This window comes from Coregonus clupeaformis, chromosome 13 (assembly GCF_020615455.1).
Source record: "Coregonus clupeaformis isolate EN_2021a chromosome 13, ASM2061545v1, whole genome shotgun sequence".
In the NCBI taxonomy this organism is placed as follows: domain Eukaryota; kingdom Metazoa; phylum Chordata; class Actinopteri; order Salmoniformes; family Salmonidae; genus Coregonus; species Coregonus clupeaformis.
Window position 1 is genome coordinate 5,309,879 of NC_059204.1, and position 60,948 is coordinate 5,370,826.

Below are 60,948 nucleotides of genomic sequence, written 5' to 3' on the forward strand. Positions count from 1 at the left end.
GACTCAGAGATATAGGATCAGTCATGATGTACAGTATCATATGCAGAGGCTGTAAAACAGATTGGTAGAACTACAGTGCTGACTGATGGAGCGTACATGGATGTTCCTGTAGTAAGTACTGTCAGGCTGGTGCTTCTGCTGGTCCTGGCAGTTAGTAAGGATTTATTTGGTTTAGAATTGTATTTTCATGGTAGTACAGAATTGGGCAGGTCATGATTGATTGTATATTCCAGCACAGTAGGTTGGCGGCATGTGCTTTAAACTTTTTTTTTTCTGACCGCCATGATACCATAGAAGAGAAGATTTTCACGAGGAGATATCCAACAACCATGCACTATTTTGGAGGATTTGGAACAATATGTCGTTAAAGTTGTAAAAAGAACTTTAGCACCCCCTATCATCATGTACTTTTGTTATATGTTTGGTCAGCTAGCTGAGCATCACTGAATCCATAAATACTGAACAAAAATATAAACACAACATACAACATATGAGTTACAGTTCATATAAGGAAATCAGTCAATTGAAATAAATTCATTAGGCCCTAATCTATGGATTTCACATAACTGGGAATACAGATATGCATCTGTTGGTCACAAATACCTTTACAAAAAGGTAGGGGCATGGATCAGAAAACCAGTCAGCATCTGGTGTGACCACCATTTGCCTCATGCAGTGCAACACATCTCCTTCGCAGAGAGTTGTTGATTGTGGCCTGCTGAATGTTGTCCCACTCCTCTTCAATGGCTGTGCGAAGTTGCTGGATATTAGCGGGAACTGGAACACACTGTCAAACACGCTGATCCAGAGCATCCCAAACATGCTCAATGGGTAACATGTCTGGTGAGTATGCTAAATCTATGACCTTAAAATGCCTATTTACTCTGTTCCATCTGACTGCGCAATCCACTGTCTCATCAGCCCAGCCAGGCAATTTATAAACATGATCTCCACTATAAAAAGCATCTAGACATTATCTCACATTTCTTTTAGAGTAACATTTAGTTTTCAACAGCAGAGATTTGTATAAACCTTGCTGACTGTCTCTCCAACATTTGCAACATTGTTTCAATATTCAAATTCGATCTCCAGCTGTTCCATAGTAATGAACGTGTCGGGAGTCGGGACGAGACAGACAGGCAGGCAGCGTTTCTCAGCCAGTCAAAATCATGAATCAGCTGGCATCATTTTTATGGATACAGTGCATTTGGAACGTATTCAGACCCCTTGACTTTTTCCACATTTTGTTACATTACAGCCTTATTCAAAAATTGATTAAATTAAATGTTTTACTCATCAATCTACACACAATACCCCATAATGACAAAGTGAAAACAGGTTTTTAGACATTTTTGTAAATGTATTAAAAATAAAAAACAGGTACCTTATTTACATAAGTATTCAGATCCTTTGCTATGAGACTCGAAATTGAGCTCCGGTGCATCCTGTATCCATTGATCATCCTTGAGATGTTTCTACAACTTGATTGGAATCCACCTGTGGTAAATTAAATTGATTGGACATGATTTGGAAAGGCACACACCTGTCTATATAAGGTCCCACAGATGACAGTGCATGTCAGAGCAAAAACCAAGCCATAAGGTCGAAGAAATTGTCCGTAGAGCTCCGAGACAGGATTGTGTCGAAGCACAAGAACCCGATTGTCACTCTGACAGAGTTCCAGAGTTCCTCTATGGAGATGGGAGAACCTTCCAGAAGGACAACCATCTCTGCAGCACTCCACCAATCAGGCCTTTATGGTAGAGTGGCCAGACGGAAGCCACTCCTAAGTAAAAGGCACATGACAACCCACTTGGAGTTTGCCTAAAGGCACCTAAATGACTCTCAGACCATGAGAAACAATATTCTCTGATCTGATGAAACCAAGATTGAAATCTTTGGCCTGAACGCCAAGTGTCACGCCTGGAGGAAACCTGGCACCATCCCTACGGTGAAGCATGGTGGTGGCAGCATCATGCTGTTGGGATGTTTTTCAGCGGCAGGGACTGGGAGACTAGTCAGGATTGAGGGAAAGCTGAACGGAGCAAAGTACAGAGAGATCCTTGATGAAAACCTGCTCCAGAGCACTCATGACCTCCGACTGGGGCGAAGGTTCACCTTCCAACAGGACAATGACTGTAAGCACACAGCCAAGACAACGCAGGAGTGGCTTCGGGACAAGTCTCTGAATGTCCTTGAGTGGCCCAGCCAGAGCCCGGACTTGAACCCGATCGAACATCTCTGGAGAGACCTGAAAATAGCTGTGCAGCGACGCTCCCCATCCAACCTGACAGAGCTTGAAAGGATCTGCAGAGAAGAATGGGAGAAACTCCCCAAATACAGGTGTGCCAAGCTTGTAGCATCATACCCAATAAGACTCGAGGCTGTAATCGCTGCCAAAGGTGCTTCAACAAAGTACTGAGTAAAGGGTCTGAATACTTATGTAAATGTGATATTTCGTTGTTTTTTTTAAAAATAAAAATTCTAAAAATGTTGTCATTATGGGCTCGCTCCCACACATTGCTGGTCTTCTACAGGCCCATCAGCACCCAGGAGGTGAGCTTCACAATAGGTTATTGTCCTGCTGAAAGGGGATTTCATCTCCCAGTGTCTGGTGGAAAGCATACTGAACCAGGTTTTCCTCTAGGATTTAGCCTGTGCTTAGCTCCATTCAGTCTCTTTTTTTTAATCCTGAAAAACTCCCCATTCCTTAACGATTACAAGCATACCCATAACATGATGCAGCCACCACTATGCTTGAAAATATGGAGAGTGTACTCAGTAATGTGTTGTATCCGATTTTCCCCAAACATAACACTTTGTATTCTGGACAAAAAGTTAATTGCTTTGCCAATTTTTTGGCAGTGTTACTTTAGTGCCTTGTTGCAAACAGGATGTTGTTGATCCATCCTCAGTTTTCTCCTATCACAGTGATGGGGAATACATGTATTTACCTGATTTGTTTAATGTTAATAGTTAATTAATATGTTTAACAATAGTAGAGACATTTCTTAACTACCAATGCTGTGCTTTTCATAAGGATGGTTCCCTCTAGCTCCCTGCAGCTGGTCTGGGCGTGTAGTCAAGGACATGGGATAGAGATAAACTTGAGGAACAGATAGACCTGTATTGTTTCAATTTCTCGTTGCCTCTGAGTAACCTGGTCACACGGTCAAGTCAGAGCCTCAGAGTGACCACAGTTTTTCAGTTGATCCTGTCTTTTACTATCTTCGAAGGGCACAGCTGTGTGGAGTAATGGGCAGTAACGGAGCTAACGTTATCACTTGTTTGTGCGCTATGACCTGCCAGGGAAGGGAGTGCTAGTATAAAAGCAGAGATTGTTCTAGACACTTTGCAGAACTTATGAAGAGCTATACAAATCCCGTTGACTCTGTATTAACTTCTGCCTGCAATTAAATAACTAAATATATTTTACATATACTCAGAAGCCATTGTCTGTGTCATTTTCTCAAGTTTAAAGTTTGTTTAAGAATAAGAGAATATCAGCACTGTGCAAAGAATCCTCAACATTTTGGCGAGCTTGCCAGGAGTGAGTGACCACCTGCCGTTGGAGTAAGCGTCGACTCACTGTGCCACGCAACTAATTACTTAAAGGTAAGCAGACGCCTGTTATATCTAAAGTCTGTAATTTGAACAAAGCACTGTGTGGTTGATGCCTCATTCTGACACGTAAGTGGCACCTCACTCACAGTATGCTGTTCATTTAAGAGACGAAACCTACATTGTGGTATATATTGATTTATTACTAAACTCTTAATAGATAAACCTGTTGGAAACAGACACAGACCACCTAGGTGATAGTTAGAGATTCCTAGGTGTGAAAATTTATATGTTGACTTGGTGAGAGGATTTAGGGCAAATTCCAAGTATAAAGCCGATGGTTATGATTGAAGGCCTGTAATTGTGTACTCCGGAGTGATAGGACGGTAAACAAGATGTTTGTCCTAGTTGTGTTGTATGTTGTATAAATTGTATATATGATTATGAGTGACTGACAATCGGTGGTGGTTAGGCATGTATTTGTTTGTTGATTAATCATTAATGGCTAGATAGTGGAGTTATAATTCTGGTGTATCTCAATACGTGTTTGAACGAAGGGCATTTGCCTTGGTTCAATGGACTTTTAGTAACAACGGACACCAGGCTAGGTGTGCCGCATTAAACCTTGATATATATGCTAAAACTGTTATAGAGACTAACGACTTTAGATATAGGTTGTCCTTGTCTGTATTGAATGGAACCTCTTTTGAAACTGTTTTAGGGCCATTTCCAAATGAGAATTTGCCTGCTGAAATTAGAATAATAATTCAGACCAAACCTATTACCTCCCTAGTTCCTGTGTTTGTTGAACCCTTTACCCTAGCCTGGCTGGCGAACGGTTGTAATACCGTTAAGTTATCAGTTCGCCTGGACTGTATTACATTTAAAGTAATTGATCATCCTGTCTGTATGGGGATGATGAGACATAAAGCATTATACTGGTGTATACACTGTATTTCCACCTCACTGTTTTCTTACCTCAAACTATTAATAGAGGTAGTAGTAGGTAGATAGCGTTAGGCACCCACTGATATAGGAAAGACATTTGCATTTTAGCCCACATTACACGTAGGACGACCCCAATAAAAACTAGCAATCATGGCAGACAACTCAACAGTTCCCTCTCACATGCCCTTGGGACCTACACCAATGAAGCCTGTTACCCCTGTTGAGTATTTAACCCAACAATATCCAGCCCTCCAGAGAGATCTCATATGGATATTTAAGAAATGGCATGAATGGACAATTAGTCACGGGGAATTCCGGTTCCCCAAAGATGGGTCTTTTGACAAGAATCGATTTAATATCGTCCATGACATCGTGGAGAAGAGAAAACAAGAGAAGAAAAAGGCAAAGAAAAAAAGCCACACTGGTATCTGTAACTGTTTTACAACCACTCCGGTCAGAGGGAACCGTGTTTTGGGCACGATCCAGGATAAACCATCTACAGACTGTTGTCAAAATGGAAGAAGAAAAAAGGAGACGCCAGAAGAAAAATCTGAAAAGAAGCCCTATAAAAAAGAATATTCTGCCCTCCCAACAGCACCACCACCACCTCCCCCATATGATGATTGTTCCGGCATTCCCTCTGAGATAGGTGGCTTCGAACCAGAACCAAAAGTAAAAACAGTAATCATTAGGGGCACCCTGGAAGAAACCGAAGAGGGAGAAGAGAGTTCCACAAACCCTGGGTCAGGGCCTTCTGTGGCAACCAGACTATCAGCTGAACTGAATAAACTAAGCCTGGATGCCAGAACTAAACCACTCCCAGCTACCAAGCCAACGTATCCATATGTAAGGACAGGGTGGTCGGTGATGGGAGAACAACAAGAGGACCGAAGAAGAGAAGAAGAAAGGAGGGAGGGGCTGAAAGAAAGTGAAGCAAGGAAACAGAGAGAAATGTTTGAGAGAGAGGATGCAAGACAAAGGGATAGAGAGCGAGAGGATGAAGAGGAAAGACGGAGAAGAGAAAGCGAATACAAGATAAGATGGGAAGGAGACACAGAAGGTGCTTTCTCCCCAGGAGCCAGACAAGACATAGAAGACAGAATAGCAGCTGAAGAGCTGGCGCTCCAACAGAAATACTATGATGATGTGGAGAGAATGAAGAAACAAGAAGAAATGACACTGGTGAAAGGTATGATAACACCCTAACCACTGAATAACTACTCTATGACAGAGCCTGCAGAAACCTACCAGAAGCGGTACAACTGAAACTGAAAGAAGTGGTTGGCTGGGACCGCAAAGATGACCCTGAGAAAGAAGACTATACGAGACATCACTGTCAATTCTGGAAGAAGACAAAGGCTGAAGAAAAATCAAAGAAAACAGGCCTGCAGACACAACTCCAGAAGGCCCAACTGGCTGCACTAGAGAAAAGTAGCAAGCCAGACAAATTGATGCTGAGTACTCCAGCACCTGTTCCAGCCCTGACACCTGTTCCACAGCCATGGCCCCCTGCAACGACCCCAGCCCAACAGGGACAGTTTCCACCACAGCCTTATGGTAATCCACAGCCATTCCAGCCCTATCAAACCTACCAGAGGAGGCACATAGGTGAGCCTATAGTCTACTGAGGATGTGGTATAGCTGGACATATGAGACACCAGTGCCCCACTGCTGTGGACCAGGGAGGTTGGGCACCACAGCCAGGTTTCAGAAGAGGCCGGGGTGGAACTGGCTAAGGAACCCCACACGTGTGTACTGAACTAATCGAACTTGATGCAAAAGCAAGACCTGACCTATTTGATTAACCTCTTGAGTTGGCTGACATGACACTTTTCGTAAATGGGTCGGCTTACATTGATCAGATGACAGAAAGGTAACATGCAGTTTATTTTTATTTATTATTTATTTTACCTTTATTTAACCAGGTAAGCCAGTTGAGAACAAGTTCTCATTTACAACTGCGACCTGGCCAAGATAAAGCAAAGCAGTGCGATAAAAAACAACAACAACACAGAGTTACATATGGAATAAACACAACGTACAGTCAATAACACAATAGAAAATCTATATACAGTGTGTGCAAATGTAGTAAGTTATGGAGGTAAGGCAATAAATAGGCCATAGTGCAAAATAATTACAACTTAGTATTAACACTGGAATGATAGATGTGCAGAAGATGATGTGCAAATAGAGATACTGGGGTGTAAATGAGCAAAATAAATAACAATATGGGGATGAGGTAGTTGGGTGGGCTAATTACAGATGGGCTGTGTACAGGTGCAGTGATCGGTAAGCTGCTCTGACAACTGATGCTTAAAGTTAGTGAGGGAGATCAGAGTCTCCAGCTTCAGAGAGTTTTGCTGTAACTACCATAGATAACTCCATACACACAGAGCAGTCCCTCCCTGATCATTTCTCTGCACAACAAGCAGAGTTACTAGCTCTCACCACAGCTTGTGAGGCTGCTGAGGGAAAAACAGCTAACATTTACTCAGACTCTGCCTACGCAATTGGTGTATGTTTATCATGGGCAGGTGTTTGGAAGGCTAGAGGTTTCACCAATGTATCAGGGACTCCTATTAAGAACAAATCTTACATTTTGGCTCTCATTTTGGCTATAAAACTTCCTGCTAAATTGGCTATTCTTAAAGTCCAGGCCCATACGGGTAACCAAGAAGAGGCCAGTAAAGGAAATGACCTTGCTGTCATTGCTGCTAAAGCAGCTGCTGCCAGGTGTCACACCCATGCTGTGTATCTGGCTTCTGCTGTGGCCTCCCCTGTTGTTGATTTGCAACAACAACAGGAAACTGACCACATGTCTCACTCCCTTTGGGAGGCCAGAGGTTGCTCCCGGGGCCCTGATGGCCTCTGGAGACAACACCTTTCAGGTAAACATTTACATTTACATTTACATCATTTAGCAGACGCTCTTATCCAGAGCGACTTACAAATTGGTGCATTCAACTTATGATAGCCAGTGGGACAACCACTTTTTTTTTAACAAACATTTTATGGGGGGGGTAGAAGGATTACTTTATACTATTCCAGGTATTCCTTAAAGAGGTAGGGTTTCATGTGTCTCTGGAAGGTGGTCAGTGACTCCGCTGTCCTGGTGTCGTGGGGGAGCTTGTTCCACCATTGGGGTGCCAGAGCAGCAAATAGCTTTGACTGGGCTGAGCGGGAACTGTGCTTCCGTAGAGGTAGGGGAGCTAGCAGGCCAGAGGTGGATGAACGTAGTGCCCTCGTTTGGGTGTAGGGTCTGATCAGAGCCTGAAGGTAAGGTGGTGCCGTTCCCCTCACAGCTCCGTAGGCAAGAACCATGGTCTTGTAGTAGATGCGAGCCTCAACTGGAAGCCAGTGGAGTGTGCGGAGGAGCGGGGTGACATGAGAGAACTTGGGAAGGTCGAACACCAGACGGGCTGCAGCGTTCTGGATAAGTTGTAGGGGTTTAATGGCACAGGCAGGGAGCCCAGCCAACAGCGAGTTGCAGTAATCCAGACGGGAGATGACAAGTGCCTGGATTAGGACCTGTGCAGCTTTCTGTGTAAGGTAGGGTCGTACTGTGCATATGTTGTAGAGCATGAACCTGCAGGATCGGGTCACCGCTTTGATTTTAGCGGAGAATGACAGGGTGTTGTCCAGGGTCACGCCAAGGTTCTTTGCACTCTGGGAGGAGGACACAGTGGAGTTGTCAACCGTGATGGCGAGATCATGGAGCGGGCAGTCCTTCCCCGGAGGAAGAGCAGCTCCGTCTTGCCGAGGTTCAGCTTGAGGTGGTGATCCGACATCCACACTGATATGTCTGCCAGACATGCAGAGATGCGATTCGCCACCTGGTTATCAGAAGGGGTAAAGGAGAAAATGAATTGTGTGTCGTCTGCGTAGCAATGATAGGAGAGACCATGTGAGGATATGACAGAGCCAAGTGACTTGTTGTATAGAGAGAATAGGAGAGGGCCTAGAACTGAGCCCTGGGGGACACCAGTGGTGAGAGCACGTGGTGTGGAGACAGATTCTCGCCACGCCACCTGGTAGGAGCGACCTGTCAGGTAGGACGCAATCCAAGAGTGAGCAGCGCCGGAGATGCCCAACTTGGAGAGGGTGGAGAGGAGGATCTGATGGTTCACAGTATCAAAGGCAGCGGATAGGTATAGAAGGATAAGAGCAGAGGAGAGAGAGTTAGCTTTCGCAGTGCGGAGAGCCTCCGTGACACAGAGAAGAGCAGTCTCAGTTGAATGACCAGTCTTGAAACCTGACTGGTTTGGATCAAGAAGGTAGAGATAGCAGGAGAGTTGGCTAGAGACGGCACGCTCAAGAGTTTTGGAGAGAAAAGAAAGAAGGGATACTGGTCTGTAGTTGTTGACATCGGAGGGATCGAGTGTAGGTTTTTTGAGGAGGGGTGCAACTCTCGCTCTCTTGAAGACGGAAGGGACATGGCCAGCGGTCAAGGATGAGTTGATGAGCGAGGTGAGGTAAGTGAGAAGGTCTCCGGAAAGGGTCTGGAGAAGAGAGGAGGGGATAGGGTCAAGCGGGCAGGTTGTTGGGCGGCCGGCCGTCACAAGTCGCAAGATTTCATCTGGAGAGAGAGGGGAGAAAGAAGTCAAAGCATAGGGTAGGGCAGTGTGAGCAGGACCAGTGGTGTCATTTGACTTAATAAATGAGCATCGGATGTTGTCAACCTTCTTTTCAAAATGGTTGATGAAGTCATCCACAGAGAGGGAGGAGGGAGGGGGAGGAGGAGGAGGATTCAGCAGGGAGGTGAATGTGGCAAAGAGCTTCCTAGGGTTAGAGGCAGAGGCTTGAAATTTAGAGTGGTAGAAAGTGGCTTTAGCAGCGGAAACAGAGGAAGAGAATGTAGAGAGGAGGGAGTGAAAAGATGACAGGTCCGCAGGGAGTCTAGTTTTCCTCCATTTCCGGTCGGCTGCCCGGAGCCCTCTTCTGTGAGCTCGCAATTCTGTGAGCTCGCAATGAGTCGTCAAGCCACAGAGCAGGAGGGGAGGACCGAGCCGGCCGGGAGGATAGGGGACATAGTCAAAAGATGCAGAAAGGGAGGAGAGGAGGGTTGAGGAGGCAGAATCAGGAGATCGGAGGGAAGAGATGATAGGATGGAAGAGGAGAGAGTAGCGGGAGAGAGAGAGCGAAGGTTGCGACGGCACATTACCATCTGAGTAGGGGCAGTGTGAGTAGTGTTGGAGGAGAGCGAGAGAGAAAAGGATACAAAGTAGTGGTCGGAGACTTGGAGGGGAGTTGCAGTGAGATTAAGTAGAAGAACAGCATCTAGTAAAGATGAGGTCAAGCGTATTGCCTGCCTTGTGAGTAGGGGGGGACGGTGAGAGGGTGAGGTCAAAAGAGGAAAGGAGTGGAAAGAAGGAGGCAGAGAGAAATGAGTGTGTAGGCAGACGTAGGGAGGTTAAAGTCACCCAGAACTGTGAGGGGTGAGCCATCCTCAGGAAAGGAGGACGGGATAAGCTGTTGCCAACACAGCTTATCCCGTCGGTTTGCCGAATGGCACATGGGATGTGTCATTCGTCAAGAGGGGATATGGTAACCAAGATTTCACAAGATTGGTTTTGCCCAAATTTAACAGAACATGTGAAACAACACATTTTTAAATGCATCACGTGCAAGGGGACACCACATAAACCTGGTCATTTCCCCTCACCTAGTGGCCCATTTACACACATTGCAATGGACTTTATTGAAATGACTGAAAGAAAGGAGAGAAAGCGCTATTGTTTGGTAATAACTGACCGATTCACAAGAAGGGTAGAGGCATTTCCTATCCAGTGTGATGCTAAATCAGTAGCTAAAATTCTGGTAAGGGAAATATTCCCTAGATTCGGAATCCCAGAAACCCTGTCTGCAAACAATGACACCCATTTCACTGGAGATGTCATAGCCCAAATTGCCCTTTTGCTGGGGATAGATCAGAAATGGGTCTGTATCTATCACCCACAAAGCAATGGGGTTACAAAGCCAACCAGACCCTCAAAGGAGGACTGGCAAAGGCCTGCCAATCGACAGGTAAAACCTGGGTAGAGTGCGTACCTCTGGTGCTGATGAAAATGCGAAGCAGCCCCAACAGAGGCATTTACATTTTACATTTACGTCATTTAGCAGACGCTCTTATCCAGAGCGACTTACAAATAGGTGCATTCACCTTATAGCCAGTGGGATCACCACTTTACAAAGTTTTTTTTTTTTTTTTTTTTTTTGGGGTAAGGGGGGGGTAGAATGATTACTTTATCCTATCCCAGGTATTCCTTAAAGAGGTGGGGTTTCAAATGTCTCCGGAAGGTGGTGAGTGACTCCGCTGTCCTGGCGTCGTGAGGGAGCTTGTTCCACCATTGGGGTGCCAGAGCAGCGAACAGTTTTGACTGGGCTGAGCGGGAACTATGCTTCCGCAGAGGTAGGGAGCCAGCAGGCCAGAGGTGGATGAACGCAATGCCCTCGTTTGGGTGTAGGGACTGATCAGAGCCTGAAGGTACGGAGGTGCCGTTCCCCTCACAGCTCCGTAGGCAAGCACCATGGTCTTGTAGCAGATGCGAGCTTCAACTGGAAGCCAGTGGAGTGTGCGGAGGAGCGGGGTGACGTGAGAGAACTTGGGAAGGTTGAACACCAGACGGGCTGCAGCATTCTGGATGAGTTGTAGGGGTTTAATGGCACAGGCAGGGAGCCCAGCCAACAGCGAGTTGCAGTAATCTAGACGGGAGATGACAAGTGCCTGGATTAGGCACTGGGTATACCCCTCATGTGATGTTAACAGGCCGTCCCATGAATGTCCCATCTCATAGGCCAATGACTGACAAACAGACTGACCTGACTAGACTGGAAGATGACCTGTTAGGATATATGAAGGAACTAACTTCTACTGTTAGGTCTCTGTATTCTCATTCTAGGAAAGCCCAGGAAGTGCCAGCCGGAGAGGATAAAGACGACATCCCTGTCCAAATCGGTGACTGGGTGAAACTGAAGGTTCACAAGCGAAAATGGAACCAGCCAAGATGGATGGGACCATACCAAGTGATCCAGGCTACCCCGACGGCTGTCAGAGTGACCGAGAGACAGGGATGGCACCACCTGTCACACTGCCAGAAGATGGAGAAGCACCCACCAAAAGCATGAAGAATGACCAGAACCTGCCACCTGATGAAGACTCAACAGTTCTGCATGGACTCCATGGAGACAGAAGGAGGGGAGGCTGTGAGCCACATTCACTGGGCCATGAATGTGCTGTGTTATGTGTAATACTCTGTGCTCTGCTTGCTTCCTCAGTCTCGGGGGTGGAAATACAGAACAAACAATTGAAGTCAACCAATTCCTGGGTAAATATGCTGCAGGGCCTGGGTAGAATAGTGATGTTCCCGAAACCTTCTTTAGCGGGTGAGCTGTTTGGTACTATGGGTAAGCCTCTATCAGAGAACGATATGACCTGTGGATATCTCCACTTTATGAGACGTGATAAAACTAACAAGGAACAAGGCATATTTTTATATATCGCCACTAAAACAGGTACCAATAGTGCAGCTATCCTAGGGAGCCTCTCTGACAATGTGCACGTCCCCCATATTAAAGCTGACCCCTGGGGGGTTTGACGGCCCTGACGAAACTGAAACAACTCATGACTAGTCTCCCGAGTGGCGCAGTGGTCTAAGGCATTGCATCGCAGTGCTAGCTGTGCCACTAGAGATCCTGGTTCGAATCCAAGCTCTGTCGTAGCCGGCCGCGACCGGGAGACCCATGGGGCGGCTGTCATGTGCGACGTGAATGCGGTAGGCAAAGTCAAACGCAGGACACCGAGCTACTGGAAACGTACTTTACTCAAAAGTAACCAGAGTACAAACAACCTCCAAACAGGGAGGAAAATAACCCGCACAATAAGCTACTGCCGAATGACGAAAACAATCACACACAATACACAATGAAAGACAGAGGGTTATATAGGGAATACAATACAACATCATTGGGAACAGGTGTACACAATCAAGACCAAACAAGACAAACACCGAAACATAGATCGGTAGCAGCTAGTACTCCGGGGACGACGAACGCCGAAGCCTGCCCAAGAAAGGAGGAGGTGCAGCCTCGGCTGAATCTGTGACAGCGGCGCACAATTGGCCCAGCGTCGTCCAGGATAGGGGAGGGAATGGCCGGCAGGGATGTAGCTCAGTTGGTAGAGCATGGCGTTTGCAACGGCAGGGTTGTGGGTTCGATTCCCACGGGGGGCCAGTATGAAAAATAAAATAAATAATGTATGCACTTACTAACTGTAAGTTGCTCTGGATAAGAGCGTCTGCTAAATGACTAAAATGTAAAAAATGACTACTTCCCCATGCTTGGGGCTCCCTAACCACTCTAAACCAGTTCATCTGTTTGTGTGTGAAAATAATGGTTTTATGTTCTCTGTTATGACACAGGAACATGGAGAAAAGCAGAGACCAGTGGGTTACTATTCTAAGCAATTGGACAGTGTGGCGAGAGTGTCTGGTGTGTTGTTTGAGGGTGGTGGCTGTGGCTATTCATGTTCTCATCTCACAGGCTAAGACTGCTCATCTGACTCCAGCGAGGTTGCTACACTATCAGAATGTGCTTCTAACCATGTCTCATGTGACCCTGAAAAGGTGCACTGTGCTCAATCAGGCTACATTGTTGCAAACAAAAAAGGACGGAGAAACCCATGACTGTGCAGCTCTGGTGGAGCTTGTATCATTGTGGATACAGCGTGGGTTCCTCACATCCTCTGGGGAAATTATTTCTCACTCGAAACTTGTTGATAACCTATTGAAAGCTATTCTTCTCCCTTCTGAAATAGCTGTATGTTAATAGACTGACCATGACTGTCCACTGTATAACCAGTCTGTTAATAGACTGCTGTACACCATGTAAATGTTTGGCTCATACTAACTCTTTTGATCCTGTCTCCAAGGGCAACACAATGGCTGATCTGGAAGCAAAAGCAGCAGCTGTGTCTGCTGATTCCCCTGTGTTGCAGATGATTTCGGTTCCTATTATGAATCTCTTCTCCCCTACTGACATCTCTGACTTGCAATCCTCTGTAGGTCCTGTCGAGTTGAGGAAGTGGAAGAGGCAGTGTACATATAACAATGTGCAGAAACTGTGGTTGGGCCCGGCTGGGATTCCAATTCTGCCACGTTCTTGTTTTCCCTAGCTTGCTAAGTTGGCACATGACACTTTTTGTTCACCTGGTAAAGTAACGTTAGATGGAAAGACAGAGGTAGAGTATAGTAGAGATTGTAGAGGGAATCAATTATTTGAGGGGAAGAGAAATGTACTGGGTGATGGTGATTGAGAGGGCTTCTGAGTTAAAGGAAACATATATGTAGTTAGTTAGTGAAAGTAACAAAGAAAGTGGGAAAGAAAGGAAATGGGAAGTTGATTGGAAAGTAAAATGGAAAGTAAGAATTCATTTTTTGAATTGTTTGGACTGATTAAGATGGTGAAACTCATGGCAGAAACTGGCCTCCCCTGGGTCACGGTAATGCCACTCGCATTGATGTACATGAGGGGGCGGGCACACAGAACTACTGGGCTGGCCCCCCATGAGTGGTGCCATTTTTGAATGAGAATGCTAAATACCCCTTTCCCACAGAGCGAGCTGACCCTGATGGGCTGCAATGATGATATGGTAAGTTACTGTACTGCTCTAAACAATGTTCTGAAGGCTATTCCCACTGGTGGGAATCCTACATAAGCTTCAACCTGGTGACTGGGTAGTGGTCAAGGACCTGAGGAGGAAGCATTGGAACCAGCAGAGGTGGACTGGACCGTTCCAGGTGTTGCTGACAACCCCCACCGCTGTTCAAGTAGCTGAGAGGTCTATGTGGATCCACGCCAGCCACTGCAGGAGGGTGCCATACCACTAGGGGGATGATGGACTTCAGGATGGCACAGTGTCGTCGTTGAGGGACTAGATGGCCATGGGAGAGCCAAACTGAGACTCTGCGCATCATGTTTTTTTAAATTGTGTCTTTAGCCTTCTCATTACAGTTACCATATGGACAGTGACACAAGGGCAACCGGTCCTGGAAGAAGGACAAAATGGCATGGACTCGACTGATGACCGCTCAGTCCCATAGCGGGACTTAAATAACAGCCACTCCCCCCTGGGGTGAAGCCACGAGAAAGGCAGTCTCTGCACCGTCTCCAGGATTTCATCATCCTGACCCCTATTACTGCGTTCTTTATCAGAGAGATTACTGTCCTATTTGCTGTGATGAGGCATGTGTCTAGCAATATGTATTTTCTGTTTCTCATTTCTATTTTTTTAATTGTGATAATGTCTTGAGGAATAAAGGCTGTAAACTCAGTTTCCCAACAGAGGAAGCTTACATGGAAATAGAGTACTCGAAAGTGAGGGTTTTAATTCATTCATTTTATTGGTTTTCATTGTAACCATTGCCATGTAAGATACCATGTTACTGTTCTGATGTTTCTGGAAGGAACGGAGTCCCTTGAGAGAGAGAGTGTGGTGGAGAATCAGAATTAGCTAAGTAACATAGATAATTAAGATGTCTTATCTGCAGAATATGCTTATGATTGAACCGTTGAACTCTTGTTATTAGAATGTCTCCCTTCGGACTCTGGTGTTGGCAGCTGCACTTCCTCCGTCATATGGGCCTCAGTCACCTGGAGAAGTCAGGCTTGTCTATCACATGTCCCTGTTGCTATGCAGAATATCAGAAAGAGAATAGGGCAAAGGAGGTCAGAAGGAGACATTGTTTCCATATGTGAATATGTGTCTTTACCTATTGCAAACCATGTGAAGGGATGTCGTGAGTAATGGGGAACCAATCACTTGTCACCACAATGTCTGTGCGTCAGTCACCCCCTCCTTGGGCCTTGGGGGAGATTGTTCTCTCCCATGGTTCCCTTTTTAGCAAGGTGGAGACTAAGTAACAACAAATGTCCTTTTAAGTTCTTAGTACTGAACAAAACAACAAGTTATTTGTATTTCGGGCCAAGGTCTGGCACAGGGTGTGTGGGGTTGGTGTCTGGAGCCATTTTACGTCATCTCTGATGTTGCACCTATCCTGAGATAGTATGGAATGATGTTTTCACTGGTTGGTTTTACAATTCCTAGATTTTGTTGAGACTTAGTAGTCTCAAAGAGGGGAATGATGGGGAATATACGTATTTACCTGATTTGTTTAATATTAATAGTTAATAATTAATATGCTTAACAATAGTAGAGACATTTCTTAACTAACAATCCTGTGCTTTTCATAAGGATGGTTCCCTATAGCTCCCTGCAGCTGGTCTGGGCGTGTAGTCAAGGACATGGGATAGAGATAAACTTGAGGAACAGATATACCTGTATTGTTTCAATTTCTCATTGCTTCTGAGTAACCTGGTCACACAGTCAAGATAGAGCCCCAGAATGACCACAGTTTTTCAGTTGATCCTGTCTTTTACTATATTCCAAGGGCACAGCTGTGTGGAGATATGGCCAGTAACGGAGCTAACGTTATCACTTGTTTGTGCGCTATGACCTGCCAGGGAAGGGAGTGCTAGTATAAAAAGCAGAGATTGTTCTAGACACTTTGCAGAACTTATGAAGTGCTATACAAATCCCGTTGACTCTGTATTAACTTCTGCCTGCAATTGCATAACTAAATATATTTTACATATACTCAGAAGCCGTTGTCTGTGTCATTTTCTAAAGTTTAAAGTTTGTTTAAGAATAAGAGAATATCAGCACTGTGCAAAGAATCCTCAACAACAGCCATTAAACTCTGTAACTGTTTTAAAGTCACCATTGGTCTCATGGTGAAATCCCTGAGCGGTTTCCTTCCTCTCCTACAACTGAGTTAGGAAGGACGCATATATCTTTGTAGTGACTTGGTGTATTGATACACCATCCAAAGTGTAATTAATAACTTCATCATGCTCAAAGGGATATTCAATGTCTGCTTCATTAATTTTTACCCATCTACCAATAGGTGCCCTTCTTTGCGAAGCATTGGAAACACTCCCTAGTCTTTGTGGTTAAATCTGTGTTTGAAATTTACTTCTCGACTGAGGGACTTTACAGATAATTGTATGTGTGGGGTACAGAGATGATGAAATCATGTTAAGCAGTATTATTGCACACAAAGTAAGTCCATGCAACTTATTATGTGATAGCTTTTTTTTTTTTACTTATTTAGGCTTGCCATGACAAATGGGTTGAATACTTATTGACTCAAGACATTTCAACTTTTCATTTTGTATTAATTTGTAAACATTTCTAAAAACATAATTCCACTTTGATATAATGGGGTATTGTGTTTAGGTCAGTGACAAATCTCGATTTAATCCATTTTAAATTCAGGCTGTAACACAACAAAATATGGAAAAAGTAAAGGGGTGTGAATACTTTCTGAAGGCACTGTATACAGACACTGTAGATGACATGCAGACTTACAGTATTACAAGATGTTAGTATTACTAACGTCTTGTCACTCACTGCGTCCCCAGCCGGAGGTTCCACAGACTGAGGAGAGCCGCTACCTCCTGTCTCTGCGGGTGCGGAGCCTTCTCATCCTCCAGAAAACATGTACAAGCGCTTCCTCCACTGCATCCAGGGGATGCACCACGACTCCCTCACTGGCAGGGTGGCCAACCTGCTCGCTGCTGGGGCCCTGACAGGGGTCACACTAACCCTAAGCACCAGGGTGACCCTCACCGTGCGCCACATGCCCAAAGTCATGAGGGCCAACCTGAGGAAGTAACATTTGAGGACTTGGAGTTCTGTACTTGGGAAAAAATTTACACCATGATACAGACTGATTTCACTGACTTGATTATGTCATTCATTGCCTGGATCCTTTATAAAATGTATGAATTATAATGCCAAAAGACACTATAAAATACAAGACCCTAAGATCTGATTAACCTTGGTTACCTTGGTTCATGGTAACCCATTGTATGTACAGTATGTTTGATCAGGTGAGGTGTTATCCAAGGCTTCATGCCGCAAAGCCACATTTTCTTCACTTTTAGCTCTCTTTGTCTTAAAAATATATAATACCTCACTGTCTCACATGAGTAATATGTCTTATTGAGCAAGGAATGCTGTTGAATGTACTAATGTACTAATCTTTAGCCAGCCTGTCAATATAGTGACGTTTTGGTCCACACTTTGCAGTTATAATCAATCACGAGCTCTCACATAGTCAACGTTGTGTGAGATGTTGCCGACAATTTCCCACGTCAAATCATCCTTTTAGGTTTTGCTTGAAACTTGCTCACATGTTGTGCAGATAAGTATTTGACATGTTTCAAGAGAAATGTACTGTCTTGTTTTGTATGCTTTGTACAAAATAATAAAATGCAGGACGACAGGATATTTATAAACGTAGCTCTTTATTAACTAGCTATAACTGGCATGTCCATGTGTCTCTGGCCATGATCATCTTTAGAATGACCTCACCACCTGGGTGGTCTTAACCAATCATAGCACAGTATGATATGACAGTATAATGCATCCAATTACAATTCAGTATGCTGACACATATGAATATTACATCCCCCTTCTTTAAAAAAAAAGAAAAAATATGTAGAACAATAAAGCGTTTCTTTTGACTATATGCTCTGTAGTTTGAACTCGAGGTAAGTAACCATTTAAACTGCACCAACTGCATCAACATAACAGACTGAAACAAGCTTAGCTTAGTGGGTAAGAGCTGGTTCTAATCCCCGAGCCGACTAGGTGAAAAATCTGTCTGTGCCCTTAAGCAAGGCACTTAACCCTAAATGCTCCTGTAAGTCGCTCTGGATAAGAGCGTCTGCTAAATGACTAAAATGTAAATGTAAATGTAATGATTCAGCATACTGTTACTTTTAGAACAAATATTTCTCAGCAACTCAGCTTTTCACTGTAGCAATGACATCTCAACATATCAAACAAATACCATACCAAAGCATTTCAAGTTAACTTTCAATAACAAGTTTACAGTCTGGAACTCTTTTAGGGCAGCGATCCGCCTACACCCTTTGACATTTCACAGGTCTAGGACAGCTCTAGGCTTGACCTCTCTTCCCGACCTTGTGTGATATGAAGCTGAGCATGCTTCTGTGTCAGTCAACAGTTCTTGTGGTGTTGCAGGTAAGTATGGTGTATGTTGTGTTGTGTCTGTGTTTAGTCCACCCCGTTCTCTTTCAGGGGAACAGTTCATCTCGTCAGTGTGTTGTTCTTTTTGTGTTCAGTGGTGACGACGATTGCGGCGGTACACCGCTCCTTCTGCGGTGCGAACGAGATATGAACGTTCAGTGTCAGCTGGTTGGATGACGACTGCTGGCTTCCAGTAGCCATGCTCCTGGATTCTAACTGACTCTCCGTCGTTCAGTGGTGGCAGTGGTCTGGCTGACCTGTCGTAGTATCGCTTTTGCTGTTGTTGTCTCTGTGCACGTTTTGCATGCACTTCCTTGTAGCTGACGACCTCAGGTTGCAGCTGCTGGTTGGTGCTGGGAAGGGATTGAGCGAAGTCTGCGGCTCATCAACAGCTGGGCTGGTGATTTGAAGTTGTCAACTGGAGTGTTGCGGTATTCAAGGAGACTGAGGTAGGGGTCTCTCTTGTCTGCTTTTGCTTTGTCCATGAGTGATTTAGCGATCTGCACAGATTTTTCAGCAAGGCCATTACTTTGAGGGTAATGTGGGCTTGTGGTGACGTGTGTGAACTCCCATGCTTTTGTGAAGGATTCAAACTCATTTGATTCGTAACAGGGCCCATTGTCAGATATTAAAGTCTCTACAATGCCATGCCTGGCAAAGGCTGCTTTCAGCTTGTGTATCACAGCTGCAGATGTGGTGCTGTGAAGCTTGTCGAGTTCGAAGTATCTGCTGTAGTAGTCCTCTTCACTGACGGAGAGTCAGTTAGAATCCAGGAGCATGGCTACTGGAAGCCAGCAGTCGTCATCCCACTTCTGACACCATGTCTTGTTTTGTATGCTTTGTACAAAATAATAAAATGCAGGACGACAGGATATTTATAAACGTAGCTCTTTATTAACTAGCTATAACTTGCATGTCCATGTGTCTCTGGCCATGATCATCTTTAGAATGACCTCACCACCTGGGTGGTCTTAACCAATCATAGCACAGTATGATATGACAGTATAATGCATCCAATTACAATTCAGTATGCTAACACATATGAATATTACATGTTCCATTGTTCTTCATAATTTTTAGTTTTTCATCTTTTTGTACAGATAACCATACACACATGTTACATATGATAGTATTTAATTTGTGGTTCAATCGGGATTGTGGCAAAGATGTTCTACTTGTGGTCAAGTTAAACTTGGCGGTAAAGACATCCCTTTTCTTTTCATTATCCACTCAGGGTCGGGGGGACCCATCTAGCGAGTTTGATTGACAGCGTCAGGGGGCGTTTACTAACTTGGTTCATTTGCGTAACATCCTTTCTCTTTAGAAGTTCACTCACTGGCACCACCAAGTCTTGGTAAGAAGCAACCCCTAACATGTTGAATACTCGTGATTAAGTAGATGTTATAATAGTGTTAGCCTCGTTTGCTAATATATGATTTGCCTGCAACCAGTAACGTCAGCATTCCTACTAACAGTAGATTAGTGCACTGCTAAGTAACGTTAGCTGCTCCCTGTCCAGGCAAGCTAGCTAATTAGCTGGTTTGTAGGCTTGCAAAAAAGGCCATCCATTTTTTAAAACCGAAATCCATCCTAGAAAATACATTCGTAGCATTGATGTTGTGTGGCTACCAGGCATTTGTCCAACCTACATTAGCTGTCATAGTTTGTAAGCTAACGTTAATTTAGCTGGCTACATTATTCTGGTCGGCTAATTAGCCATCTCTAACTAGCTGTCGTAGGTTTAACATAAAAAAATATATATCATTTGCTGAGTTATCTAATTTAGGAAAAATTTACTTTTTAAGCAGACCAGCCAATTTGGAAACGTTAAAATTGGCAAGGCGTCGTTGGGTGAAATATTTGCAGTGGGCGTGACCTCCATGTGTCAACACTGAGTCATTAGCCTGCACTGTAGGCTTCCGTTATTCTTTAAATTGCCATATGATTCCCATTATGGCTGTTTATGACTATTAATTAATAATTAGTGCTATTTCAAACTACTTTAGAAAGGAATACGTTTTTAATGTTTTTTTTTTCTCCCTTCTACAGGTTGACAAATTAAATTAAATTGATTGAAGATGTTTCTGGCCAAAAGACTCATTGGTGGCATTCTTGATGTTGTAAGGTAAGGATCTGGCTGTAGTATTAAGGACCTCTTCTAAACCATTTGCGCTTATAATGTATAAACAATGTTCACCACAGGAGTTTTCTGGCGCTTTTTGGGTTGTGTGGGTGCAAGGTAAATGAAAGTAGTCTAATCTTAGGACTTTGGCACTGCTTAAATTGGTTCTATCATTGCATAGACTTTCAGGTATGGATAATATATTATCACTGTGCCGTTTTAATCAGTTTGGAATCAAGAGAGAATACAATATGTTACTCGTTCAAGCTATGTTGGACAGGAGCATGATTCTTCAGCTAGTAATAACTGCAGCTATTACCACTGGCCAAGTCAATCAATGCCTTTATATCTCTGCATAGCTATCACTCTTAGGAATGATACCCAGTGACTAACCTATTCATCTCCCCTGTGTCCCCTGCAGCAATATTGATCCAGCTGCTTTTGTGCCCTCTGACCCAGTGAGTGGCATTGCTATTTTATCATTTAAGTTATCACCAGAAAACACAGTATCGCTGAAAATGTAAATTTGTTACGGATAGTAGTAACCTGAACTATAAATGCCTAATTTCCTAACGTTGTTATCCTGCAGCCCGCACCACGAAGGCCACTTGCGTACGCAGAGCAGAATGAGAGTGGTGAGGAAAAACAGTTTCGCAAAGTCTTCCAGCAGTTGGCTGGAGATGTGAGTACGATATTTCTCTGCCACTACTCCCTCACCACATACCTATTCTGGTTAACCTTCATAGTACCTCTGTAAAAGTAAACACCTTGTGGCAATCATTCACATTGCCATTAAAAAGGCACTGTGACTGCTGAAATGCCTTTGGTGCAGTATGATCTTCATTTAATGGCTCAAATTCACTATTGAATACTGTGAATAGACGCATTATGCATGTTATGCTTCGATGTTGAGAATAATTAAACTGAATAACTTTTCCTTCAGGACATGGAGGTGAGCCCCACCGAACTGATGAACATCCTGAACAGAATTATTTCCAAACGTAAGTCAGGCTTCTATTCTGTCTATTTGTGTGGCTCTGCCTGTGTATGTACATGCTTGCGTGCTTTAAGCAAGTCTACGTAGGCTTGTTTATTGACAACCCCTTTCTATCTCAGAAAGCCATGTTTGAGATGTAATATTCTTGATGAATTTCTTAGTGAGGCTGATATTTGTCTTTGTGAGCGAGTAAGGGGATGATACTCTGAGTGACCTGGCTGCTTTTTAATTTCAGATGGTGACCTGAAGACAGACGGGTTTAGCATAGAGTCCTGCAGGAGCATGGTGGCAGTCATGGATGTATCCTTCCTGTCATGACCTGTTTGTGGCGGGGGTCAGGGTCCAGTGGGTATGGCACATTTATACTTTTGTACCAACATCATACAATACATCTAATGTTGATACAAAAATATAATTTCCAGAACTTGGTGCCATAAGGATGGAGAGAATTCAGACATAGCCATAAAAAAAGGTTTAATAACAAGGTGGAAGGTCATGGACATTTTTCCCAAGTGTTTAGGTACATTAACATATCCATAATATAATAACTCTGATGGATTATTTTTAATTTACTTAAACCTTTGGGAAACATGGGTTGTCCATAACCTCCCCCTTGTTCTTAGACATTTTCTATGACTGGCCAAATTCTATCCATCCTACCAAAGTGTGCACTTGTTCACTTCCCTTCACTGATTTTAAAAGGAAATGACTGGTATAAGAAATATGGATGTATGTTGTATTGTTATAAACATACAGTGCATTCGGAAGGTATTGACCCCTTCACTTGTTCCACATTTTGTTACGTAACTGCCTTATTAAATTGATGAAACTGTTTTTTTCCCCTTATCAATCTAGACACAATACAATACGTTTGCAAATGTATATATTTATACAGAAGATAGACCTATTTGGTAAAAGACCAAGTCCATATTAGGGCAAGAACAGCTCAAGTAAGCAAAGAGAAATGACAGTCCATCATTACTTTAAGACATGAAGGTCAGTCAATACGGAACATTTCAAGAACTTTGAAAGTTTCTTCAAGTGCAGTTGCAAAAACCATCAAGCGCTATGATGAAACTGGGTCTCATGAGAACCGCCACAGGAATGGAAGACCCAGAGTTACCTCTGCTGCAGAGGATAAGTTCATTAGAGTTACCAGCCTCAGAAATTGCAGCCCAAATATATGCACCACAGAGTTCAAGTAACAGACACATCTCAACATCAACTGTTCAGAGGACACTGTGTGAATCAGGCCTTTCATGATCAAATTGCTGCAAAGAAACCACTACTAAAGGACACCAATAAGAAGAAGAGACTTGCTTGGGCCAAGAAACACGAGCAATGGACATTAGACCGGGGAAAATGTGTCCTTTGGTCTGGAGTCCAAATTGGAGATTTTTGGTTCCAACCACTGTATCTTTGTGAGACGTGGTGTGGGTGAACGGAGGATCTCCGCATTTGTATTTCCCACCGTAAAGCATGGAGGAGGAGGTGTTATGGTGTGGGGGTGCTTTGCTGGTTTTTTATTTGCAATAAATTTGCAAAAATTGCTAAAGCTGTTTTTGCTTTGTCTTTATGGGGTATTGTGTGTAGATTGATGAGGAAAAACATTTTTTAAATCCATTTTAGAATAAGGCTGTAACTTAACAAAATGTGGAAAAAGTGAAGGGGTCTGAATACTTTACGAAAGCACTGTATGTGTCAGGTTTTTGTGAACCTTAACGCTGTTGCAGAGTGACAGCACTGGGAAGCTCGGATTTCATGAGTTCAAACACCTCTGGAACAATATCAAGAAATGGCAGGTGAGTATTTCATTTCCACCAGCTTGGTCAAATCTATTTGTCTCATTATTTCTTGATTTTAATAATAAAGTAGTTTGAGAGTATTAGCACTATTAGAATGTATGATAATGTGTAACCATGGAAATGTTATCATAGATGTATTATACTACATATTGGGGTGTAACGATCCATCTACTACATCGATGTATCGATTTATATACCTATGATCCAACTACATCGATCTGTGCTCGGCGAGTTGGCCTTTTGGACAACATATATCAATCTAACATCATTTTAAAATTTAATAAATCGATTGTATCGATACTAGGAAATAACCCATTGGATTTAAGCACGTCAGACTTTATATGGATGTTTTTTCTTAGCACTTTTAATGATAAAGGCTTTAAACATTACTCGATTCAGTCTGCCTATCCGTGACGTCATCGCCCCGCGCCAGCAGCAGCGCAAAGGCGCAAAGACAACAAAACATAGCATGGCGGACGACAGAGGAGAAGCCGACGAGCGAGAAATTATCAAGCCACCATTGCGGTCCTTACAAGAAACAGGAATCTAGGAAACTTCACCTGCGCTGTCCAGTATCCAGGTATTTATTTCAGTCACACTGGTTGAATTTTTGGCTAAAAGGTTACTGAATCGATTTCAAGTCACTGAATCGTTTCGGATCGTTCTAAATGAACCAATATCGTCCTTGAATCGTATCGACAACCACGAATCGTGATACAAATCGAATCGTTGTTAAAACGAATCGTTACACCCCTACTACATATAAATGTATCTCAAAATAAAGGTTTTTCTTTTGTTGTTTTTTCAGGGTTTGTATAAGACTTATGACACTGATGGCTCTGGGGTTATTGGTGCAGATGAGCTGCCCAACGCTTTCAGGGCTGCAGGTTAGAGATATCATACAGCACAGAAATATTTATATCGCTGTTTGGCAGACACTTTTTACAGCTCATATGTTCTTAAAACATTGCACTGGGATATGAATACATTTTGAATGTCAAAACTTCTTAAGTGGTGTTTGAGCCAGCAATCCTCTGTTGTTTCCAGCTTCATAGTTAAAGGTTTAGATATCAGCATTTCAGTTTTGACCAAGGATATAGATAAAATCTAAATATGTGTGTCTATGGTTTGGACACAGGCTTCCCCCTCAACGACCAGCTGTTCCAGATGATCATACGCAGATACAGCGATGAGAATGGGAACATGGACTTTGACAACTACATTGGCTGCCTTGTGAGACTGGACGCTATGTGCCGTAAGTCTGATTCCCTGCTCTTCCCCATATCATCATCATGTCAAGGGTTATTTTAGCTCTGTATAGGGTTTAGATATAAAAAAAAAACATATGCGTTAACCTTTTGCCACGTGTTTCAGCACAACTAATGGTACTCCTTTGAAAATAATAGGGTACATAGTCATTGGAATATTTTATTGCCAAAGTTGTTTTCTCTATTCAAAAGGCACTCGCACATCTGATCTATCTTTTTTGCAGGTGCATGGTAACAGTTGAATTAGATGAGAAGGCGAAGGCCTTGAGGTCGATATGTAAAGCTTATTAAAGAGCAGTGATACTATCAAGAGCAGTGTGCAGGTTTCTTTTTTTTCTCAAAGTAGTTTTCTCTAAAAGTTGCATCTTCCTGATTCAGGTGCCTTCAACACCTTAGACAAGGATAACAATGGAACCATCAAGGTCAACGTTCAAGAGGTAAGCATGTCACACTTACAAGCTGTACCAATGAGATGGTTTTATGAATGTAATTAGCCTAGTAAAGCTACTTTAGGAACATATTGTACAGTGATGCCGATGACTATCACACAAGAGGTCAAAACCCACCATTGTACAGGGTTGATGTCAAACAATTGTTTTCTTCTGTTTCTTTGCAGTGGCTCCAGTTGACCATGTACTCCTGAGCATAGGAAATGCCTACAGGTGTTTACAAAACCACTCCATTTCTCTCTACTTTATGCTCTGCTTTAGACCACTCCATGGACCCCCTGTGCCAGTCAACCAGTCCCCCAGTGTATGCAGGTTTCCCTACATTATTTGCAACCTACCCAATGTGAATACAGCATTATCTCATACAACAAAAGGGGAGTTGTAGACTAACGTGGGAACAAAAACCTGCACACACAGTGGTTCTATGGGCTGACATTGAGAACCTCTGGGCCACTCGATGCCAATGCTGGTCTTGCACTCAACCAAGAGTATCTGCTTGTTTTCCTTTTGAATTCAAGAAAACCTCTACACAGGTTATGGCCGTCTTATCTTTTCAATAGCTCTCAAATGGTAATCATTTACCAATCATTTTTAAGCCAGTTCTGAAATAGTCTATAACTGTGACACATACATGATGTAGCTACACATAATAACGCCAGCACAATGTTAGTTTTCATGTCTAACAAGAAAAATGTGGTTTGTGCCATTGCTTCATGAAACCAACAGATACCATTTAAGGATTTGGTAACTGTTGCCATAAGTCACTGAACTGTTACTGTCTTTGAAATGACCAGTGTCATATTTTGTATGGAATTAAAGTAATCTTAACAATATAGTGCTTGTGTTATTTAAACACCTTAAGCCTACTCATCTACAAAGTTTTCAAGTTGTATTAGTCATATGCACAGGATACACATGGTATACCCTGTCCAATGAAATGTTTACTTGCAGATTCCTTCTCAACAATGCAACAACAACAATAAGAAAAGATAATACGAACATAAAGTCAATGGCTAAGTGGAATAGAATTTGCATTTTAGCATAAGTATAATACAGGAAGGCACAATTTATAGTCCAATATTTACATGTGTTTTGAGGGCTTGGGGGAAAGTGTTTAGAAATGGTACAGTATTTAGCAATAACATGTCTGGTAGCATGAATGTATGTGCTAAGGTGCAGAGAGTCAGTATAGGTGGTCAATCCAGTTCAAGTGTTCAGCAGTCTGACGGCTTGCAGGTAAACTGTCTATGAACCAGTTGGTATCAGACCTCATTCTCCGATACCGTCTGCCCGACAGTAAGGGAGTGAACAGCTCATGGCTTGGGTGTGTGGGGTCGTTGATGATGCTGCGGGCCTTCGTTTCGAGTAGATGTCCTGGATGTGTAACATTCAATCATTTTGTAAGGGCTTTGTTTCACCCATGCTGTGGGAATAAGGGTTGATGCCATTGGTTGATGCATGTACCCGATGGCTGGATTGATAAATGTGTGTATATATATATATATACAGCTGTGGAAAAAATTAAGAGACCACTGCACATTTTTCTTAAATCAGCATCTCTACATGTATGACAGCCATTCCATTCCAGTGTCTGTTGAATTCCAAGACAGGTACACCTCATTCTACTGAGTTAGGTACTGATTAGGTGATCACATGAACCAAATCTTATTTAACAAGGAAAAGTATAAAAACCACTGCTGTGGTCATCACTATCCTCTTGCAATAGGACCAGCTGGATGGCAAAAACAGTGCTAATAGTGAGGAAAATAAGGGTTAAATTCTGGCTTTACTGGCAGAGGGATACAGTGAGCGTCAGGTTGCTTCCATCCTTAAAATTTCAAAGACGGCGGTTCATAAGAACAAGGTCAAGCAGCAGACATTGGGGACAACAAAGCTACAGACCGGCAGAGGGCGAAAACGACTCTACTGACTGGGATGACCGCCAACTTATTCGAATGTCACTCAACAACTGTAGGATGACATCAAGTGACCTACAAAAAGAATGGCAAACGGCAGCTGGGGTGAAGTGCACGGCGAGGACGGTTCGGAACAGGCTCCTAGGGGCAGGGCTAAAGTCGTGCAAAGATAGAAAAAAGCCCTTCATCAATGAGAAGCAAAGAAGAGCCAGGCTGAGGTTTGCAAAAGACCATAAGGATTGGACCGTAGAGGACTGGAGTAAGGTCATCTTCTCTGATGAGTCCAATTTTCAGCTTTGCCCAACACCTGGTCGTCTAATGGTTTGACGGAGACCTGGAGAGGCCTACAAGCCACAGTGTCTCGCACCCACTGTGAAATTTGGTGGAGGATCGGTGATGATCTCGGGGTGCTTCAGCAAGGCTGGAATTGGGCAGATTTGTCTTTGTGAAGGACGCATGAATCAAGCCACGTACAAGGTTGTCCTGGAAGAAAACTTGCTTCCTTTTGCTCTGACATTGTTCCCCAACTCTGAGGATTGGTTTTTCCAGCAGGACAATGCGCCATGCCACACAGCCAGGTCAATCAAGGTGTGGATGGAGGACCACCAGAACAAGACCCTGTCATGGCCAGCCCAATCTCCAGACCTGAACACCATTGAAAACTTCTGGAATGTGATCAAGAGGAAGATGGATGGTCACAAGCCATCAAACAAAGCTTGAATTTTTGCGCCAGGAGTGGCATAAAGTCACCCAACATCAAACGTGAAAGACTGGTGGAGAGCATGCCAAGACTCATGAAAGCTGTGATTGAAAATCAGGGTTATTCCACCAAATATTGATTTCTGAACTCTTCCTGAGTTAAAACATTAGTATTGTGTTGTTTAAAAATTAACATGAACTTATTTTCTTTGCATTATTCGAGGTCTGACAACAATGCATATTTTTTGTTATTTTATACAAATAAATGCTCTAAATTACAATATTTCTATTTGGAATTTGGGAGAATGAATGTTGTCAGTAGTTTATAGAATAAAACAAAACTGTTATTTTTACCCAAACACATACCTATAAATAGTAAAACCAGAGAAACTGATAATTTTGCAGTGGTCTCTTAATTTTTCCCGCAGCTGTATATATATAAAAATAATAGGCCAGATGTGTATCAAATCAAGCACCTGTCTGTGTGTCTGCTACCTGTCGTGGTAAACTTCAGCATGACCACTGTTTCTTCACTATGATTAAAAGATTATTAGTTACATTTATAATAAAATAATATTTTTTTAGGTGCTTGGGTAAGTTTATTTCAAGTGATTCCGTGCTTTTGTCCTTTGAGCGTATGATTTCAACAGCGCCCTAGCTCGCGCATTGTGGTCAGTCCGGGGACTTCTTTCTCATAAAAGAAAAACCACGTACTGAGCTTGCGTACAAACTAGCGCGAGACATCGGACTGTGGCTAGCTAGCTAACTACGAAGTTTTCGGACTAATCGCAGAAATCACAACCTTTCTTTCCCTCAAAAGGTAAAACTATAATGCATAGTAATATTACAAATATCGAGCCTATTTTGGTGGTATTTTTCAGTCTCGTAAAATGAATGAAGAGGCGACAATGCGTGCGCAAACGTTTGCTAGTTACAATTTTGTTAAGACGTGACAGACTAGCTAACATTAGCTAGCTAGCTTACGAAAAAAAAACGCCCAAAATGTGAACAATGAGCAGTAACGGCATTTTCGATGTTGAGGCATTGTGTGTTTAAAAAGTGCTAATATCTGTTACCATATGGCATAGTTACTACACGTTTTCACCGCTATCGCATAGCTAATAACATCCTAGTTAGCTATAGCTAGTTAACTAACACGTATATTTTTTGGTACGGGTAAGTTAACGTCAACTAATGTAGCTAGCTAGCAGTCTAGCCCGTATGCCGAACTAAATCAAGAGAGCACTGACTGCTGTATAGCTAAATTCAATGACGATGATACTCGGGTTGCGTCTATCTTCTTGGCAAGACAGGCTGATGACTGGTCAACAAAGGGATTGCGCTAGACTGTCAGACAGCTGTACAAGTATAGGGTGCGAGGTTTGTATTCATGATTCTGTCATGCAATGTTGTGATTGGGGGAACCAAATTGAATGCAATTAACTAGCTAATGAGTACAGACGTTCATTCGCGGACACACTTTACTGTACCTGAATTTAGACGCACTTGCTGATTTTTTTATTTTTTTTTCCCTTCATTTTATCCACCTTATATTATCAATCAACAATTTCTCAAATTATTTTCATTCATGTTATATTTTGTAATCTGATATTTGTATTCAGTTTATCAAATGTTTCATTTTAGTTGTATGCTGTTGTGTATTTGATAGAGGTCCAGTGATGTATTATTATGGGTTATATTTTTGGCTCCAGAAGAGCTAGTAGTATCCCTACTAGGAGGAGTGAAGGCCGAGACCAGAGAGAAAGAAGCAGACCACCAGAGAGATAAGAGGCATCTTGGAAGATGTCTGCCTCGCACTTCTTCAATGAGGACAGTGTCACGCGGTTCAAAAAGAGAAAAGCTCGCTTTACCTTCAGTGAGGTCCACATCCTCCTGGATGAAGTGAAGAAGAATCGGCACATCGTTGTTGGTATGTACCTCTGTACCCTGCAGCACTTTATGTTGATGTGATGATTTCAGAATTTTTTTGTCATCCAAGGCTCATGCCAGTGTTCCATTTCAGAATTTAGGCACGTGGTCATGCTTAAATTTTGCAGGTGCACAGTAACTTGTCTTATGCTCGAGTACCGGCTCCTCTTAGACACCAGTATGTATGGCCACCCGAACCACAGCATCTGATCCTTTTCTTATTAATTGTCCCTCTGACTCTTACAGGGAAGTTTAACCGCGGTGTACCAACGGATGTGAAGAAGCGCGTGTGGGCGGAGATCACGGCCAGTGTGAATGAGATCGGCGAGAGCCAGCGCGAGGTCATCGAGATCATCAAGAAATGGTCCGACCTCAAGTGCGACACCAAGCGTAAGGTGGCCGCCATGCGGTCGGGGGCCAACTTCAAGGGGATCAACTCGCGGCTGTCCCGCGACCTCAGCCCCACAGAGAACATTGTACATCAGATCTTGGAGCTGGATGGGAAGCGAAGCCGGGTGCCAGGTCTCCATTATGGGGCTTTCAAGGAGGGAGATGATGATGAAGGACCAGAGGAGGAGGACGAGGAAGAGGACATGGCGGGGATACACAGTTACCCCAATGAAGGAATAGACGTCTCGATGCCACCACCCTCCACGCTTTCCTCGGCCATGCCCATGTCCTTTTCCATGGGGATGCCGGGCCCTGGCCACACACCCATACCCCCGGTTCAACCCAAAGACGACCATTCTATGGCAAACTACAGCGGCTCGTCCAGTGAGTTATCTACTTTGAAACTGGAAGGGTCTGGGTTGTTCAATTTATACACCACATACCTTTCAAGGTGTTATCGAGGGTGCATATTCAAATATTAGATTTTCTGTTGCAGGAGATTCGTCACATCCCTCTTATGAAATGCAGTATGAGATACCCACTGGTGAAGGTAAGTGTATTTACATGCATGCAGTGTGGCGCGTTGACCCAACATTCAACTCTGTCTATTTGTCTATAGGGTCTGATGTGGTGTCTCAGTACTAGAAATACGCTTGTGAAATACTGCCTGATGTGTGGTTTAAGGGCTGGGAATTGCCAGGGACCTCACGATACGATATCGCGATACTTAGGTGCCGATACAATATGTATTGTGATTCGATGTTCCAAACATTTTGCTCACCATACAGTGCCTTCAGAAAGTATTCACACCCCTTGACTTTTTCCACATTGTATTTACAGCCTGAATTTTAAATGGATTAAATTGAGATTTTGTCTCTGGCCTATACTCAATACCCCATCATTTCAAGTGGAATTATGGTTTTAGAAGTGTTTACACATTTTATTAAAAATGAAAAGCTGAAATGTCTGAAGTCACTAAATAAGTTGCATGGACTCACTGAGTGAAAGTGTTTAACATGATTTTTGAATTACTACCTCGTCTCTACCCCACACATACAATTATCTGTAAGGTACCTCAGTTGAGCAGTGAATTTGAAATAGATTCAACCACAAAGACCAGGGAGGTTTTCCAGTTTCTCGTAAAGAAGGGCACCTATTGGTAGATGGGTAAAAATAAAACAAGCAACAGTTAGTTTGATGGCTGTGATAGGAGAAAATGGAGGATGGATCAACAACATTGTAGTTACTCCACAATACTAACCTAAATTAGAGTGAAACGGAAGCCTGTACTGAATACAAATATTCCAAAACATGCATCCTGTTTGCAATAAGGCACTAAAGTGAAACTGCAAAAAAATGTGGCAAAGAAATTAACTTTTATGTCCTGAATACAAAGCCTTATGTTTGAGGCAAACAACACATCACTGAGTACCACTTCATATTTTCAAGCATGGTGGTGGCTGCATCATGTTATGGGTATGCTTGACATCGGCAAGGACTAGGGAGTTTTTTTTTTAGGATAAAAAGAAATGGAATAGAGCTACGCAGATGCAAAATCCTAGAGGAAATCCTGGTTCAGTCTGCTTTCCAAGAGACACTGCGAGACAAATTCACCTTTCAGCAGGACAATAACCTAAAACAAGGCCAAATAAACACTGGAGTTGCTTACCAAGACTATTGAATCTTCCTGAGTGGCCTAGTTACAGTTGACTTAAATCTATGGCAATACTTAAATGGCTGTGTAGCAATGATCAACAACCAACTTGGCAGAGCTTGAATAATTTTTTTAATAATGTGCAAATATTGTACAATTCAGGTGTGCAAAGCTCTGACTTACCCAGAAAGACTCTCAGCTGTAATCGCTGCCAAAAGTGAATTAACATGTATTGACTCTGGGTGTGAATACTTATTTAAGAGTTATTTCTGTATTTAATTTAATACATTTGCAAATATTTCTAAAAACATTTTCACTTTGTCATGGGGTATTGTGTGTAGATGGGTAAGGACAAAAAACAACAATTTAATCCATTTTGAATTCAGGCTGTAAATATGTGGAATAAGTAGAGGGGTATGAATACTTCATGAAGGCACTGTATGTCTGCTGCAGAGGGACGAGAGCCATGAGAAAATGACTTTTGATCAGTCATGTAAATAAGTGCTGAAAACCAATTGGCTCCCTATTTAAAAAGATGGAGAACAAGCTATGAATAAAATATACTGGAGTTTTGGTGCAGGTACAGCCAACTAGCGCAAAAATATTGCGATATTGTCAATACGATATCGTAAAAAATTATATCACGATATGTTACTATCGATTTCCCCCCACCATCACTATGTGGTATGTGTAACCTCAAACACACGCACAAGTTCAAAATCACCTTTTGCCTTTCCCCAGACACTGAGAACCAGTTTGGGCAGACAGACGACGAGCATCAGGACGAGCTGCCCCCTTCCACCTCACACACGTCCAGCCTCACAGAGGACAACCAGGAGAGTGGCGGTGGCCCACACCCCTCCGCAGGCACCCAGCCCTCGCCCTCATCGTTCTCCACCGCACCACCTACAGCAGGCCAGCCCCCTCGGAACGCCAGGGAGAGCATGTTGCAGTGCGCCTCGCTGAGCGTTCAGGAGCAGCACGCCACCAACACCGCGCTGGAGACTGTGTCACGCTCCCTGGAACTGCTGTCCGAGTCGGTGCAGCAGCTGGCCGAGACGCAGCAGGAGTTTGTGCGCGAGTCGCTGCAGCTGCAGAGGGAGACGATGCACATACTCCGAGACTTCACCAGTGGGGCCCTGGCCCTCATGCATGACAAGCTCAATGGACGCCCGGCCCTATAGCCCAGACGTTGCTGCACTATCTGCCCCTCCTGTGGAGCTGGATGGGAGTGTTCCTTTACACTGGGTACAAGGTTGTTCGATTTCTTTCATTGAGTCATTCACTCCAGACATTTCTAGTGGGTTGTGTTCCGAATTACTGTATTTATAGGAGTAACCCTACTGTCTGCCTAAATTGTTAAATTATGAACTGTGTGTGTGTTATCCCTCCAAGGGAAATCCAGAAACTCAAAGCAGAATTAGGGGTTGCTTGCACAAATTAAGAGCCTATTTGTTTCTTCCCCCATTTCTCAGATCGTTAAAATGGAGTCTAGTTTAAGGCTCAGAGAGCTTCTAAAACTTGGCAAATTCTAAAGTGAGGTAATGTGTCATGTTTTCTAAAGTGTCCTGTTAAGGTTCTGATAAACCTGTTAGAGCGATAAGGCCCCGTCATTTGAAAAAGGTGTACTTACTTCTTTAGATTATGGACTGATTTCTGTATGTTCCTTTTTTATGTGAGACTGTTTAAAATTAATTATCCTTTTGTCTACTATGTTGATGTAGTCTCCCTATGTACTATTGTACGGAGATATTGTAGAACATGTAAATAAATAAGATGAACTGCTGTAAACTGACTTTTTTTTAAAAATTGCTCTCATTATACAGTAGGACCTCAGGTTCATAAAGGTGGCGGCAAATGCCTTGTTTACCCAAATAGCCGTATTGTACATTGCTCTCTGTTACTCATTTTTTGTAAAGTCATTAGCACAGTATACATGATCCCAATTTTGGCTTCAAGACGTTGACAATTTGAAAAACCAAATAGTAAATGGTGCTTATTTATTGGCACATTGAACCATGTCGCACGCCGTAGATAACTCCATGGATAGTAGTAAAACCATGACATCATACACTACATGACCAAAAGTATGTGGACACCTGAACATCTCATTCCAAAATCATGGGCATTAATATGGAGTTGGGCCCCCCTTTGCTACTATACCAGCCTCCACTCTTCTGGGAAGGCTTACCACTAGATGCTGGAACAATGAATGGAAGCAAGTCCCTGCAGCTGCCATGAGCATTAGTGAGGTCAGGCACTGAGGTTGGGCGATTATGCCTGGCTCACAGTCGGCGTTCCAATTCATCCCAAAGGTGTTCGATGGGGTTGAGGTCAGGGCTCTGTGCAGGGCAGTCAAGTTCTTCTACACCGATCTCAACAAACCATTTCTGTATGGACCTCGCTTTGTGCACAGGGCATTGTCATGCTGAAACAGGAAAGGGCCTTCCCCAAACTGTTGCCACATAGTTGGAAGCACAGAATTGTCTAGAATGTCATTGTATGCTACAGTGTTAAGATTTCCCTTCACTGGAACTAAGGGGCCTAGCCCGAACCATGAAAAACAGCCCCAGACCATTATTCCTCCTCCAACAAACTTTACAGTTGGCACTGCATTCAGTTCTTGTGCTGAAGTTGCTTCCAGAGGCAGTTTAGAACTTGGTAGCTATGCGCTTCAGCACTCGTGGTCCTGTTCTGTGAGCTTGTGTGGCCTACCACTTCGATGCTGAGCCGTTGTTGCTTCTAGACTTTCCACTTCACAATAACAGCACTTACAGTTGACTGGGGCAGCTCTAGTAGGGCAGACATTTGAGGAACTGACTTGTTGGAAAGGTGGCATCCTACGTTGGTGCCATGTTGAAAGTCACTGAGTTCTTCAGTAAGGCTATTTTACTGCCAATGTTTGTCTATGGAGATCGCATGGCTGTGTGCTCGATTTTATACTCCTGTCAACAACGGGTGTGGCTGAAATAGCCGAATCCACTAATTTGAAGGGGTGTCCACATACACTATATATACAAACGTATCTTTATGCACCTTGCCATTAAATCCATATGGACAATATTGATTGCATATTTACATGTTTTCTAATCATTTAGACCAGTGGTGTCAAACGTACGGCCCGCGGGCCGGATTAGGCCCGCAAACGGGTTTAATCCGGCCCGCGAGATGATAAAAAATATATATATATATATATATATATATATATATATATATATATATTTTTTAAGTATAAAAATGCGCTGCAATTTTTCAATAAAATAAACTGCTGTTCCAATTGCGTCCACTGGATGGCGCAATAGCAATTGTGTTAAGCAAGCAAACTTTTTATACCGGGGCAGAGCAAGTAGGTCAAGCACGTGCAGCCAATGAGCTACTTTGTTTTGCCCGCGATATTTATTACGGCTTCTACTTTTAACATTATGTGCTTTGGCACCCTCATTGCCCCAATATGTCTCTGTCAAAAAAGAGAAAAGTGGACGCAGAGTGCAGAGTGTTCCAAGAAAAATGGTCATCCTATTTAATCACGGAATTGAATGGGAAAGCTGTATGTTTGGTGTGTTCAGAGCATGTTGCAGTGCTGAAAGAATATAACCTTCAGTCGCCACTATGTGAGTCTTCATGCCGACAAACATGACAACTTTCAAGGACAGCGGAGATGAGAGAAGGTGAATGAACTGTTGGCGGGTCTGAAGAAACAGCAGTCTGTGTTTACTCACAGCCGAGACATCAGTGACGCTGCAGTGAAAGCTAGCTACCTCATTGCTAATGAAATCGCAGTGGCTTCAAAACCATTTAGTGAGGGTGAATTTGTAAAAACATGCATGATGAAGGCAGCGGAGATTGTGTGCCCTGAAAAGCGGCAGGCTTTTGCAAATATCAGCCTGACAAGAAACCCAGTTGCAGACAGGATTTCCGATCTTTCAGTGGATTTGGACAGCCAGTTGAAGCAAAAAGTAAAGTCATTTATTGCGTTTTCGGTTGCAATTGATGAAAGCACGGACATTACAGATGTTGCACAACTGGCCATTTTTTTCATCCGCGGAGTTGATGACACATTGACCGTCACCGAGGAGTTCGTGGAGTTGGTGCCGATGACAGATACAACGACAGCAGCTGATATTTTTACCGCACTCGTCGGCGCGCTGGACAGGGTCGGAGTGGACTGGTCCCGCGCTGTCAGCCTGGCTACAGATGGTGCGCCCTCAATGATCGGGAAAAAGCAGGCGTTGTGACAAAGTTCAGAGAGAAAGTGCAATCTGCAAATGGAGGACGTGATTTTTTGACTTTTCACTGTATTTTGCACCAGGAGGCTTTGTGTTGCAAGTCATTAAAGATGGATAACGTCATGAAGGTGGTCATCCAAACTGTTAATTTCATCCGATCCAGAAGCCTGAATCACCGTCAGTTTGACAGCCTTCTCAGAGAGAAATACCACATCTATGGCCTGCCATACCACACTGAGGTAAGATGGTTAAGCCGAGGTGCTGTGCTGAGGCGTTTCTTTGATTTACGAGAAGAAATTGAACAGTTCATGGAAGAAAAGGGCAAACCAGTGTTAGAATTTCATTCCGCAGAATGGATGCCGGACCTTGCATTTATGGTGGATGTTACAGAGCACCTGAATAACTTGAACAAACAGCTGCAAGGGCGCAACAAAGTTGTCACGCAGTATTATGACAGCATACGTTCTTTCAAGTTGAAGCTGTCATTGTGGGAGACGCAACTTGCCGGTGGTGATGCAGCTCACTTCCCCTGTCTGAAAAATTTGTGCGCGACCCAACATGTGGCAGACATGAAGCGGTTCAAAGATAAAATAACTGGACTGTTACGGGAGTTTGAGCAACGCTTTCAGATTTATGTTTATATGTTTTTATGTTGATGTGCTATTGTTTTTAATTGATTTTATTTTATTTGTATATTTAGCCTATTCTTGACTCTGTGGTTCTTGCACTTGTTTGGGGAACAGGATTTCATTATTTTTATCTACATTTCTGCCTGAGAAATGACACCCTGATATAGTTCTGTGATCTGTGATATACTTCTGTGAATCACTGAGGCATTGTGTGTTTGTGTGTTCTTTGTCCTCAGAACTTTCAAATAACTTGAGGTGTTTTATGATTAATAGTGATGTTGTGCTTTTGGACACTGTCCTCAGGCTCCAGCTTTATGTTTATATGTTTTTATGTTGATGTGCTATTGTTTTTAATTGATTTTATTTTATTTGTATATTTAACCTATTCTTGACTCTGTGGTTCTTGCACTTGTTTGGGGAACAGGATTTCATTATTTTTATCTACATTTCTGCCTGAGAAATGACACCCTGATATAGTTCTGTGATCTGTGAAACAGTTCTGTTAATCACTGAGGCATTGTGTGTTTGTGTGTTCTTTTTCTTTAGAATTTTCAAATAAACTTGACGTGTTTTATGATTAATAGTGATGTTGGGCTTGTACTATTTTGGACACACTGTCCTCAGGCTCCAGCTTTATGTTGTATGTTGATCGTATTAAAACAAAGAAAACAATCTGAAGTTGTTGTTTTTAAGTTATATATACCATGATTTTTCCTGTCCGGCCCACTTGGGAATAGATTTTCCTCCATGTGGCCACTGAGCTAAAATGAGTTTGACACCCCTGATTTAGACAGACACTGTCTTTAGCACATATAGGCAATGTTTCAAAGGTAAATGTTATTTACTTTTTTGTTGTTGTTGCATATCCCGGTTTGATATTGCCTGTTCGGTTGACCAGTCAGTCCGTAACTCTTAGGTTCGTATCTTTGACATTCTACTGTACAAACAATCCAACCACATGTTCGCCTCTGTGTGTACACGTCATGTGCCAGTGAGAATCGGGCCGTTGCCAATGGAGCGAGGCGAGTGCAAAGTAGACTATACATTTTGATCGACAACAACACTAACTAGAGCTGGGTCGATAAAACCTAAAATTATCAGCACTGACATTGCCATCCTCATACCGAAGCAATATTGCTTACTTCGGTAATTAGGCTACACAATGTTCCTGCAGAATTGTTGGTTCTAAAACCATTATTTGGTCAACAGTAATGTGCATTAACCTGCTTCCTGCAATGAAAGTATCTGCCCTGTCCCTGTTTTGCTGATGACTCTCACTCCCCTCTTTGCACACAAAGTGAAGGGAGAGGTGCATTCTGATGAACGCAATCATACTGATAGTTGAGCAACATTTCAAAATGTACAGTAATTGCGGGAAAGACAGTTTAAAACTATTGTTACTGATGTTAGTCATTTGGGGTGAATACATCAAGTAGCCTATATAACCCTACCAATGGAAAGTTTTTGTGGGACATTACATTTACTGTTGGATCAATTGCATAGCTAATCATATTAAGAGTTAGCAATCTAGCTGTGCTTTGAGTTCCCACTTCCTCAGGTGGTAAATTACGTAGCATATAGGCATAGCCTAGGCCATTATGCACAAAAAACATGCAGGCAAATGAATCTCTAAAGAGCCAAAAAGATATAGGTCGCGTTCGTAAATTCACTCTGGCTATCTACTCAGATTTCAGAGCACTCACGTTTGAGTGTGCCAGAGCGCAGAATAACTGATGAATTTACGAACTCAACACCCGTTGAATATGGCCGGTGTCAGTAAACGTCGGCAAAAAAGCGCAATTAAATTGTTGCCAGCAGCACAGTTAATCACCAACGCTCTGGATAACATGAAAACAGCCTAACCCGCTCTGCTAGGGCAAGAAAAATGGTCAGAGTGAGGTGTTCTCTCATTTGTGTCTGGAAGTAGCTAGCAAGTTAGCCAGTTAGCTTGGGTGCTTGACTGCCGTTGTGATGTCAGAACGCTCTGATCAACCCTACTCCTCCGCCAGAGCGTCCAGTGTGCGCTCTGAATTTACAAACTGACAACGCTCTGAATTTACGAACGCACATGAGCGCTCTCTGGCACTCCAGAGTGAATTTACGAACGCACACATAGTACTATTCTGGATCCTATTTTTAAATGTTGCACATCAAAATATAAACAATTTACATCATTTAGCAAAATATCCATCATGCATTCCCTGAACATGTTAGATGAAATGGATAACTTGTACTGAATAAAAATATAAAACGCAACATGCAACAATTTCAAAGATTTTACTGAGTTACAGTTCATATAAGGATATCAGTCAATTGAAATAAATTCATAATGCCCTAATGTATGGATTTCACATGACAGGGCAGGGGTGCAGCCATGGGTGGGCCTTGGAGGGCATAGGCCCACCCACTGGGGAGCCAGGCCCAGCCAATCAGAATGAGTTTTTCCCCACAAAAGGGCTTTATTACAAACAGAAATACTCCTCAGCAACCCCTCATCAGACGATCCCGCAGGTGAAGAAGTCAGATGTGGAGGTCCTGCGCTGGCATGATTACATGTGGTCTGCGGGTGTGAGGCCGGTTGGATGTACTGCCAAATTCTCTAAAACGATGTTGGAGGCAGCTTATGGTAGAGAAATGAACATTCAATTCTCTGGCAACAGCTCTGGTGGACGTTCCTGCAGTCAGCATGCCAATTGCACGCTCCCTCAAAACATGAGACATCTGTGGCATTGTGTTGTGTGAGAACATTTTAAAGTGGCCTTTTATTGTACCCAGCACAATGTGCACCTGTGTAATGATCATGCTGTTTAATCAGCTTCTTGATATGCCACACCTGTTAGGTGGATGGATTATCTTGGCAAAGGAGAAATGCTGACCAACAGGGATGTAAACAAATTTGTGAACAAAATTTGACAGAAATAAGCTTTTTGTGCATATGGAACATTTCTGGAATCTTTTATTTCAGCTCATGAAACATGGGACCAACACTTTACATGTGTTTATATTTTTGTTTAGTGTATTTTAATGTCTTACTTTGCACTGGAAAAAGTTAGTCGAGCCCTCCTGTTTAGCTACCTTGCTTTGAAGTATAGCCTTTTTATACCTGATTCACTGAATGAGGGAATTATTGTATTACTTTTTGGTTGTAAGCTATTGCTCTAATGTTATAGCATAATACCTCCAAGAGAGCTACTGTGTGGACTTTTGTTCCAGGCCTACTCCAAAACACCAGATTCTACAAATCAACAGGACCTTGTTAAGCTGACTCCGATGTGTTTGAGCAGTGCTGGATCAAAAGTCTGCATACCCAGTGGCCTAGCTCTCCAGATAGAGTTGACCACATGTTTTATACAGTAACAGTGCTGTATATTTGACTAAGGTATTTTTTTCCACAGTGGTATCGAGTATCATTATACTAAGCTGGTATTGGTATCGAAGCCAAAATTCTGAACACTTGATCTAGCTAATGATCAGCCCATTGGGGTAGCCTAAACAAATTAAGATGGGCAACCTTGTGCCTCAGCCATCTATAGCCTAGCCACTATGCTACTACATCCGTTAGGCTACAGGATTAGCTCATTGCTAAAATAGCACACCTGCATGATAATGAGCCATGAAGGCTATAGCCTTTGGTGAAAAAGCCAGCCCTAAAAATCCTACTTTTTGACAACACAGGCTCATTCCTGGAGAGGAATATTAGCAGGTGTGTGGTGCGCGGAGACCCAAAATTGGTATTAAATTGCATTCCAAGAGGCATTAGAAAGGTCTTAAATTCATGGGACCTGTAAGTAAGCCTTGTCCGAGCAAGAACGGCTCATAGGGCAGTTGCGTTTTTTCCTGATTCTGTAGCGTGAAGCAGCTTGATATACAAGTACACCCCCCGGACATTAGTCTATCACAGGGCCTAGTTTTAGTTCATGCTCACCTTTAATTCAAGATTTAAATCTGAACAGCTTCAGAGTTCTCTTTATTTTGCTTGATTATTAAATACTTGATGAAAACAGAACACATTTCACAGAACAGAATGGGGAGACATACATGTCAAATTTAGCACACAGAGCGTGAAATACTGCTTATTTGAACATAGGAAAACTCAGGGGAGCACCTTTTATGCAGAAAGTAACAGACTCCAACCGCTTCCTTCCTTCAAAAGAAACACTTAATAACGGACCCCCCATGCCACCCTCTAGTTGGAGGGGCTCAGGGACTGAAGCTGTCCACCAGGTGTTTAGAGTTCCATGGACCTGCGTTGTTGGACAGGAACTGCTGGTTGACCACTGTCTTGGCATTCTGGTAGGAGTGAGCCTCCACCTGCAACAACAAGGATACACATAATTCACCACTTAACAGATTACATTATATCAATGGCTCACATTCATACCTTCAAAATAAAAAGTCAAATGGTCAGTCAAATAATCCAGCATTACATGATAAATGACACATCCCTGACAATTCAAACTGACAGAGTAGCTTACTCAATTCATTTTACATTTTCAATGATTAGCAATTAACACACACAGACTTTGGCACTGTGGTACGTGGGGAGATCCTGTAGGCAGTGGTATCCTCCCAGTGTTGCAATTTTGCGGAAGTTGCTGTAGAGGGCCCTCTTGCACAGCCTGCTGGAGAAGCCAGAGCCACTCACAAAAGGGGAGCTGAGGGACAGAGAGAAGTCTAACACCATTACCATCCCTGAGGCACCAAAGAAAACTCCCACCACAATGCAGATGTCTAAGTACTGTTCTATATCTAGTAAGTAGTAAAATGTAAATATACCTAGCCAAGGGGATGTATCCAAGAGGTGTTTTTAGTGATATGAAACATTGCAGATAGAAATGTAATGAATAGAGTTGGCACTTCAATCATACATCTACACGAGACATTTATATTCTGAACGTTCTGTAAGATTGCACCCTACTGAAGAGGCCCCAATTCTTTGTCCTTTGCCCTGATATAACCAACGTCCAGGCCCCAGGACCTCCTCTGCTCTGACTTTACCCGTCCACGGTGAAGCCGTTGGTGCTGTCTAGGACCTCGATGCTGGCATCCCCGAGGCACCAGTTGATGCTGAGGTCTGTGCAGTGGACGGTGCTGAGTGGAGGCCCCACCTCCTCACTGCTGAGGAAGAAGATCCTCTTCCTGCTGAATGGCGGGGCCAGCAGCTCCTCCCAGCCCCCCTCGCCCAGGCGCTTGTTGATGGTCTCCGACACCTTCTCAGAGTACTGGCTGGAGTCACCTGAATAATAGAGACCAGCAGATCTCTAAATTTTTCATTTCTGTGGGTTGTTATTTTTTCAATTTCATGATGCTGCCACCACCCCTTGCTTTGTTCTGTTGCAAAATGTTTACCCAGCACCACACTGGTGATGTACAGTGGCTGGACGAAGTGGCTAAGCAGTGCGCCCTGAATCCCAGTAACAGTCCAGCGGCACAGCTTGTCGCTGTCGGACATGCAGCAGACTCGGGCGCCCCACACACTGGGGTGGAGGAAGGCCACAGGAATCAGGGAGCCCTTGGCGTGGCACTGCAGCTTCAGAGAGGAGTAGCTGCTGCTTAGAGACTTCCTGTGGGGAGATAGATAAGAGTATGTACAGGACATAGTTAATAGTGATGGAGGTGGGGGGAATCGATACATTAGAGTATCGAGATATTATTTGATAATATTATATTGATTCTATTACTCAAAGAAACGATCCTCTTAGGTCTTTCTATAAATAATGGAACCAATGTGTGACATTTGGATTAAAAAATCAAAATGGTTTGAAACAAAAATAAAATAATTTTCATGCAGTGTACTTAGAGGAATAAAAGTGGCTTGCGAAAGTATTCACCCCCCTTGGCATTTTTCCTATTTTGTTGCCTTACACCCTGGAATTAAAAGGGATTTTTTGGAGGTTTGTATCATTTGATTTACACAACATGCCTACCACTTTGAAGATGCAAAATATTTTTTATTGTGAAACAAACAAGAAATAAGACAAAAAAACAAACTTGAGTGTGCATAACTTTTCACCCCCCCCCCCCAAAGTCAATACTTTGTAGAGCCACCTTTTGCAGCAATTACAGCTGCAAGTCTCTTGGGGTATGTCTCTATAAGCTTGGCACATCTAGCCACTGGGATTTTTGCCCATTCTTCAAGGCAAAACTGCTCCAGCTCCTTCAAGTTGGATGGGTTCCACTGGTGTACAGCAATCTTTGAGTCATACCACAGATTCTCAATTGGATTGAGGTCTGGGCTTTGACTAGGCCATTCCAAGACATTTAAATGTTTCCCCTTAAACATTTACGTCATTTAGCAGACGCTCTTATCCAGAGCGACTTACAAATTGGTGCATTCACCCTATAGCCAGTGGGATAACCACTTTACATTTTTTTTTTTTTTTGGGGGGTAGAAGGATTACTTTATCCTATCCCAGGTATTCCTTAAAGAGGTGGGGTTTCAAATGTCTCCGGAAGGTGGTGAGTGACTCCGCTGTCCTGGCGTCGTGAGGGAGCTTGTTCCACCATTGGGGTGCCAGAGCAGCGAACAGTTTTGACTGGGGTGTTGCTTTAGCAGTATGCTTAGGGTCATTGTCCTGCTGGAAGGTGAACCTCAGTCCCAGTCTCAAATCTCTGGAATTCTGAAAAAGGTTTCCCTGAAGAATTTCCCTGTAATTAGCGCCATCCATCATTCCTTCAATTCTGACCAGTTTCTCAGTCCCTGCTGATGAAAAACATCCCCACAGCATGATGCTGCCACCACCATGCTTCACTGTGGAATGGTGTTCTCGGGGTGAGGAGAGGTGTTGGGTTTGCGCCAGACATAGCGTTTTCCTTGATGGCCAAAAAGCTCAATTTTAGTTTCATCTGACCAGAGTACCTTCTTCCATATGTTTGGGGAGTCTCCCACATGCCTTTTGGCAAACACCAAACGTGTTTGCTTATTTTTTTCTTTAAGCAATGGCTTTTTTCTGGCCACTCTTCAGTAAAGTCCAGCTCTGTGGAGTGTATGGCTTAAAGTGGTCCTATGGACAGATACTCCAATCTCCGCTGTAGAGCTTTGCAGCTCCTTCAGGGTTATCTTTGGTGTTTTTGTTGCCTCTCTAATTAATGCCCTCCTTGCCTGGTCCGTGAGTTTTGGTGGGTGGCCCTCTCTTGGCAAGTTTGTTGTGGTACCATATTCGTTCAATTTTTTAATAATCGATTTAATGGTGCTCCGTGGGATGTTCAAAGTTTCTGATATTTTTTTATAACCCAACCCTGATCTGTACTTTGTCCCTGACCTGTTTGGAGAGCTCTTTGGTCTTCATGGTGCAGCTTGCTTGGTAGTGCCCCTTGCTTAGTGGTGTTGCAGACTCTGGGGCCTTTCAGAACAGGTGTATATATACTGAGATCATGTGACAGTAAAGGGGGTGAATAAATATGCACGCACCACTTTTCCGTTATTATTTTTTTAAAATTTTTTGCAACAAGTAATTTTTTTCATTTCACTTCACCAATTTGGACTATTTTGTGTATGTCCATTCAATGAAATCCACATAAAAACCCATTTAAATTACAGGTTGTAATGCAACAAAATAGGAAAAACGCCAAGGGGATGAATACTTTTGCAAGGCACTGTATGCAAATTTCTTCATACAACACTAAAACACTATAGGCCTAGGACTATACAGTGCCTTCAGAAAGTATTCACACCCCTTTGATTACTGATTGATTAAATTTAGATTTTGTGTCACTGGCCTACAATCAATATCCCATAATGTCAAAGTGGAAATATGTTTTTAGAAATGTTTACAAATTAATAAAAAATTAAAAGCTGAAATGTCTTAAGTCAATAAGTATTCAACCCCTTTGTTATGGCAAGCCTAAATAAGTTCAGGAGAGACAATTTGCTTAACAAGTCACATCATAAGTTGCATGGACTCACTCTGTGTGCAATAATAGTGTTTCACATGATTTTTGAATGACTACCTCATCTCTGTACCCCACACATACCATTATTTGTAAGATCCCTCCGTCAAGCAGTGAATTTCAAACACAGATTCAACCAGAGACCAGGGAGGCTTTCAATCCCTCACAAAGGTCACCTATATATAAAAAAAAGACATTGGCACCAGGCCAAATATACACTGGAGTTGCTTACAAAGACAACATTGAATGTTCCTGAGTGGCCTAGTTACAGTTTTGACTTAAATCGGCTTGAAAATCGATGGCAAGACTTAAACATGGCTGTCTAACAATGATCAACAACCAACTTGACAGAGCTTGAAGAATTTTAAAAAGAATAATGTTTGAATATTGTACAATCCAGGTGTGCAAAGCTCTAAGAGACTTACCCAGAAAGACTCACAGCTGTAATCGCTGCCAAAGGTGATTGTAACATGTATTGAATCAGGGGTGTGAATACTTATGTAAATTAGATATTTATGTATTTTATTTTCATTAAATTTGCACAAAAAAACATGTTTTCACTGTCATTATGGGGTATTGTGTGTAGGTAGGTGAGACATTTTTTTTAAAAAATACATTTTGAATTCAGGCTGTAACAACAAATTGTGGAATAAGTCAAGGGTATCTGATGACACCTTGCTGTCCCCAGTCCGCCTGGCCTTGCTGCTATTCCAGTTTCAACTGTTCTGCCTGCGGCTACGAAACCCCTACCTGTCCCAGACCTGCTGTTTTCAACTCTTTAATGATCGGCTATGAAAAGCCAACTGAGAGACCTGAGCCCTAGGACCATACGTCGGGACTACCGTCCGTGGTGACTCCTTGCTGTCCCCAGTCCGCCTGGCCTTGCTGCTATTCCAGTTTCAACTGTTCTGCCTGCGGTTATGGAACCCCTACCTGTCCCAGACCTGCTGTTTTCAACTCTTAATGATCGGCTATGAAAAGCCAACTGAGATTTATTCCTGATTATTATTTGACCATGCTTGTCACTTATGAACATTTTTGAACATCTTGGCATGGTTCTGTTATAATCTCCACCCGGCACAGCCAGAAGAGGACTGGCCACCCCTCATAGCCTGGTTCCTCTCTAGGTTTCTTCCTAGGCTTTCGCCTTTCTAGGGAGTTTTTCCTAGCCACCGTGCTTCTACACCTGCATTACTAGCTGTTTGGGGTTTTAGGCTGGGTTTCTGTACAGCACTTCGAGATATTAGCTGATGTAAGAAGGGCTATATAAAATAAAATTGATTGATTGATTGAAGGGGTATGAATACTATCTGAAGGCACTGTACATCCTTTAAGCAAAGACTTCCAGGGACTTTTTCAAGCACTTAATTGTAATTTTCAAGGACCTCAATGTTATACAATTGTATAATTTATATAATTGTACATATAGGGCCTAATATAGACACCCCCCCAAAAAAAAAAGTGTTTAAAAAAGTAGGCCATTACCACTTTTTTTTGCCAATGCACTGATATTCAAATTATTATTACATTCTAAAATATATGAGAATAATGTGGACTTTGTCTGACTAACTAGATTTTTCTGGAGCCTATGTGGCCAACACAGGCACAAGTAATAAAGCCAAGAAGAGCGGTAGCATTAATCTCACCATCGCTGTTTTTATAATGATAAAATGAAAGGGGCCACATCTCTCACAAAATCTGATCAAAAATGAAAAGGGAGCAGAATAACTTGTAAATTGGCTACAATAAGTACAAGGACTTTTCAAGCACCAAATTGAGGAAATGTCTGATTTTCAAGGTAGGCCTATTCCAGTACTTCAATTTCTGAGCTCCTAATTCAAGTAGGCTAATTTAAGCCCCTTGTATTGTTTAAAATTGCAGGTGTAACATGGAAAACAACATGTATTTGTCATTACCAGATCATATTGTGAATACGCTCACTATGCTATGTAATTTGTTGTCATTATATCCAGAATAATTAATAGGAATAGTGTTGGGTGTCCAATCCGAGGCACAAAAACATATGAAAACGAACTCGTTACCTTAATGTTTTCTTGTTAAATCTAACGAGATCCTGCTGTAAATCATGCAGACAACAGATGATCAACATCAATTGGCTAGGGATATTAGATCAACGTGGATCCAGGCACAACTGTCTTCACCGGAGTAACGAATGAGACACCAAAATATTCTGGACATTCCTCGTGAACACCTTTTTTGGGCTGTTGTTGCATCGCATGCACTATCACAACAGCTGTTGTGACAAGCGGTGACTCTTTCGGTTAGAAGCATTCGATTTTGTAATCGCATGTATTATTTTGGATTTGTGTGCCCATGAAAACGGTTTTCACCCTGTAACATAAGGAGACACAAAATGTTAGGTCAGTGGGTAGGCAACCCTGTTCCTGGAGTGCTGTAGGTACTGCAGGATTTTGTTCCAACTAGGCACCACACCTGATCAACTGAGCTAACTGATCAGTTCAGTGATTGCCTAAATCAGGGGTGTCAAACATACGGCCCGCGGGCCGGATCAGGCCCGCAAACAGGTTTAATCCGGACCGCGAGATGATTTCGGAAAAAAAATATATTTTTTTTGGGGTAATGTATAAAAATGCGCTGCAATTTTTCAATAAAAAAAATTGCTGTTCCAATTGCGTCCACTGGATGGCGCAATAGCAATTGTGTTAAGCAAGCAAACTGTTTATACCGGGGCAGAGCAAGTAGGTCAAGCACGTGCAGCCAATGAGCTACTTTGTTTTGCCCGCGATATTGATTACGGCTTCTACTTTTAACATTATGTGCTTTGGCACCCTCATTGCCCCAATATGTCTCTGTCAAAAAAGAGAAAAGTGGACGCAGAGTGCAGAGTGTTCCAAGAAAAATGGTCATCCTATTTCTTCACGGAATTGAATGGGAAAGCTGTATGTTTGGTGTGTTCAGAGCATGTTGCAGTGCTGAAAGAATATAACCTTCGTCGCCACTATGTGAGTCTTCATGCCGACAAATATGACAACTTTCAAGGACAGCGGAGATGAGAGAAGGTGAATGAACTGTTGGCGGGTCTGAAGAAACAGCAGTCTGTGTTTACTCACAGCAGAGACATCAGTGACGCTGCAGTGAAAGCTAGCTACCTCATTGCTAATGAAATCGCAGTGGCTTCAAAACCATTTAGTGAGGGTGAATTTGTAAAAACATGCATGATGAAGGCAGCGGAGATTGTGTGCCCTGAAAGCGGCAGGCTTTTGCAAATATCAGCCTGACAAGAAACACAGTTGCAGACAGGATTTCCGATCTTTCAGTGGATTTGGACAGCCAGTTGAAGCAAAAAGTAAAGTCATTTATTGCGTTTTCGGTTGTAATTGATGAAAGCACGGACATTACAGATGTTGCACAACTGGCCATTTTCATCCGCGGAGTTGATGACACATTGACCGTCACCGAGGAGTTCGTGGAGTTGGTGCCGATGACAGATACAACGACAGCAGCTGATATTTTTACCGCACTCGTCGGCGCGCTGGACAGGGTCGGAGTGGACTGGTCCCGCGCTGTCAGCCTGGCTACAGATGGTGCGCCCTCAATGATCGGGAAAAAAGCAGGCGTTGTGACAAAGTTCAGAGAGAAAGTGCAATCTGCAAATGGAGGACGTGATTTTTTGACTTTTCACTGGATTTTGCACCAGGAGGCTTTGTGTTGCAAGTCATTAAAGATGGATAACGTCATGAAGGTGGTCATCCAAACTGTTAATTTTCATCCGATCCAGAAGCCTGAATCACCGTCAGTTTGACAGCCTTCTCAGAGAGAAAGACCACATCTATGGCCTGCCATACCACACTGAGGTAAGATGGTTAAGCCGAGGTGCTGTGCTGAGGCGTTTCTTTGATTTACGAGAAGAAATTGAACAGTTCATGGAAGAAAAGGGCAAACCAGTGTTAGAATTTCATTCCGCAGAATGGATGCAGGACCTTGCATTTATGGTGGATGTTACAGAGCACCTGAATAACTTGAACAAACAGCTGCAAGGGCGCAACAAAGTTGTCATGCAGTATTATGACAGCATACGTTCTTTCAAGTTGAAGCTGTCATTGTGGGAGACGCAACTTGCCGGTGGTGATGCAGCTCACTTCCCCTGTCTGAAAAATGTGTGCGCGACCCAACATGTGGCAGACATGAAGCGGTTCAAAGATAAAATAACGGGACTGTTACGGGAGTTTGAGCAACGCTTTCAGATTTATGTTTATATGTTTTTATGTTGATGTGCTATTGTTTTTAATTGATTTTATTTTATTTGTATATTTAACCTATTCTTGACTCTGTGGTTCTTGCACTTGTTTGGGGAACAGGATTTCATTATTTTTATCTACATTTCTGCCTGAGAAATGACACCCTGATATAGTTCTGTGATCTGTGATATACTTCTGTGAATCACTGAGGCATTGTGTGTTTGTGTGTTCTTTGTCCTCAGAACTTTCAAATAACTTGAGGTGTTTTATGATTAATAGTGATGTTGTGCTTTTGGACACTGTCCTCAGGCTCCAGCTTTAATGTTTATATGTTTTTATGTTGATGTGCTATTGTTTTTAATTGATTTTATTTTATTTGTATATTTAACCTATTCTTGACCTTGTGGTTCTTGCACTTGTTTGGGGAACAGGATTTCATTATTTTTATCTACATTTCTGCCTGAGAAATGACACCCTGATATAGTTCTGTGATCTGTGAAACAGTTCTGTTAATCACTGAGGCATTGTGTGTTTGTGTGTTCTTTTTCTTTAGAATTTTCAAATAAACTTGACGTGTTTTATGATTAATAGTGATGTTATGCTTGTACTATTTTGGACACACTGTCCTCAGGCTCCAGCTTTATGTTGTATGTTGATCGTATTAAAACAAAGAAAACAATCTGAAGTTGTTGTTTTTAAGTTATATATATACCATGATTTTTCCGGTCCGGCCCACTTGGGAATAGATTTTCCTCCATGTGGCCCCTGAGCTAAAATGAGTTTGACACCCCTGGCCTAAATTCAAAACACCTGGTCTTCCAGGTCTGTTAAACCAAAACAAAATTGCCTGCGGCACTTCAGGACCAGGGTTGCCTACCCGTGTTATGTAGTTACACTGCATTTCTGAGATCTCTATACAAAAAACTGTCTGACAGCTAGATCCAGGATTCTTACAAGGTTCAAGGTCAATGTCTAATTTAACTGATTAATGCTTAATATATGATATAAGGGCGACTTACACTGCCATAAACGCAAGGACAGAAAAGTAATGTTTTATGTCACGATTTTGAACAAATCCTTCAAGACACCAACCATGCATGATAAAGGGTTAAACATAGGTTTAAATCAACTCCTGAATTTTATTGAATATAGCTATGATCCCCATTATATCTTAATGTAATGACATGAAAATAATTGGCAGATTATTATCAATGACTTATCAGCAGCTGTAACAAGTTGTCCAGTGTAGGAAATCCTCACTGGTACCCTAGTTTATAGAAAGACCCACATACAGTACCCATAAATCTATACACACGCACATTGACGTGAACAACACACTTACATGAGGATGCACTGAGCGGCCCCTTTTGGGGTCTGGTTGGTGTAGAGGTGCAGGTAGATCTGGGGCTTGAGCTGGAGCAGGTGGCTGTCGGAGGTGCTCTGGTAGATGGAGCGTTCCTTGTGCTTGGGGTCATGGCTGAAGAACAGCAGCAGCTGCTTGAACAAATACCTGCACATAAAAAAAAGGAACATTAACATTATTTCCTGATATCCAGTAATAATGGCAACGCTGAACACAAAAAGAGAAGATAATGGATATTCAGAGGGATCCTATCAGGGTTGTGTTCATTATGGCACAAGGGAAAACATTTTGCAGCGGAAAAGGAAAATTAGCGTTTCAAGTCCAGGTAATCCCTCCCTGTTTCAATTAGTTTCTTCCATTTGGTGCCTAATGAACACGACCAGGATGTAGCCTACCTTTGGAGAGCCCGTCTGGCGATGACGATGGCATGACAGTCATGCACCATGGTGCCACTGAAGCAAAGCCAGCCGCTGCAGCTCGACTGGCCCGTGCCCAATGCCACCACCTCATAGCGCTCACAGGACTGGCCCCCGGTGTCAATCACCTCTGAGGATACACCAACAATACACCCCATATACACACACTGTCAATGTAAGATTAGGCTGAACAGTGTTTCACACTGAGTGTACGTTCACCCAATGTGAAAAATGCAGTGGGTCATTATATTTTGGGGTGACTTCTTATTTTTGGTCCAGAATGGGATCTATAGTGAGCAGTACAGGAGAACTAACCTCTCTGTAGGACAAAGGCAGCCAGGTGGCTTTTGCAGCTATGGAACTCTGGACACTCCCTCAGGAGGCGCTCAAACTTCTCGCTGCACACCGCTGCCATTCGATGTTTATGCCAGTCTGTGTAACCCACTGGAAACAGAGCTAGAGGAGATGTTCATTAAGATCTTTCCAAAGTGTGCTTAAAGGGATACTTCTGGATTTTGGCAATGAGGCCCTTTATCTAGCTACTTACCTAGAGTCAGATGAACTTGTGGATACCATTTTTATGTATCTGTGTCCAGTATGAAGGAAGTTAGAGATAGTTTCGCGAGCCAATGCTAACTAGCATTAGCGCAATCGCTGGAAGTCTATGGTTATCTGCTAGCATACAGATACCCAGACTTCCAGCCATTAGTGCAACTACCTCTAACGTCCTTCATACTGGACACAGAGACATAAAAATGGTATCCACAAGTTCATCTGACTCTGAGGAAGTAGATAAAGGGCCTCATTGCCAAAATCCCGAAGTATCCCTTTAACTATATGTGTCTTTACAGGCAAAGTAGCCTGTTCCCTCTCAATGTTATTTATCCAGGAAGTCCCATTGAGGTCAGAAGACCTCTTTTACAAGGGACAACTGGTCAGTCGTTAAAAGCATCCACTGGCCCCTCACTCACCTCCAACCCTCTTGCCTCTCTTGGGGCTGCTCTCCAGGTTGTCCAACTGGTCCAGGACCCCTTGCTTGAGGAAGCTGATGTCCCCCTCGGACTGGGGCGGTGTGCCTGGGAGAGAGTACCCGTCACAGTCATCGCTAGAATCCTCCAGGTCTGCTGGCATCAGCCTGTGGCTCTGCAGAGGGAGCCTGGGGGAAGATGACCTCTGGAGGGGCATGCAGTCTTCTGTCAGCAACGGCCCCAGCAGGTCTGGGGTCCTGGAACCACCACCACCATCAATACATAGGGTCTTGTCGAAGCCCAGAGGGTCACCGACATCACAGTCGAAATCTCGCCCCATGGACCCGCCACTGCTGCTGCTCCGGGGGTGCATCCCCATCTCGCCCTCTGAGGGTAAACGCTTCAGCAGAGAGGCCGCCATTCTCGGCAACCGCTTGTTCACAACGTTGTGGTCCACCATTGTATGATGACCTGACTGAAAGGTAATGCAAAAAATACTTAACACATCAGTCAAGTTATTGCAGGAGTTTTCCCTGACCACAGCCCTATTTATGATCAATGCATGATGAATGCGCGTATAACGAAAGTGAGCTAGGTAGGAACTGTAATTAATCGTGATTGAACATTACAGGAACCACAGCAAAATAATGAACTAGTAACTCAGTTAAGTTAGTCAAGCAAGCTAGGTCGAAATGTTTTCTATACTGAATTTGCAAGCCAAACCATTACCTGTCCAAATCCAGCAGGATAAGCTCACTTTCGTTATCCGCACAAGAGTTCCGCAATGACAAGTTGTGACTAGCCCTGTTTGGCTTCCTAATGCATAGCAAGACGTTAATCTTTCAATTCATTAGTGCCATAGCGTTACTTTCACATTAAATGCTATAGCTGTGAACATAAAACTTAAATGGTTACCGTAACCCCGAAATGTCAATTGAAAGTTCCTGATGTTTCTGAAGGTTGACGTTCCCTCGATGGATTTGGACACGAGCAGAAGCTTGTGACGTGTTTGGGGTAAAACAATATTGTTGAGGTTTAGCTACACACATCTACAATCTTGATGGTGAGTCGTCGTTGGAAGGGAAATGTCAAAAATGTTCTACTTCATATTCATCATCTCCAGCACCAACCCATCAACATATGTGAAATTTGCGCGTTTCTATGTTTAATAGAATATATATATATATATATTTTTTTCGTTTTGTTAGTTTGTCTAGAAATGTGGGCTCCTGCATGCGGTGGAGCTGGGCAATTGCTAGATAAATACAGCTTATCAAGTTATTTTTTTTTGTTGCATTTTAGCTAACCTTAACCCTTTTCCTAACATTAACCTAATTCTCATCACCAATTACGTTAATTCTCATAACCTGCTGCTTAAATTCTCATAACTTGCTACGAATTGTCAATTCTGATATAAGATGTATCCAATGCTCATCATTGAGGCTGCCCTGTATGGAGTGACGTCTGTGTCACGTGTTTGAATTTGCAGGCAAGTGGTGTACATCTAAATGAATGCCGACGCAAATGTACAATACATTGATTGGTTCAGTTATTGATTAGGTTGTGAATGTGTCATAAGATTTGTATTCAAGCAGTAGATACATTGTTTGGTTTGAGGTTGCATGTGTTTTTGTGGCCCACTGCCGTACTCACCTGTTCAAACCAAGGTCAAGGCAGGGGTGAAGGTGACATAACATCGTCTGCTCACTAGAGGGCAGCAAAGTAGCTACGTAAATTAGCTGCCTGGTCTGAACTGCAGTGTAGGCTGTTCTGCAAGAGTGCAGGTTTTCATTTCAGCAATCACCCATCAAAAGAGTTAGAAACGATATCAAGAATTCCAAAACAGTGCTGAATGTTGCAGCCTGTACACCAGCATTTTAACACACATTGGCCCCAATTAAAAGCAACCTACATAAACAGGTTCACTGTTATATCCAACTCTAGCTCACAGCTTGCCTTTGTGGCGAACAACCAGGCCTCAAGCTAAATTACTGGAAATTTTTTTTGTCATTCCTTCCTTAAGTTAATTATCAACTTAAAGTAATTCAGTTAAGTAGTCTAATTAAAATGCCATGTTGTAGTGACAATTCTGCATCACCAACAACACAACATTCTGGATTAGATATTCCTAACCCCCCCACACACACACACACACACACACACACACACAGTGGCAGTTAACCCAGCATTGCATTGTTCTACAGCTCTTGTCTGTCTCAGTTGGCTGGTAAACAGCTGCCGGGGCTGGCTTATGGAGGGGGAGGGAGGAGTAGTATAGTATGGATGGTGCGGTCTGGAGGATGTGGTGTTGGGGGTTCCAATTCCTAATAGCTGGAGGCTAAGGGGAAGGGGAGTCTGCTCGGGGGCTGACAGGGGCCTCTGAATGGGCAGCTGTATTCATCACTGTTGTTGGATCCCTCCTCCTGTAACTTTAGTAGGAGAACTCAAGCCAGAGTGGTAAACATGTCTGTCCCTGGATGGCATGTTTATAAAGCAATACACTCTGATGAAATACAACTTGTCAACCTTGGCATCGGTATTCTAGCCTTAAACATCTCTCCTCTTGGCCATTTGTTTAGACATCCGATCAGAGTGGTGAAACAGAGATTCATGACTTGTTCTCCTAAACTGGATTGTGAAAATACGTTCAACACTTATTTACTTTGAACATGTTATGGGTTCCAAATGGATGCTTCCTTCCTGCCAAGAAATGATACTAAATGTTGAACTCCTTCCAATTTCCCTGAAAACATTTCACTACTCTGGTCTTGCTGCTAGCATTATGGGGCCCAGCCTCATTCAAATGAAGGAATTAAATGATGTCCCTATTCAGCCAAGTCAAACTTGCAGCAGGAGGTAGCGTCTGCACTAGTATAACAAATGTACAACCTTTATAATCACAAGAAGAATCAAACAACATTGGTGAGGGCCATTGCAACCTGAACCTAAAAGATCGAGATATGTTACATTAACTTTACCATTCTAAGACAACTTTGTGTGTGCTCGTAGATTTCCAGTTGACCTCTCAATAGAAGGTCGCCACTGGGCTGTAGAGTTGACTGACATCTGGTGAAAAGAGTTGTGGATTTAGAGAGGCCGAAAGAAAAGTAAAATCAACCCATCGATCTATCCTCCTCCGCAAGTACCCTCCCCCTTTCTTTTAGCCCCTGTTGACCTCTGCCCTTTTCTTTCTTCTCATTTCACCCCCACCTGTTCCTGTTCCCTCATCCCTCCTGCTCCGCCTTTCATCTCCCATCTGCCAGAGTAGCTCTAGGAGGAGAGAGAGGAATAGAGGGATATGGGGAGTGAGGGACAGGAGGATAATAATCATTTAGCAGACGCTCTTATCCAGAGCGACTTACAGGAACAATTAGGGTTAAGTGCCTTGCTCAGGGGCACATCGACAGATTTTTCACCTAGTCGGCTCGGGGATTAGAACCAGCACCTTTCGGTTACTGGCACAACGCTCTTAACCACTAAGCTACCTGCCGCCCATAGAGGGAGGGATATGAGGAGCGAGGGACAGGAGGATAGAGGGAGGGATATGAGGAGCGAGGGACAGGAGGATAGAGGGAGGGATATGAGGAGCGAGGGACAGGAGGATAGAGGGAGGGATATGAGGAGCGAGGGACAGGAGGATAGAGGGAGGGATATGAGGAGCGAGGGACAGGAGGATAGAGGGAGGGATATGAGGAGCGAGGGACAGGAGGATAGAGGGAGGGATATGAGGAGCGAGGGACAGGAGGATAGAGGGGAGGGATATGAGGAGCGAGGGACAGGAGGATAGAGGGAGGGATATGAGGAGCCAGGGACAGGAGGATAGAGGGAGGGATATGAGGAGCCAGGGACAGGAGGATAGAGGGAGGGATATGAGGAGCGAGGGACAGGAGGATAGAGGGAGGGATATGAGGAGCCAGGGACAGGAGGATAGAGGGAGGGATATGAGGAGCGAGGGACAGGAGGATAGAGGGAGGGATATGAGGAGCGAGGGACAGGAGGATAGAGGGAGGGATATGAGGAGCCAGGGACAGGAGGATAGAGGGAGGGATATGAGGAGCGAGGGACAGGAGGATAGAGGGAGGGATATGAGGAGCGAGGGACAGGAGGATAGAGGGAGGGATATGAGGAGCCAGGGACAGGAGGATAGAGGGAGGGATATGAGGAGCGAGGGACAGGAGGATAGAGGGAGGGATATGAGGAGCGAGGGACAGGAGGATAGAGGGAGGGATATGAGGAGCGAGGGACAGGAGGATAGAGGGAGGGATATGAGGCGCGAGGGACAGGAGGATAGAGGGAGGGATATGAGGAGCCAGGGACAGGAGGATAGAGGGAGGGATATGAGGAGCGAGGGACAGGAGGATAGAGGGAGGGATATGAGGAGCGAGGGACAGGAGGATAGAGGGAGGGATATGAGGAGTGAGGGACAGGAGGATAGAGGGAGGGATATGAGGACCGAGGTACAGGAGGAGAGGTAGGAGTGAAGACTGGCAGATCTCGCTATAGGTGAGGGGATTGTGAGTCACATTGTAAAATTGATGTTTGTTCCTCAAACTGATAAACCATTTAATATTATGTATTTCAACGCATTTGTTTATGATCAAAAAATGGTATACAGGAAGTGATTTGTCTGTGGAAGTTTAGACTTTTTGGAAACGGATCAAACGATAGTTTAGGATAAAAATATTTAAAGACGGGGAGGGATATCAATGTATTTAGCCATTGTTTTCTTGGACATGGCAGATGCTAAATGAAAAAACTAGATACTTGCACATCCATGTCACACACAAATGACCCTAGTTGACACACGCCTTACAATATCTGACAATAGAGATATTCTTATTGGGATTGTGGTTGGGGCATTCGTCTTTGGGCCAGGCGACAAGAGTTTGTGGCCCGCTAGGGACCTTGTATTACAGTATCATAAGACAAGTACCATGTCTTTACACACACATGAAAAATAGCTATAACATCACATAGACACACACATACTTACCCTACATACACTTATCCCACATGCTTACACATGCACATGAGCAGCATATCAATGAGCACAACCTTCCACACCCAGCCACATGCTCCAGCACAACCCCCACACCTCCTCTTGTCCCGTCCCAGTCAGACTGCAGTCTGGGGGTAAGAGGAGGTAGGAGTGGTGGCCAGAACAGCCTGGCTTTTCCCCTGAGGGTCTGTGGCACTTGGCCTGATTCTCCCCCAACTCTCCCTCTCCCCCTTGAGGGAAATGGTCTCTGGGCGGGGGTATTGTGAACCAGGCAGATGCTGGTCCTTTTAATGGGAGTGATGGGAGGGCTGGGGTAACTCTGTGAATCCTCTTCCCAGGTTCCCATGCCCCGTGGCAGGCTCGTGTCACACCCCTCGAGGGGATACAGATGACACAGCACCAGAGAGGGAGAGAGACCAGGCACACAGTCCATCTGCTCCTTGACACAAAGACCTCTCAGGTATACCTATAGATATGCACAGCATTGGTCTGCAAACAAAGGCAACAGGTATGCTAACTTACTGGTGAACAGAGTGTGATATTGAGATAAGATTCTTTGACCTACTACTATATGATGAAAATGTAGCTATAAAACACAGTATGAGACAGAGAGTAAAATAGAACCATCATTACTGTATGTGAAGACAATAGCACTATGTAATAACCAGAGAAAACAATATAGGAATGGTAATGTACAGTACCAGTCAATAGTTTGGACACACCTACTCATTCAAGGGTTTTTCTTTATTTTTACTATTTTCTACATTGTAGAATAATAGTGAAGACATCAAAACTATGAAATAACACATATGGAATCATGTAGTAACCCAAAAAAAAGTGTTAAACAAATGAAAATATATTTTATATTTGAGATTCTTCAAAGTAGCCACCCTTTGCCTTGATGGACAGCTTTGCACACTCTTGGCATTCTCTCAACCAGCTTCATGAGGTAGTCACCTGGAATGCATTTCAATTAAAATGTGTGCCTTGTTAAAAGTTAATTTATGGAATTTATTTCCTTCTTAATGCATTTGAGCCAATCACTTGTGTTGTGACAAGGTAGGGGTGGTATACAGAAGATAGCCCTATTTGGTAAAAGACCAAGTCCATATTATGGCAAGAACAGCTCAAATAAGCAAAGAGAAACGACAGTCCATCATTACATTAAGACATGAAGGTCAGTCAATCCGGAAAGTTTCAAGAACTTTGAACGTTTCTTCAAGTGCACTCGCAAAAACCATCAAGCGCTATGATGAAAATGGCTCTCATGAGGACCGCCACAGGAATGGAAGACCCAGAGTTACCTCTGCTGCAGAGGACAAGTTCATTAGAGTTACCAGCCTCAGAAATTGCAGCCCAAATAAATGCTTCACAGAGTTCAAGTAACAAACACATCTCAACACCAACTGTTCAGAGGAGACTGCGTGAATCGGGCCTTTATGGCCCAACGGCACTGGAGGGTGGAGCGGGGGAGCAGAGGCGGCCGCCTACCTCGGGGGCGAGGTCCGGCAGGCTGCTTCGACATGGTCGTGGACTGACCCGATGTTCTGCATCGAAGCTGATGTCCAGTGGGTCTGTTCGGGGGTTGACCCCGAGGTCGGGGAGTGGGACGATCCGGACGGTTACGGTGGAATGCCTGAATCATCTCTGGGTCGAGGATGTCCTGGTCGGGAACCCAGGACCGGTCTTCAGGCGCATAACCTTCCCAGTACACTAGATAGTGGACGCAACCTCTCAGGTGTTTGGAATCAAGGATGGCCTGAATGGCGTAGGCAGGTTCCCCGCCGACGTCCAACAGTGGGGGCGTACTGCGGGTTGAGACTGGAGGATGAAGAGGACTGTAGGTGACTGGTTTTAAACAGAGACACATGGAAGGACGAGGAGATTTTATACTGACGGGGTAACTGGAGGCGGTACGTGACAGGGTTGATGCGATGGGTTATCTTGAATAGCAGAGTGAACCTCCCACTGTACCGGTCCCATAATGCAAGAGGAAGGAAGAATGCGTGTAGGGTCTGAGTTACTGGTCGGAAGGTCAAACTGGCGGGAGAGAGCATCAGCTTTTACGTTTTTCTTTCCAGGGATGTAAGTAAGATGAAAATGGAAGCGTGTGAAGAAGAGAGCCCAGCGGGCTTGTCTGGAGTTTAACCTCTTGGCCCCTCTGATATATTCCAGATTACGATGATCGGTTAGGATGAGAAAGGGATGTTGTGCGCCCTCCAACCAGTGGCGCCACTCCTCGAGGGCCAGCTTGATGGCGAGGAGTTCTCTGTTCCCCACATCGTAATTCCTCTCAGCGGCGGATAGCTTCCTGGAGAAGAAGGCACAGGGATGTGATTTTGGAGGTGTTCCCACCTGCTGAGAGAGAGTATGGCTCCTACTCCTACTTCGGAGGCATCCACCTCCAGGATGAAAGGAAGGGTCGGATTAGGTTGGCGAAGGACAGGAGCTGAGGTGAAGAAGCGTTTCAAGTTGTTGAAAACAGTCAGGCCGGTATCAGTCCATTGAAAGGTCCGGGTCTTTTGGCTGGTAAGGGCAGTGAGGGGAGCGGCAGTAGAACTGAAGTTCCGAATGAACCGGCGATAGAAGTTGGAGAACCCAATGAAATGTTGGAGTTCCTTAATGGTGGTGGGTTTGGGCCAGTTACTGATGGCGGTGACTTTGTGCTCATCCATGCTGACCCCTCCAGGTGTCAGTACGAAACCGAGGAAATTTACAGAGGTTACATGGAAGGTGCTCTTTTCAATCTTCACATAAAGGTTATGGTCAAGGAGCCGTTGAATAACATTTTTTACATGCTGTATGTGTTCCTTCAGGGAGTGGGAGTAAATCAGGATGTCATCAATGTAGACGATGAGAAAGCGGTTGATCATATCCTGGAAAACCTCATTCATAAAGGATTGGAAGACGGCGGGGGCGTTAGTAAGGCCGTAGGGCATGACCAGGTATTCGTAGTGCCCTCGTGCGGTGATAAAGGCAGTCTTCCATTCGTTGCCTTATTTGCACTTCGCAGGTCGAGTTTTGTATAGATGTTGGCGCGGCCCACTTGTTCAAGGGTCGCTGGGATCAGAGGAAGAGGGAAACAGTTCTTGACCGTGATGTCATTCAGGGAACGGTAATCAATACATGGATGGAGACCACCATCCTTTTTTCCAACGAAGAAGAAGCTGGATGCAGCCGGGGGAAGAAGAAGGACGAATGAAACAGTTTGAGTGCTTCATCAATGTAGTTCTCCATTGCCTAATTTTCCGGGATAGATAGGCGGTAAACGCGGCCCTTTGGTGGGGACACTCCAGAGAGTAAGTCAATAGCACAGTCCACTGGGCGATGTGGTGGCAGAGTGGATGCCTTGATTTTGCTGAAGACATTGCTGTACTGGGTGTATTCAGATGGTATAGTGGGTGGCACTGCAGAGGCAGAGTCCTCAATGGTGGTGGCTCTGCAGGGTAGTCGGAGACAAATGGTGAAGCAGGTAGAAGACCAGGACAGTAGTTCACCTTGTCGCCACGAGATGGCAGGGTCGTGACGACAAAGCCAGGGGTGTCCGAGGATGAGTGGCTGTTTGAGGGATGGGAGTTCCATGAGTTTAATGGTTTCGGTGTGGAAGACTCCAATCTGGAGGGTGACGCTCTGTGTCAGGTGCATAATGAAGCCCGTGCCCAATGGCTGCCCGTCCAGGGTGTTAGATCAATGTCAAGCTCTTGTACTAGCTGGTGAGCGATAAAATTACCTGCTGCTCCCGAATCTATCAAGCCCTCTACGTACTTAGTAACCCCCTTCACAGTTATCAATACTGGGATGGAGAATTGCTTCTGGGAGATATTTAGAAATAAGGACAAGCCTACCTGCATGGGAGCGGAGGGACCCTTCTCATCTCTCCGTGGGGGGCGAACAGGGCAATGGCTGAGTAGATGAGCTTTCCCTCCACAGTATAGGCAGAGCCCTTCTTGGATCCGCCTTTGACGTTCGATATGCGGGAGAGGAGCATGGCCCAACTGCATGGGCTCTGGAAGACTCGGACGGGATTACGGAATCATGGAAAGAGAAGGTTTCAGGTTCCTGGGTGGCAGAGTTCTTCGACGGTCGGCGGTGAGGTGGTCGATGGAGATGGACATACGAATGTATTGATTTAAATCCTGAAGGTCATCTCTACAGGCCAGCTCCGCCTGAAGTTCCCTGTTGAGCCCTCTTCGGTAGACGGTAAGTAAAGCAGCCTCACTCCATCCACTTCCTGCAGCCATGGTGCGGAACTCGAGGGCATACTCGGCAGCTGAATTGCGTCCTTGTTTAAGTTCTATGACGAGGTCTCCTATAGGACGACCGGAAAGAGAGTGATCGAATACCTCTTTGAAGAGGGTGTGGAAATGGGTCTCAGATCCGAGTTCT

The 60,948-nt window shown here is 43.6% G+C and overlaps 3 protein-coding genes across 4 annotated transcripts; 2 read left to right on the forward strand and 1 right to left on the reverse strand.

The window, feature by feature from the left end:
* Positions 1 to 19,874: 19,874 nt before the first annotated feature.
* Positions 19,875 to 26,096, forward strand: LOC123492163 (calpain small subunit 1-like). Its single transcript, XM_045224190.1, has 11 exons — positions 19,875 to 19,976; positions 20,672 to 20,747; positions 21,166 to 21,202; positions 21,334 to 21,426; positions 21,688 to 21,745; positions 21,977 to 22,041; positions 23,475 to 23,543; positions 24,355 to 24,433; positions 24,685 to 24,801; positions 25,193 to 25,251; positions 25,431 to 26,096. Exons 2-11 carry the CDS (start codon positions 20,701 to 20,703, stop codon positions 25,455 to 25,457), a joined length of 651 nt encoding a protein of 216 aa, XP_045080125.1. The 5' UTR covers positions 19,875 to 19,976; positions 20,672 to 20,700; the 3' UTR covers positions 25,458 to 26,096.
* Positions 26,097 to 28,571: 2,475 nt separating this feature from the next.
* On the forward strand, positions 28,572 to 33,642 carry zgc:153990 (uncharacterized protein LOC768125 homolog). Of its 2 annotated transcripts, none has more exons than XM_045224553.1 (5): positions 28,572 to 28,698; positions 29,591 to 29,808; positions 30,054 to 30,581; positions 30,694 to 30,747; positions 32,593 to 33,642. In XM_045224553.1, exons 2-5 carry the CDS (start codon positions 29,682 to 29,684, stop codon positions 33,033 to 33,035), a joined length of 1,152 nt encoding a protein of 383 aa, XP_045080488.1. In that variant the 5' UTR covers positions 28,572 to 28,698; positions 29,591 to 29,681; the 3' UTR covers positions 33,036 to 33,642. The 2 variants fall into 2 exon arrangements, with proteins under 2 accessions (XP_045080488.1, XP_045080489.1); XM_045224554.1 differs by lacking the exon at positions 28,572 to 28,698 and adding an exon at positions 28,727 to 29,258.
* A 7,014-nt stretch (positions 33,643 to 40,656) lies between these two features.
* Positions 40,657 to 52,023, reverse strand: adad2 (adenosine deaminase domain containing 2). Its single transcript, XM_045224193.1, has 8 exons — positions 51,567 to 52,023; positions 50,911 to 51,051; positions 50,575 to 50,725; positions 50,159 to 50,326; positions 42,056 to 42,270; positions 41,705 to 41,942; positions 41,229 to 41,361; positions 40,657 to 41,017 (listed from the first exon to the last, which is right to left on the reverse strand). The coding sequence occupies exons 1-8, from the start codon at positions 52,021 to 52,023 to the stop codon at positions 40,907 to 40,909; spliced, it is 1,614 nt and encodes a 537-aa protein (XP_045080128.1). The 3' UTR covers positions 40,657 to 40,906.
* Between the last annotated feature and the right edge of the window lie 8,925 nt (positions 52,024 to 60,948).

Coding starts and splice junctions, on each gene's coding strand:
- adad2 (XM_045224193.1), bottom strand. CDS start 52,023: ATGGTGGACCACAACGTTGTGAACAAGCGGTTGCCGAGAATGGCGGCC. Junction 41,362..41,704: donor AACGGCTTCACCGTGGACGG/GTAAAGTCAGAG, acceptor TCTGTCCCTCAG/CTCCCCTTTTGTGAGTGGCT. Junction 41,018..41,228: donor CCACGTACCACAGTGCCAAA/GTCTGTGTGTGT, acceptor TTGTTGTTGCAG/GTGGAGGCTCACTCCTACCA.
- zgc:153990 (XM_045224553.1), top strand. CDS start 29,682: ATGTCTGCCTCGCACTTCTTCAATGAGGACAGTGTCACGCGGTTCAAA. Junction 30,582..30,693: donor AAACTACAGCGGCTCGTCCA/GTGAGTTATCTA, acceptor TTTCTGTTGCAG/GAGATTCGTCACATCCCTCT. Junction 30,748..32,592: donor TGAGATACCCACTGGTGAAG/GTAAGTGTATTT, acceptor GCCTTTCCCCAG/ACACTGAGAACCAGTTTGGG.
- LOC123492163 (XM_045224190.1), top strand. CDS start 20,701: ATGTTTCTGGCCAAAAGACTCATTGGTGGCATTCTTGATGTTGTAAG. Junction 21,746..21,976: donor GAACAGAATTATTTCCAAAC/GTAAGTCAGGCT, acceptor TTTTAATTTCAG/ATGGTGACCTGAAGACAGAC. Junction 24,434..24,684: donor CAACGCTTTCAGGGCTGCAG/GTTAGAGATATC, acceptor GTTTGGACACAG/GCTTCCCCCTCAACGACCAG.